This window comes from Nyctereutes procyonoides, unplaced genomic scaffold, assembly GCF_905146905.1.
Source record: "Nyctereutes procyonoides isolate TBG_1078 unplaced genomic scaffold, NYPRO_anot_genome, whole genome shotgun sequence".
In the NCBI taxonomy this organism is placed as follows: Eukaryota; Metazoa; Chordata; class Mammalia; order Carnivora; family Canidae; genus Nyctereutes; species Nyctereutes procyonoides.
The window spans coordinates 27,545,820-27,616,470 of record NW_026575042.1 but is presented as its reverse complement, the minus strand read 5'-3'; the positions used below and the strand labels follow the sequence as shown (position 1 = coordinate 27,616,470).

Sequence of the window (70,651 nt, the reverse complement as noted above, 5' to 3'; positions counted from 1 at the left end):
ATGAGGTGTTATTCCAATTCCATTCACACTACTAACAAGACAGAGAGGGGAGGGGGTAACAGTATTCTTCCCATGTGTTGCGTTTTTTGATAGGAGATCCTCAGACCAGTGCAGCAGTGTAGGGATGGGGATCAGTGACAGGCCCAGCTAGGAGGCCCTCACTTAAAGCCTTTCAGAGATGTGTCACAGAATGGGTGTCTCAAAAACTGGGAGGTGGATCAGCAGGGTGTGGGTATAATTGCCTGTATCTTGCAAAGCAAATAGCATATGCTTTTCAGAATGAATAAAAAAAAAAAGAATGAATAGAAAGTGGTACGTACTGACATTTGCTTTTTATATGAGAATTCTTTCAAACTGCATTAACACTACCAAATAAGAGTGGACTTTAAAGGGGGCTCTAATTTTATTAAATCTTATTCTGATTCATCACATCAGTAAGATGACTTTTTTTTTTTTTAATGATAGTCACAGAAAGAGAGAGAGAGAGAGAGAGAGAGAGGCAGAGACATAGGCAGAGGGATCCCGGGTCTCCTCTCTCTCTCTCTCTCTCTCTCTGTGACTATCATAAATAAAAAAAAAAACGTTGTCTGTAAAGAGCCTCTTGGATATATACACCTACCTTAGCTTAGTCTGAAATGCTAAGTTTTAAAAAAATGTGAATGATTGCAAGGGAAATTCTGAAAAAATTAGTTTATATAAAAAAGACGTATTCTTAATCTAGAAGGAAGGAAGGGCTACTTGGGACTGTGGAAAGAAACACTCAGGAATTTGGAAATCTTGATTCATATCCCAGTTCTTCCATAACTAGTTGAATGACCTTGAGCAAATTATATCCCTGTGTCTTCTTGTCCATAAAATAGTTAAGTCTGATACTAATGTCTTCTTTGATCTTGATACCTCCATCAATACTGAGCTTTGTCAGACTTCTTAATTTTGTTAATCTAACAGTGTCTCATTGGGGTTTTATTTTACATTTTCTGGGTTACTGAGATTGTCTTTTCATATGTGTGTTCTCTTCAATAAAACAACTATCCATGTTTGCCATTCTTCTGTTAATTTGCTTATCTTTCTTAGATGGGAATTCCTCACATATTCTGGATACTAATCTTTCGTCGTATAAACTTTAAATTACTTTCTCCAAGTTGTTTTTAAAATTCCCTTGTATTATATTGTCTTGAAGACAGCAACTCCTACTCTTATGATCATCTTTATGCTTAGAAGGCTTTGGGTCTTGAGAAACTTCCCCAGTCACAGGTCACAAAGATCTTTTTATTTTCTTCTGAAAGACTTAAACTTGTCTTTTCCATTTAAGTCTTGATCTGAGAATGATTTTTATATAGGATGTGAGGACAATTTCGCTTTCTCCTGCAAAGACACCCAATGGTCCCAGCAGCACTCACTCAACAATCCTTTTCCCAGTGATCTTCATCATCACCTCCATCATACAGCAAATTTCCATTCATGCATAGGTCAGTTTTTAAGCTATCACATTCATTATTTCTGTCCCTCTGTCAATACCATTCTGTCTTAATTACTGCAGCAGTAGTAAGTCCTTTTATCTGGTAGAGTATAAATTTTTCCCATCTCATTCTTCTTCAGGAGTGTTTTGACCCTTTTTTCTTTCTTTTTTAAAAAATATTTTATTTATTTATTCATGAGAGACACAGACAGAGAGAGAGAGAGAGAGAGAGGCAGAGACACAGGCAGAGGGAGAAGCAGGCTCCATGCACGGGAGCCCGATGTGGGACTCGATCCCGGGACCCCACGATCACACCCTGGACTGAAGGCAGGCACTAAACCGCTGAGCCACCCAGGGATCCCCCTTTTTTCTTTCATGTAAACTTAGAACCAGCTTGTTAAACTGCTCAGGAAAAAAAAAAAAAAACAAAACCCTACCAAAAAACTCCACATCAAACAAAAAAAAATAAAGTGTGTAATATTAAATGGAAAAGTAAAATTGTACAATGCATGTTACTCTTTTATAGGTGTATAGCTAAGTGACATTTTAAGTACATTACATTCATCTTATACTTTTGCCATCTTTTAATATTTTCTAATTAGACAATGGTCTGCAAATAGTTTTATCTTTTTCCCTTCTTTTTGAGCTGATTAGGACCTCCAGAGTAATTCTGAAAAGAAGTACTGATAGTAGGCACTCTCATCCCCATAAAGTTCTAGATACTTCTTCTGTCCCTGTCTCCTACTTCTCCCCCATTCCTGAAACCCCTCATCAGTACAATCACTAGTATCCATCTCTTCTGAATGTTCTGTTCAGATTGTTGTGCTAACAAACTGTCCCCTGAGGACTCTGTTTTCCCTGCAACCTCTCAAGTCAGGGCTGTGTTCTCTTTACTGACCCTTGTACCATTGGACTTGGAGATGAGGTTAGTGTCCTCTATGCTTCTCATGCTACTTTCTCCTGTATTCTCTTTCCTCCCTAAAACCCCTGGCATCCGATGTGTCATCACATCATTTCATCTTATCCCTTAATGTTATTGTCATCTATTAGTTCCAGGGTCATTTCCCTGTTTCATGAGTGAATATAACTTCTGGTTTTTTCTCCTATCCTCAATACTACTCATTAGTTTTGAGCAATTTCAATATATGCAGATTATCCTTCCAAATATGCTGGCTTCCTAATGACTTGAGCTTCTCTCTTCCAAGACCCTGTCCTCCACCCTCCTAAACCACTTACTCCCATAATAATATCCTCAACTCTTGTCAACACCAAAAAGTATAATACCTCTGGTCTCTCATTTTATACCAGTCACCCTGGTCATCTCCCTCAACCATCTTTCCAGTTTCTTCTGTAGTTCTCCATCTTTATTCATCCTTTGCCCTCACCTGGATTTTCAAATCAGGTGATCCTACCATCTCTTCCCTGATGCCCTCTCTTCCCTCTTCACCCAGCTTCAGGTCCATGCCCATTTGTGGGTACATGCTACCTTCTCATCTGCTTAGATACCATGGGCAGGGAATGGGGAAGGAAGGAGGAAAAAACCTTACAAAACCTTAATAAGCAGAGAGCTGAAACCAAGATGGCAATATCTGAATTCCTTAAGATACTAAGTGAGAATAATTACTAACAGGTTTCTAGGTCTTGAAATTTCCACCTTACTACTTAAAAAACATTTAAAACATCTATTTTTTTCAACTTGCTGAATGTTCTTCTTTCCCTTCATAAAGCAGACTGACTGAAGCCCCTGACTCACTGAACAGGTGAGACTTACAGGCTGTGTAGATTGTGTGCCCTCGCATTTTAGTGGCTCCTGGGTGAGCTGCTGTGTTGGTTCCCAAACTTACTTATGCCAGCTGTACTTAGATTTAAAATTATATAGGAATACATAAACAATGTGATATGCAAGTACAATGTGAATATGCAAGTAATGAGCATTTTTATTTTCTATGAAAAGTACATTCAATACTTTCGGAAAGACTGATTTTAAGAAAGCACTAAACAAACCGCTATTTAATTAGCTGTGGGAGAATCAAGGCTAAATCTGAGTAAAATATAAAAACTCTGCCCTCGGGCAGCCCAGGTGGCTCAGCGGTTTAGCGCCTGCCTTCAGCCCAGGGCGTGATCCTGGAGACCCGGGATCGGGTCCCACATCAGGCTCCCTGCATGGAGCCTGCTTCTTCCTCTGCCTCTCTCTCTCTCTCTCTGTCTCTCATGAATAAATAAAATCTTAAAAACAAAAAAACAAAAAAACTCTGCCCTCACGTTACTTTCCACTTGTTTTTAAGTCTTCGATCCACTACAAAATTATTTATTTATTTGAGAGAGAGCACATGAACACGAGTAGGGGGAGGAGGCAGAGGAAGAAACAGACTCCCCACTGAGCAGAGAGCTTGATGCAGGGCTAGATGCCAGGATCATGACCTGACCTGAAGGCAGATACTGAACTGAATGAGCCACCAGGCACCCTTTGCTCTAATTTTAAAGAAACCAAAATGCTGTGCTCGCTTTGGCAGCACATATACTAAAATTGGAATGATACAGAGATTAGCATGGCCCCAGCGCATGGATGACATGCAAATTCGTGAAGTGCTCCATATTTTTTTGAGAAGGACAATCATCATATGGTTTCACTCATACGAAAAATATAAGAAATAGTGAAAGGGATTATAAGGGAAAGGAGGGAAAATGAGTGAGAAAAATTAGAGAGGGTGACAAAACATGAGAGACTCATAACTCTGAGAAACGAACAAAGGGTAGTGAAGGGGAGGTGGGTGGGAGAGATGGGGTAACTGGGTGATAGGCACTGAGGAGGGCAATTGATGGGATGAGCATTGGGTGTTCATTAAACAAAATGTTTAAGGTGAATGTACCTTTTTTGATTTCTTGATTAGTTGATTTTTATTTTTTTTTATTTTATTTTTTTTAAAATTTTTATTTATTTATGATAGTCACACACAGAGAGAGAGAGAGAGGCAGAGACACAGGCAGAGGAAAGAAGCAGGCTCCATGCACCGGAAGCCCGACGTGGGATTCGATCCCGGGTCTCCAGGATCGCGCCCTGGGCCAAAGGCAGGCGCCAAACCGCTGTGCCACCCAGGAATCCCGATTAGTTGATTTTTAAATGAATAACACTGTTGCCGTAGATATAAGAGAAATTCTACTATAGTTTACAAAGTAGCCTCCTTCATGATCTCATCTACATTTCTCAGTAACTGAGAGACATCCCCATTTTATAGCCAAGGAAACTGATGCCCAAGGAAGGTGAGGTGATTTGTCTTTCTTGAGTCACACGACTTAAGAGTGTCCCTTTACTTCCCCAATGCTACAGTAGCCTCGTAATGGCCAGATCTGTTTGGGTTCTCCTCAGTCTAGTAACTATGATAGTAAAAATGGCTGACTTTTAAAGAACACTTACCATGTTCTAGGCATTGTGCTCCACACTTTATACATATCTCATCTATTTCATACAATCTAGTAACTCAGTATTCTTTAAGTAATGAAACTGAGGCTCAGGGAGGTAAAGGAATTATTTAAGCAGGGAAGCCAGGTTTTGTCTCTAGGCACTCTGGCGCTGGATGGTTCTTGACCACTGAACTATATCCTCCCTTCACTTTAGAGCAGGGCATATCTGCATTTATTACACACAGAGAGCCAAAATAATTGCAAAATCATCCTTGTTCCAAGGCTGGCCAAGATCTGAACAGCAGTGATGGCTACCAGACAAATCAGAATTTAGGGTCACTGTTTTATGTAGAAGAATACCTTTCCATACCCAACTACATGTTCTACACTTAGTGAGAATGAGGAGACTCTGAATCCAGACATGAGCCTCAGAAGGGAGGTAAGCAAAAAGATCAGGATGTCCAACCTCTAGGCTCCAAATCACTAACCTGGTAAATATTTTGTAAGACAAGGTGCATCTTATCAGGGTGAACAGCAGAGAGTACAAATATCAACATGACAACATCCACAGATTCTGGGGGCACATGTTCCAGAAGGTCATCTTTGGTTAGATCACACTGGAACACCTTGCATCTTTCTGAGTCATATAAAGGATTTTGCTAGAAGAGAAAAAAAAGTTTTAATGCAACATCCATGCTGACACACATAGAAAAATAAAGCATCAAAAGGAGACCCAAAGGAAAAACAAATAAAAGATCCTATTTCCACTTGTGCACTGCTGCACAAAAATTAAAATCACTTTGTTATTGGGTAAAACTGAGTGATACACCAATCGCACACCAAAGCATGTAGTATTCAATATTGCTATGAGGAACAAGATTTTGTTTTAACAAATTATCTTTAACTGAGGAGAGACACAAGCTGTCACATTCAAAACTTAGCATTCTAGAAGCATGTATCTCTAAAGGGACGAAAAGTCAAAACTGACCTGTGCTTCCTTAATCCTTTGATTCACCCACCATAAGCCTAAATCTTCTGAGAAGTCCTTCCAAATCCACTCATGGAGATGTTCCCAGAGTTCTTCAGGGCATAGTTTCCCTTGAGGCAGCCTGACTTTTCTTTTTCTTTCTTTTTTTTTTTTTTACCACAACTTTGTGGATGGTGGTTTAAAAGCATTACAAGAAAAGATAATATATAAAACTATCATAAAAAAAGAGTAAGTATAAGGTGTTACAAGAGCATAATAAAAACCCATTAAATGGGCAGCCCCTGTGGCGCAGCGGTTTAGCGCTGCCTGCAGCCTGGGGTGTGATCCTGGAGGCCCGGGATCGAGTCCCACGTTGGGCTCCCTGCATGGAGCCTGTTTCTCCCTCTGCCTGTGTCTCTTCCTCTCTCTCTCTCTGTCCCTATGAATAAATAAAAATCTTAAAAAAAAAAAAAACACATTAAATTTTTCTCTTTAGTGTGAATAACGACTTGAATAAACAGATACGAAGGTACTGGATGGGAAGATTCGATATTGAAAAGATAACCAATTTGTATCTATAATTCCACCTTTTTTTTTTTTAGCAGATATTTATTTATTTATTTATTCATTCATTCATTCATTCGAGACACTGATAGAGAGAGGCAGAGACATAGGCAGAGGGAGAAGAAGGCTCCATGCAGGGAGCCCCATGTGGGACTCAATCCTAGGACTCCAGGATCACGCCACAGGCTGAAGGCAGACGCTTAACCGCTGAGCCACCCAAACTTCCCTATAATTCCACTTCTAAATCCAATGCACTCTCAACAGAATCCCAATAGATTTCTAGAAACTTGACAAGGCAAATTTAATTCATCTGGAAGCAAATCTTTAGGAATAGTCAATTTTTAAATTGAAGAACAATGAAGGGGGATGTACATGACTGACATCAAAACATTTTACAAAATGTAGTACTAAAGCAATGAGGTCTGAATGGGGACAAATAAATGACTGAGGCAGAACAGACAGACCCACGTATACAGAGGAATTTAGTACTGCATATGACAAAAAAACAGGTAACAAAGATGACAGGTATATATAAAAAGTAGATAATAAAAGTAACAATTATCAGGGAAAAAAAAGGATTTCTTATTCAATTTACTATGTTTGAACAACTAGTTTTACACTGTCAGAGACTGACTGGTTACCCAGATGAATTAAAGGTCTTCCGGTTTCAGTTCAAAGATGTATAGAGGTATAAAAATGTAGCTCCCATCCTATAGTAAGAAAAAAGATGGATAGATAACAAAGTAATGACTTTTTTGTGAACCCATCACAGAACAGAGCCCAAAGAACCACCAGTCATCCTGAAATATGGAGACAGACAATGGCCTTCTGGAAGAGAAAGGACCTAAGCATTTGCTTACTGAGGCAGAAGCCTCCAGACTAGTAAAACTAGAAATTTGATAAAACTGCTGGAGACTGAGTGTGGACGTTACAGTGTGAATCCCCTGGGGGCTAAAGTAACAGGGGCATTCCCACCCATTTGTAGGGTTCTCCTCCAGGAGCACCAGGGGGTTCTCACACAGAGGATGATGCTCCATCTGATGCAACGTGATACTACTATTAAAAAAACTTCTAGGGACGCCTGGGTGGCTCAGTTAGTAGAGAGTCTGACTCTTGATTTCGGCTCAGGTCATGATCTTGAGGGATTGTGGGATCAGTCCCAAAACTGGCTCTGTGCTAAGCACAGAGTCTGCTTGTCCCTCTCCTTCCCCATCTGCCTCTGCCCACACCATCCCCTCAACACTTTCTAAAATAAATAAAATCTTTAAAAACAACAAAGAACTTCTAATGGATGCTAAAACTGTGGAAGGTTGATGGAAAATTAGGTATTTGGCAAAGTATCTCCCACATATTTGTTAATGGCAAAAGGTAAATATTGGTACCCCTTAGTATCTTTTAGGTAGGAATTAGGAAGTTACTACCTTAACCCAGTGACCAAATATAAAGCTAGCATGATGTATATACTGAGGTTACCAGATGTTAATGCCTCCTGACAGGATATAATACCAAAGATACACCATCACCTATTGTAGTATTTTTTGCCAAAAATATATTTTACGTGATAGGAATCTAACTTCTACTTTACAGGAAATACAGGAGATTAAGAAACAAGTTAACAATGATATAAAGAAACAGACCAATTCGGAACGTGGGACTGTATTACAGAAAATGGCTTGCCCTTCAAAAACTCAATGCCAATGGGGAAAAGGTCAAGGGGAAGAGCAGGAATGTTTTAGGTTAAGGAGATTTAAGGTACATTAAGAAGTACAAGATGTAGTCCTTGACTAAATACAGGTATAAAAGATACCTGGGACTACTTGGGTAAATCTGAATCTGTACATTAGTGGATTATAGTTATTTTGTTAGATATAATTAAGTGCATTACAGTCATACAAAGAAGCCCTTATTTTTTGGAATATGTATGCTGACATATTTAGGAGGGAAGTGTCTTGACATCTATAATTTAAAATAGTTCAGCAGAGGCACCCGAGTGGCTCAGTCAGGCATCCAACTCTTGATTTCAGCTCAGGTCATGATCTCAGGGCTGTGAGATGGAGCCCCTCATAGTGCTCTGCACTCAGCATAGAGTTTGCTTGAGATGCTCTCTCCGCCTTTCCCTCTGCCTCTCCCCCTTCTTGCATGCACCTGTGCTTTGCTCTATCTGCCCATAAATAAGTAAAATCTTAAAATAGTTCAGCAAAGAAAGGTCTATAAAGCAAATGTGGCAAAATGCTGCCAATCATTAAATCTGGGTTTAAGTATATGAGTGTCATTTTGGTAATTCCTTCTACTTTTCTGAGTAAAGCTATGTTTTCTGTATGTACTATATATGCATTAAATAGGAAAAACACATCCATAGTGATCACAGCTGGTTAGCTTCAATGAGAGGACTGGAATTAGGCAAATGAGTAGAGAAGGGAGGTCAGAGAAATCTAAGAAAAAGAGCAACACAACAGAATGGATGGATGGAGCACCAACCTTGACATATTCAACTGCTCTTGGAGAAAAATCACAGGCATAAGCAAAGATATTCTGATCTTCCAAAAGTGGGAATAAACAGTTCCCAACACCGCAGCCAGCTTCAAGTATAGTCAATTTTTGATCTTCAAACTAAGGAAAAAGAACCCAAAGTCATAGCACGCTACATCTGCATCATAGAGAAAGCAAACTACAAGAATACATCTCAGGACAGGTCTCTGACCCAGGGAGCCGACAACAAACCCATGAATTGATAACTTAAAGCTAATACTCATATCTCATTTGTCGTCCAACAGGGGCAGTTTGGTATGGTAAAAACAGTGTCCACGGCTAACAGAACAGGCTCTGGGACTAAACTGCTTGCATTCAAATCTGAATTCCTCCCCTCACCCCTGTTCTATCACCAGACCACTTACACAGCTGTGTGCTTCACTTTTACCGGACAAGTGGGGATAATCAGGATGCCTACCTCAACAGTGTTATGATAAGGCTTAGGACACATTTAAAGTTCTAGAAAAGGGGCCATGGTAAAGTGTTCATCATCCTTATGAATCTGAATCTCACTGAAGTCATCCAGCATGAAATTAATATTTACGCCTTTCAGACTAGCTTTAAGAAATAGAAAATAGGGATGCCTGGGTGGCTCAGTGGTTGAGCATCTGCCTTCAGCTCAGGGTGTGATCCTGGAGTCCCAGGATTGAGTCCTGCATCAGGCTCCTTGCATGGAACTTGCTTCTCCTCCCTCTGCCTCTCTCTGTATTTACACGAGTAAATAAATAAAATCTTAAAAAAAAAAAAAAAGAAATCGAAAATGGCTCCTAAAGCTCTCTTTCCTACAGATTATATAACCCAGGAAATGCTAAACTCTGTTTGAGACCAAACAGTGTGTTTCCAGGGAACAAAGCATTTTGACAGGCTTCATAAATTCTCTACCCCACTGGAATGCAAGAAACACTCCTCTTCACTTTTCAAATGAAAAACAACTCAAATAAGGTGCAATATTAGTTTACCTCTCTACATGATCTGAGATCCTCAAACTCTCGGGTGGTCCAGTGTCTATCTTTGAAGAAGTTAGTACTATTTCTTTTGTAAAAAAGGTCCCAGTTCTTCTGAGCCTCTTTTTCCAGTTTCCGCTGCTTAAAATCGGACACCAAAGCTTGATCTCTTTTCAATTTCTCCTCTTCTTCAGAGCTGAGGATCCTTGCCTGCAGCCCTTTTCTTTGCAAAGAAGCCATCTCCTCAACTGACAGGCATTACTGTTAACAGTGCTGAGGACTCTCCATCCCTGAGGAACCCGAGGACTCCACAAGCTGATATTGCAGACATACAGAGGCAGGGTTTTTTCAGATGCAGTTTCTCAAGACTGGATTAACCCTGATTGGATTTCTCAGGCAGCACTGGGCCCTTTTGCAGGAGAAAGGAGATTCCAGTTTTTAAGACGCCGGGTTGGTGGTTCTAGGACATTTCTTTCACCAAACAGTTCAGACGCTGACTCGACACAACCTGGCCCACTACACAAGAGGTCGGTCACAAAGACCAGGACGCAGTCCCTACCTTCAGACGGACGGCTGACATTCAGTGGCCAGGGCTCTCACGCACCGAACCACAAGTCAACTATTATAAACCGCTTTGCTTTTTTTAAAAAAAGGACAGGCCCAAGTACGGACGGAGAAACCTTAGGGAGAAGACGCTCATCGGTGTTCGGTGCCCGCCACGAGGGGCGACTTAAAACCACCATGAGAGCTTCCCGAGGTGGCGACAGGCGGTCAAGTGGGGTCACCGTCGCCCAAGGATCCGAGACTCGCTTTGGGGGAGGGGGGAAATTTGGAGCCAAGCCCGGCGGCCTGAGTCTCTGATCGCACTCCCAGGAAGCTGTCTCACGAACCAGTGGGGGCGTCGCTTTCCAGGGGCTGGGGCTCCGGCTCCTCCATTAACGCGTGAGGGAGAAGAGGCCAATGACGCGCGGGGCCGGAGCCGTCGGGCGGAGGGCGCTCGGGGGAAGCCAGGCCGCCGCGGCCGCCAGGGCCTGCGGAGAGCCGGCCACACTGGCTAGCAGGCCCGTGTTCACCTAGTTCGCCGCGCTCTCGGGCTCACCGTCGTCGGTTCCTACATTCGCCTGGACGGGGAGGGCCGGACGCCCTCGGCCCTCAGCCCGGCTTGGGGAGCCGCCACGCGGGGACAAACCCGCCTCAGGCACCTCACCCGGCGGAACCCTCAGCCATGGCGCCGCCCCCGCCACTTCCGCCTCGGACGCAGAGGTCCCGCCCCGCCGCCGGAAGTCGCGCGGCCCTGCTTCCGCGCAGGCCTCCCCGGCCCGGCCCGCCCCGCCGCCGAGGAGAGGACCTGCTTCCGGCCCCGGGTGGGCGCCGGCTGGGCTCGCCGCGCGCCGCGGAGCGCGGCCCAGGGAGCGTCGATCCCCCGAACGCTGGCGCCGGAAGCTCGGGCCGCGGCTGCGCGGGGAGAGCGCCGGTGCGGGCGCGGGGCTCGGCGAGGGCCATGAACGGGACCGCGAACCCGCTGCTGGACCGCGAGGAGCACTGCCTGCGGCTCGGGGAGAGCTTCGAGAAGCGGCCGCGGGCCTCTTTCCACACCATTCGCTGTAAGCCGGCGCTCCCCTGCGTCCCTTTCGGCCGCTGCCCCGCCTTTGCCAGCCCGACCCCTCCCTCGGTCCCGGCCCCGGCCCCCGGCCCCGGCCCCGAAGCCCTGGAAGCCCCTGCCTGCGTCAGCCCTTCTCTTCCCCTAGATCCTCCGGGACCTCAGTCCCCCCGCCCCCCACCCCCTCCTTTTTCCCAGCTCGCTTCCAAACCAAACCCTTCGTCACCCCCAACTACATTCTTGTGCCTTGTGATCCCAGATTCTTCTTCCGAAGGTGGTCGGCCCCCTTGCTTTTTCGTCCGCCCACTCGGCCCTTCCTTATGCGAAACTTACCCCCCCCCCCCTTTATTACGGAAAGACCGTGACCTCACGTCGGCCTCCAGGTCGCCTGTGGTCCATCCCCCTTCCCCAGGGCCCCGCCAGGGTCCTCCACCGTTAAGGGCCCTTCCCGTCTGCTCGCGAGCCTCATCGCCTCCCTCCCCTTCCATCCCCTTCTTCCCTGTCCGCCTCAGCCTTCTTGCCTCGTTGCTCTTTGTCCCGGCCACCCCGAGCCTGCGCTCCATCTCCTGGGCAGCCCGAGAATCCGCGTCCCGCGTGCGGTCCGTCGGCGTCTTCCCCCCTCTAGCTCTGCGTGCCTCGTCGGACCCTGCTGTCCTTGAGGTCACCCATCCTACCCACACTTAAACTCCGTACCAAGCCCCATGTGGGCGACGAACAAAATTAGAATTGGTGAGCCTGGAGTAAGTTAAAGCTTGGTGAGCTATGTTTGGAAGCAGAGGAGGAGGCCCGAAGACCAGCCAAGTAGTCATTATGCTGGACCTTCCTTTTCTGCATGATTACAGACTCTGTGGAGGGAGGGCACGTCCACTCCAGGCCCTGGGCGAAGTTTTGGCTGTTAGGAATGGGCTGACTTGAGCATCCCTCTGTGATTCACAAGCTCCTGGTTTCCCGTCTTGGTAGTGCTCGTGCTGGTTAAGACTTGTTTTTGTCTAAGGAGCTAATAAAAGTGACTCAACACATTGGAAGAGGGCGTGTTGGGATAATGAAGTTCCATCTTTCCGTGGTCACTTGCCTTCCCATTACCGTGTGACAGCACATCGGCTTTCTCAGAGGGTAGATGTGGGGAATGTGACAGGAGCATCATTTCCTGAGCAGTTTCCTAAGTTGATGGTTTAATAGGGTGAAGGGCAGTGTGGAATTTGAGAGGCTTCACACAAGCACCTGGCCCGCAGCTTGAGACCAGTGTATGTCAAAATGGAGTAAAAAGACTATTCATGTTGTACTTTGGCAGGGGTTGAGAGATATGGGCAGGATTAACCTTTGGAGGTGCAGTTCAGCCATCTGCTCTGTACTTCTTTTTTTTTTTTTTTTAATTATTTGTTTATTTATGATAGTCACAGAGAGAGAGAGAGAGAGAGAGTGGCAGAGACACAGGCAGAGGGAGAAGCAGGCTCCATGCACTGGGAGCCCGATGTGGGATTCGATCCCGGGTCTCCAGGATCGCGCCCTGGGCCAAAGGCAGGCGCCAAACCGCTGCACCACCCAGGGATCCCTGCTCTGTACTTCTACAAGAGTATTTTTATTTTTGTTAAAGCTATAGAAGTTGAGTGTGGCAAATTCTGATTTTGAGTTTCTTTGCAAAATGAAATCAGTTTATATGGTACTGTGGCCTTCCATGTTTCAGACTGGGCTTAACAATCACAGAATCTTTCGAAAATGCTGTGTTTGCTTTTGATCCTGTATGCAACAACCCTAATAAAACACCTTATGGATAATGGGGCGTTAATTTTCATCTGTCACTTGGGAGATGGGAGTATCTTTGCTTAATAAAATGGTATATGAATTCTAGCTTTTTTTTCTTCAAAATGATCCAGTGGGGATGGGAGGAAAATATGTGGGAGGTATAGATGAAACAAGATTGTACCTGAATTGGTAATTATTGAAGCTGGGTGACAGGACACAGAGGCTCATATTGTACTATTCTTTGCTTTTGTATATGTGGAATTTTCCACAATGAAATAGGTTTTTTTTTTATTCTAAATTTGTATTTTGCATTTATCTGGAGTAACAAAAAAATTTAATGTTTAAATAAGAATGCCCAGGAGGCTTAGTATAAGTAACGTGGTGGATAAATGCTCTTTTGCTCTTCCCTTTAGATGACTTTAAGCCAGCATCTATAGATACTTCATGCGAAGGAGAGCTTCAGGTTGGCAAAGGAGATGAAGTCACAATTACACTGCCACATATCCCTGTAAGTTTATGCACTGTGGAATCGCAGTGAATCCTCATATTCTATTTATTGCGATTTGAATTTCCTACTATTTACAAACTTCTAGATTTCTAAAGTTCCAACATAAGGAAAAAAGGAATTTTGGTGGTGGGGTAGCGTGGAATTCATGCTTCCCAAGTGCTTAAGTAAAAATGATTCTTTGCCATTTTCCCCAATCTCCCTTTTCCCCCCATTTGCCACAAAGTAGACCAGGTTCCTATCTGGATACATAGCCCCTCTTTTAGATTGGCATAGCTTTTTTTCCCCCCTTCTGAAGAGAAAAGCCCTAGATGCTATGTTGGTTTATAGCAACAACAGTTTAGAAGTGTGGCACAGGCAAGCCAGGAGTTAAGGCAGGCAGGAGCAGGATTGATAATCTTTCATATATCTGGCAAAAGGCAAAGTGCAGGCTGAAAGTTTTAAGCAAGAACCAGAAAATCAGAGCATTCAGCTAATGTAGGGGTGAGGAACTAAGTTAAAAGCTAAATTGAGAACTCTTCTTGCAGAGAGATTTTTTTTGAAGCTTTGCTCAAGGCAGCACTGTAATCACAAACCCTGAAGTATCAGATACTCTTAATGAACGTGTGTTGTTGTATGTCACAGCATAAGGTCTTGGTAACCAGTGATAGAATGAAAAGGCTCTGGATAAGAAGCTTTGCGCTGAGGAACGATTACTTGTCTGCCAGCTCCAACTGCTATTTCATTATTTGTTGCCTTTGGCAGGTTACATCATCTCCCTTCGGATCTTCATTTGCCAAATGGAAAATAAAGGGGTTAGATAAATGGTCTCTAAGGTCCCTTCCAACTCTTAAGTTTTTACCCTATGAATTGGGAGTTAAAGAGCCAAGCAGTTTTTTTTATTCTATACAAGGGATTAAATCCCATATTTGTCATGTATTATACATCAAATATTAATCGAGCACCTACTATGTGGTGGTCCATTACTAAGCACTGAGAATACAATCTTAACACAAGCACATTTCTTGGCCCTGGGGAGCTTATAGCCTGGAACTAAAGAAATCTAAAAGACCATTTATTTTACAAAATCAGGGAAAGCTTCTCTAAGGAAGTGACCTTTGAGCAGATTTGAAGATTAAGTAACTGAACGAGAAGGGACAGGATATTGTGGGCAGAAGCCTTGTTAAAGGTGTGCAAAAAAGAGCTTGAGGACCTGAGAGGCCAGCCACCTTTTGTTCTGAATTCCACAGAGCCGAGGGCTGAGTGGTCTAGGGTGAGGCAGAAGGGCCAGGTGTGTGGTTTAAAGATTTTATTGTTTGGTCTCAGAGGAACAGGGTAGCAGTTGAAGGGCTTAGGCAGTTGAGTGGCATGATGTACTTACTCTGAGCCAAGCTGAATAACCAGCTGCCCTTAGAGAATGCTGTGTTGGTTACTTGTCCTGAGGGGAAGCACCGGACTCTGAAATTACAAAGAAATACAGAGATAACTTACTAGTTTCACTTCTCATAGTGAAAGTTCTACTCAGTGTAATAGCAAGTAATGTTTAATCTATTTTTATCAGTTCACATCTTGCCATTAATTGTAACACAGCTTGAATCCTTAGAAAAATGGACAGTAATTTTGCAAATTTATATTACCTTTCTTGATTATTGAGAAGCAGTTGCACAGTTACAGATTCTTGCTGTATTACTATTTCCTCGTTCTTTTTGCCTAAGAAGCCAAAGGAATCAGTTTATTCTATTTGGGTAACTCTGATAAAAGATTTTGTGAGATAGTCATTTGTAAATTCAGTTTTGATATTCATAACTGATGTGTTTAGTTTGATCATCATCTACTTTCGTGGCATTTAGGGATCCACACCACCAATGACTGTGTTCAAGGGGAACAAACGGCCCTATCAGAAAGACTGTGTGCTTATTATTAATCATGACACTGGTGAATATGTGCTGGAAAAACTCAGTAGCAGCATTCAGGTCAAGAAAACAAGGTATGTAAATAACCAGATACAGATTGATGTGGGTTTTTTATATCTTTGCATTATCTATCTGTTTATTTTATAAAGATGTGAGCATCTGGGTGCTCAGTGTCCTATTGATAATCTCAACAGCTCTATGTCTGTCTTCTTGACAAATCAGTAAAGTATCGCTTCCTCAAATGCAATAAAAAGAAATAATGCTTTTAAGACCTGAAACATGTAAACCACTGGGGAAAGGATGTACTTTGCAATTATATCTGTTTTGTTAATCTCATGATTGTTGATATAGTACCACCTAAAGGGATAAGATTTAAACTGATAGACTTGTAATTATGAAAGAATCATTGAGTGATATATATTCTTTATTAGATTGAAAATAACTAATTTTTCACAAGATGTGTTTGAGCTGTTTATACCAAAATAAAGTTTGCCTATTTTTTTGAATAGTGAGCTCTTTTAATATTTAATTCAACAGGCATTACATGTCTAATACAAAGCCAATTTTATTTTAAAGTCAAAATTTATTTCATTAATAGAAGCAACCCAGTGGTTCTCTTTTTCACATTGAGATATAGCAATTACTGTAATACAGTTGTGAAATCTTAAAGAGAGTTACAGTCTGATTGATGTTTTTCTGTTTATGCTTTCTCAAGCCATTTTTCTTCACTCATTCCACAAAAAATAAAAAGTTACTGTTTATTTATGGGTTATGAGGTGCTGAACACGATCCTAAATGCTTTCATGCATTATCCTACCTAACTTTACTAAGAACTTTTAGAAGGGTGCTGTTTTATCCTTTAAGACAAGCACACAGATGCAGAGATTGATTATTAGTGAGCTTGTGACTTATTGGAGTCTGGCACCAGAGCTGAGCCCTATGCTGGCTTTCAAGCTCCTGCTCCTCTCCCACCTGGGATGTATTTGTGTTAATTACCTCCCTCCCCAAACTAGTGACACTGTTATTCCCCCAACAGCTGATGGTCAAGGGTATATCTCTCACTACTCAGTGTCATCTGTGGATTAGCAGCATTTTATCACTTGGATGCTTTTTTGAAGTGCAGAATTTCAGGACCTGCTGAGACAGAATCTGCATTTTAAATGTATTCCCCAGGTGATTTGTGTGCTCACCAATATTAGAAAGCCCAAAGTTTGCTGGGCTAGTCCATATACAAAAGAAATTGTTAACGAATAGAATTTTCTCAGTTTGGGGTGGAATGCTTTGCTTGTCTGCCTGCAAGAGCTGGCACGTGACAAGATGAGCAAGCAGTAAATCATGCAAAAATCTGCAAACTAGCCAGTATTTTGAGAGCTGGTTTTACTTAGTAACTCATACACTTGTGAATACAACTTTATATTGTACACAAGTCAAATAAATAATCATATTGTCTACTAGTAAAAATGGGTTTTCATAATCCCATTGTGTCTTCCATACTGGTTTTATCTGCTTGCTATAAAATGTGAGCTCCTTGAGGACAGCAAGTGTGTGTGTTTTATTCATCTATCTCTGGTGCAGGATGTGGTACTGGAATGCAATAGGCAGCTGTTGCATGAGTAACTCCTGTGATAAACCTACAAACATCAATATTTTGAAGTAGTCTGTAAAGAGCACAGGGTTGTGCAGAGACCTGCAGGTACTTGGTCCCCTGAACAGAGTTGAATACTATTTTTGTCCCTCCAATTTAATGTCCTTATCTCATTTCAGAGCCGAGGGGAGCAGTAAAATCCAAGCCCGAATGGAACAGCAGCCCACTCGTCCCCCACAGCCATCACAGCCACCACCACCTCCACCACCTATGCCATTCAGAGCTCCAACAAAGCCTCCAGTTGGACCCAAAACTTCCCCCTTGAAAGATAACCCCTCACCTGAACCCCAGCTGGATGACATCAAAAGAGGTAGAAAGCATTTTCTAGAACCATGATAGCAACTTGGTGTGGGGTGTTGGTGTTTTTGTGGCAATCACAAGGCTCTTCTATTGACATGATGGCACAGGCATTTTCTGCCATGAAAAAAATTTCTGCAGAGTTCACCATTCCAGAGGTGATGAGGGTGGGTCAGGGCTGTTGCCACTTAACTCGTTTGACAAGGCTGGATCTTGGAATAGTAACTGGAGTTGTGGCTATCTTTGCAGCTTTCTACTTAGAGGCCCAGGATATAAACAAGCATGACTGCCATTCAAAGGTCTGTACAACATGCCTTTAAGGCTTTGGGAGAAGAGAATTCCAAGGTGTTGGGGTGAAAACCAGATGTGTCAGTGTTAGTATGGTATCTAGGTCAGAAGAACATCTAAAATACCAGGACCCCAATACTTTGTACTAACACAAAGTATGTAAACACGAAAGTGCTATGGGGACCTTGAAATGAGAATGTATGTATTGTATGCTTTTAAGGAATTAACGCCTAGAAAGACCTAGAGGTCTGGTCAGGTTCTCTCCAAGGCCAAGATTGCCTTGGCTTTCTTCCCATACAGTGAGTGGGTAGTTTTAGTTGTCCAGACTCTTAGGAAGTTATGAGGCTAAGTGTTGTATTTCAGATTTGTAAGGTTTTATGAAACAAAAGTAAATCTGTAACAGTCGTAGACAGGGAAAGATAAAGAGTTGTCCTTAAGTTTGCCTTTTCTACCTTATAGAAGTGCTCTCTTTTAGTAAACAGAATTAGTCTGCCCGGTGCACATTTGTTAAACCTCCTGTTTTTATTTCTTGGTTTTGTTTTCCTCATGGATATTAGAATGCTATTTATTAAAGTTTTCACTTTAGTTGATCAGGAATTGGACTGTGAGTGGTGAGTTATTGCCAGTTATGCTTAAAGGAACCATACTTGTTTAAAACCACATAGCATTTTCGGACAGGAAAATCTGGCATCTTAATGTATCCTATGATGTGTCCTTAACGTACTCTCAGTGATATTGAAAAGGTAAAACATGTTTTTCCTTCCCTGCTGTACATGTGTAGAAGAGGTAGTACCTGACAGGAGTGTGTCAGTGAGGTATAGAAAGAGGGCAGAGGAGGAATGTCGTTTCCCCATTTTCCTTCAGTTACCATGGTTCCCCTTGCAGTTTTTTTGTGGGATCGGATAGCCAGAAAGGACCTCAGAGTCTGTCTGCTCTGGCTCGCATTTTTTTTAATATCTTGGAAAATTCACGAACTCCCACTGGGGTCTCCTTGCTGGTGAGAGGTAGAGCCGAAACAAGCATTAAGATCTTCCAGTGCCTAGTCAAATATTTTTCAACCCCTTAGCATAATATTTCTCTTATTTGGTGTTTTAATTTCATAATTCACAATATTTTTTTGTTTTTTGTTTTAGTAGATAAGGTGAATAGACTTTATCCATTTCTTACACAGAACAGTCTCTATTTCATACTGTTTTCTTTTTGGTTATTTGAAGTTAATGTTTCCATTGTCTCTCTGAAGACAGTTTTACTTTGTTGGTTTTGGTTTTAGTCATTTTTTTTTTTTTTGTATGTTTTTAAGGAATTAAGGAAGGAGGAGTGTAAGTTACTCTTCCTTGCTATTGGTCCTGCCACTTCACTGTTTATAGAAGGTTCAGCATGCGGCCTTGAGAGGGGTTGCTGCACTAACTCCTGCTGTCATTTTATTCCAGAGCTCAGGGCCGAAGTTGACATTATTGAACAGATGAGCAGCAGTAGTGGGAGCAGTTCCTCAGACTCCGAGAGCTCATCAGGAAGCGATGACGACAGCTCGAGCAGCGGGGGTGAGGACAATGGCCCAGCGTCCCCTCCGCCGCCCGCACACCAGCAGCCCTACAACAGCAGGCCGGCCGTAGCCAACGGAACCAGCCGGCCGCAAGGAAGCAACCAGCTCATGAACACACTCAGTAAGTATCCTCTCCCTTTCTTGGCTCAGAGAGAGGTGGCATGTCCGGCCAAAGATGTGGCTTCTGTTTATCTCACACTAGAACCTATGCACCAAAAGATACTTAAAGGCATAAAAAAGCATCTTGACAAAGAAAATTTGAGCAGAAAGGAGTAAGTTACCAAAGGGTAATAAAAAGGGGCATACAAAACTAAAAAGTCTGTTCTTTCTTCTCTTTTTTTTTTTTCCACTGGCACAAATGAGGTTTTTTGAATTCTGGAAAATGCTGAAACATGAGCAGCCTGCCTCCTTATTTTTGCATTTACCAGGCTTTTAGGGCACTGCCTACCACCATACTGAACGCTGCCTCCAGGTCTTTTTACAGCCCCAAGAACCCTATTCTCCAGACTATGGGATCCTATAGCCCACAGACTTGGGAGCTTGAGCCATTAGGATATATTTGGAAACCAACCAGCCTTTGACAAGAGGGAGAGGAAGGGGTGTTGCCATGGCTGGGTGGCTCTCCACGCAATTGATACTAAAGTAAAGCAGAGCAAAATAAGAACAAACACAAATTTCTATGTAATAGACGTTGCAAGAGTTCTAGTTCCTACACCCTTCTCTCCAAATCCTTGTTAATGCTGTCACTTGGTATGACTGCCTTTGAGGAGGTTGGAAGGTCTGGAAGCAATGGGGGGAAGCTAATTTAGTTAACTCTACCACTGTGGTCCAGGCAAAACTAATTCGTAACCTCAGTACTATAGACACTGTGGGCCAGATAAATCTTTGTTTTGGGGGCAGTCATATGTACCGCAGGATGGATCTATCTACTAGGTGCCCTTCTTCCTCCCTTTTCCCCCTGTTGTGTCAACACAGAATATCTTAGGGCATGGCCACATATCCTCTGGGGCACAAAATCACCCCTACTGGAGAAACACTACTCAAGGTCCCACTCTTCTACTTGAGTGAGTTCAACAGTGTTAGGGTATCCGTTAAGGATACTGTCTGCTATCCCATTCTGTGGGCCTACATTCTGGGGATCAGGATCAGGGTCTGCTTTGGTGCTCTTCTCAGTAGGCTAGAGATCGGAAATTTCACATTGGGAGTTTGGTGTTCACAGTGGAAAAGTACCAGATAGCTACTGTGGCTTTAGGTCAGTTTTTAATTTTGCCCAGTTAATGCTAAATTATTCTTTCCTCCTAGAAAAAAAAAAAAGAGCAAAAAACTGGCACTGTGGATGTTACCTGCTTACCAGTGTCTTAAAATCCTTTTAATTCCTCACGGCTCCAAGTCATCCTGTTCTGTAGCAAGACCTTAACTTTGCATGTCTCATATACAGTAAAGCACTAGAGTTATTTAAACCAGGGCTGTCAACTGGAACCAACTTAGAAACCCTAAAATCACAGTAAATAGTGCAAATTTGCTAACCTTTGTATATAAACATATAAAGTAATCATAATATTGTTTTCCTGAGTAGTAACCTAGAGTATATTTTCTCTCTTCCAAAATAAATGGATTGGGGATGCCTGGGTGGCTCAGCGGTTGAGTGCCTGCCTTCGGCCCAGGGTGTGATCCTGGAGTTCCAGGATGGAGTCCCACATTGGGCTCCCTACATGGAGCCTGTTTCTCCTTCTGCCTATGTCTCTGCATATCTCTCTCTCTCTCTCTGTCTCATGAATAAATAAAATCTTAAAATAATAATAAAAACTACCACATGTTAACAAAAGTAACATTTTTATGAAAACTTTCCAATCAAAAAAATTTTTTTTAGATTTTTTTTTTTAAGATTTATTTATTTATGAGAGAGAGAGAGAGAGAGAGAGAGAGAGAGGGGCAGAGACACAGGCAGAGGGAGAAGCAGGCTCCATGCAGGGAGCCCAACGTGGGACTCAATCCTGGGTCTCCAGGATCACGCCCTGGACTGAAGGTGGCGCTAAACCGCTGGGCCACCCAGGCTGCCCCCAATCAAAATATTTAGTAAGAAGAATAACATTGCTTTAAAATTTTATGAATCTCTTTAATGTCTGGCTTAGTAGAAAGCTGGATTCTACACCTGCTTCTGCATTGTTGAGGAAAATCTGGTATCACACAGGCATGTAGTAAAAGGGAAGTACCTTCCTGTAGGGGCCTTGGACCCCAGGGTCCTCAGAACAAACTCTGAGAAGAGCTGGCCTAGGGATCAGCAGTCTAGTCCTATGGTAGTTCATTCTTGTAATCCAAGTGGTATCACCTGGGGTCCTGTTACTCTTATCATCTGGTACTGAAATGTTGAGTATTTTTTTTTTCTTCACTCCTAAGACCTAAATTCTGCACACTAAAAAATGAGGCTTCATAAAAGCTCATTAGTTGAATTGAGGTTTAAAGTAACATGAGTATATTGTACAGAGGGGATCCTGGATTAGCGTGTTCCTGGTATCAACAGTATTCAGCTTCCTTAACAGAAGGCCTAACTGTGCTATTTTAGCATTTATAAAGCAACTTAATATGAACAATTGTAGATCATGAATCAGTTATTTATAAATGCTTTCTTGCTATTCATTAACACATTTAAAAATGTCTGGCCTGCTCCTCACCTGTTTCTACCCCAGGAAGCAGCATTGCCATGCTTTGCAGATAACAGGAATAGCATTTCTTTAAAAACATTGACTACATCAGTTTTGTCACTGAACGAAATCGATTTTCCTCCCTAATTAAGTAGAATTGGCTTGGTTTTACTGTAGTGTGATAACCAAGGCAGTCATACAAAGACTTGTGGGGAAGTCGTTTTTAACTTGTGCACTTCTGGTGTGATTCTGTTTTCTTTTTATAGGAAATGACTTGCAGTTGAGTGAGTCTGGCAGTGACAGTGATGACTAGAGTCGGATCTTTCGAAATCAGCTCCTCGTGCACAGATGTGCTGCTGGATCAGGCTGCACTCGCATGGAGCCCCCTTGCTGAGAGGGACGCGCTATGGATCAGTGACTGTAGTAGGAGTTTGAGGCTCTGGAGGTCTCAGATATTCAAGTCTTTAACTTAGTGGTGATGGGTGATTTTCTCGTGTAATTTTCAAACAATCTCATGTTGCAAAGTAGAACTATGGAAGAACTAACAGAATTATATTTCTTTTTGGTTAACACTATTCCTGAAAAACAGACCAATGTACCCTGGTCTAGGTTACTCAGAGGCCGTTATCTTTAGCAGACCAGTGATTCAGTTTTAAACCTCAGCAGCCACAGTTTGCCCCAGTGGTTTGCACCAGTGAAATGAAACCTGGTCTTTGAGGGGTAGGAGAGAGAGGGAAACCTCAAACTGCAGCACAGAAGTATGTTAAAACCACTTTAAACTGTTGAGACAAAGTGGTAAGGAAGTTTTGTCTGACCCAGTCTGATAAGCCTGTGTAGAAATGGACTTCAGGAGGGAGTCCTAGAGTGTCCTCCTGAGGGTACACTAGAGCTATGCTAGCTCAAGCCCCTCATTTACAAATAAGGAAAAAGAAGCCCACGGCTGGCTTATGGTCGGTCTCCTACCCCCAGTCCAAGCTTTTCCTGCTGCTCCCTCCTTTGAATCTCAGTGGTTGGAACCAGAGATTCTCATGCAAGACATTGATAGTTGAACATCAGAGCTTTTATTCGATTCCAAAAGACAAAAGTGTTGGGTACTTCTGGCTCAAATTCTGATCCAAAAAGTCCCTAAGTACATGAGTCTGGGTGGGCAGATTAAACCAGCAGCCACTGTGTTAACACCTGCGATTCAGTCAGATTGGGGCTTTTAGTTCCATGTAGATCCATGCTACATGTGCTTCACTCAGTGCATTTTAGTAGGGGGAGGTAGGAGTGGAAGAGCGGTATAGTGAAGGAATCTTTCTGAACAAAAGAATCAGCAGCAGGTTTTCAAAAACCAGAATCCAGATAGGAAGCAGTTCTGCAATATGAAATGAGCACATTCTTGGAGAAGGCATTTCTGTTCATGCTTTTGTACCACTGTTTGTGCCTGACTCCCAGAACAATTTGTATTTTTGATATACAACTAGAAGAAAGTCACAAGATTGCCTTTTTGCAGTGTGCATTTTCCAAATGAATGTTACAGGAAACTAGTCACTAGTAAATGTTCCATATTGAGTAAATGTGTGACAAATTGTCCCGTGATTAGTATGGAGTAGCCCATTTCTGTAATTTGAATGAATACAATTTGAATGTCCTGAGAAATTTCCATTTACTTTGGTTCAGTGGGTATCAAGAACGTTAAAAATGATTTTCCTTCCTTGGGTTCCTGCACCCAAAGATGGCCTCTGCTTCCCCAGCTAGCAGATGGAAGCCACCTGGACCTGGAAAGGAATTAGAGGATTCATGGTGGGGGCTTTGGTGAGAGTTGCATCTTACAGAATCACCAGTTTGATGCACACAGTGGCTCCAGTGAACTGGAGATGCAGGCCCAGCGCCATTATCCAGTGGCACACTCACTCCCCCCACCAAGTATAGGTAATAGGGACACACTAGAACTCTGTGGTGGGTTCTCAGCCCATCCTGAGGTTTCCGTGGATTTAATGGTAGGTAGGAATTTATAATGAATTGGTAATTGTTTTATAATTCCTTGGTAATGACAGCTCAGGGAAGGTGAAGGTCTTGATTGGGAGACTTGACTTGTTACTGGATGTGGGAATTGTTTCACTGATCTTAACTTGCTCAAGCTGGGGCAGGTTCCAGGAACTTGAACTAAAAAAAAAAATCTATTTAAGCCTCTCTGTCTTTTTTTTTTTTCTCCTAAAGTCTTGATTTATACAGATAGAGCTGTGGTTTTTGGCATGTCGGGTCAAGATGTTTGTTTCTATAGGAAATGCTTGCATGTGGCACTGGGTTTGGTGAGTTGAGATCTGTGGGCTTCAGGCCTTTCCTTTGTCACCCATCCCATCTGACACTGCATGGTTGTCCTCTAGCCCGCTTCCAGTTAGTTCTCTGCACAAAGCCTTCGGTGGTTCCCTCTCCCCACCCTCCACCTTTACCCACCAGAACAAGGAATCTTTTCTTTTCAGAAATCAAGAATTTGGCCTCATAGATTACTTCTCATGAGTAAGCTTGTACCAACCTCCTTGGACTTGTTCTTTATGCCTCTGTGCCTTCTCAGTCTCTCCCTCCCTTCTCCCCCGTCAGGCCTCAGGCCCGATGCTCTATAGGTGCCATCTTCGTGGACTCTGTTTCAGCCCACTGGAGTGCTTTGCATAAGTACTGACCTTCCTCTTGCTTGAGCTCTGGTTGCTGTGAACTCCTTAAGAGCAGAGACTTGTCTGTCATTCTCATCACTACTCCCTGGGGTGTCCACAGGAATAGACATTCAGATGCTTATAGCCTGGTGGGGAGGAGGCAGAGAAAACCAACCAGTGGAGTACAGAGGGTAGACATGGAGAAAACATTCCAAGCATTTGGAGACAGGTGAAAATGATCCGTGCTGATTTTCATGCTTTTGAAGTCTCTTAACTGAATTGTTAAAATTGCCTTTTCTTCGTCCTCTATGACTACCATCCCGTGAGTCATTAGGTAAGGTATAAAGACTTAAATCTGAGGTACCCAAGAAGCCATAGCAAGCCACAATAAAGATGTGATTTGGGGAAACTTAATACAAACTAGAGATTTGTGATGATGCCACTCATTAACTATTTTATTTCTATACCAGAATCATTTTTCTGTGTGTGGTATTAATATGTATGTGCTTCAGTGGTGGGAAAACTTGAAGATTCCAAAATCTTTGCTATCCTAATTGAGAGGCTGATTAAGTAGGGTGTGTGTGTGTGTGTGTGTGTGTGATGTATTTATTACATTATTTTGAAAGATAATAGTCTGTTATGTGGATGTATATTAGGTACAGCCAAATTGGATGTTTCCATTTGGCAAGGAAGGTAGGATTTCTGAAACTCAGGCCTTAACCGGTAGGTTGGAAGACAAGACCAATTGAAGCGTTATGAAATGTGTGTTTTTGTCGCTTCTGTCCTGTCTTGGGTTTATTGTCTTATTCTTTAATGACTTTTAAAATCTTGTGCCTAAAAGTTTATTTTGCATAATTATGAAGTAGATGTGCATGTTTACATTTATGTAAAATATTTGCTGTGTAAAGTTTTTTTGGTTTATTCTCTTAAAGATCACTATATTTAAGTAAAAAAAAAAAGGTCAGCAATACACTTCATGTCTTGGTGGATTTTCTTTTGTTACCTAGAGATCAATGAAAAATGTAGGGTTCTATTAAGAATCCTTTATGCTTAAGCTTATCTAAATGGATTCCTTTTTAATTTGGTGTTTATGATCATTAGGATAAACACCCCAGTTTTAAAAAGTGTGAAGTTCAAAACTAAAGGTGGTCTTTAGTGAGCCACATGGCATCTGAGGCCATTACTTGGTCTGGAAAGGCAGCTTAGCTTTGAATCTGAAAACCATAGAGGGGTTAAACTGAATCCCTAGACATATCCTAGTCTTTTAGCTCACCAGATTCCTTCCACCTATGGTGCCATGCCATAAAAAAAAAAAATATATATATATATATATATATATATACACACACACACACACACACACACACACACACACATGCACACTCACTGGCTGGAAGTGACCCTGCTCCCTGCTCCCATTCCACATGCCTACATCAGTCTTGAGGTCTTGGCTCCAGATAGTTTATAAACTTCTAGGTGGGCATTGACCATATTCCCTTTTTAATTCTCTGCTATCTTTCTCCTAATGGGTGCTCCATAGATCTGGACTGACTACAATTACACATTAAGAGAACTAGGCTAGGAATCCTCTGCTGCTTATTCTGTAATTGGCTCCCATTTCTTCAGGGGGATATAGGAGTTAGATTTGAATGAGGACTCTGGGGACACTGCAGTGTACCTTCATCAGTTAAGGGAGTTTGATCCTCATTTAAGTATTGCCGCTACAATGATATGTAACAAAGCATCCCAGGGTTCAGTGGCTTAAAATAAACATTTATTTTGCTTACAAGTCTGGATTGGTGATTTAGACTGGGTGTTCCTGGACAGCCTGGTCTTGACTGGGCTCCATATGTCTTGACGGATTCAGCTGATCGAGGATGGCCTTGGCCAGCCTAGCATAGGCATATTGTCATGACAAAGGCAGAGGTGCTAGAGTGAGAGACGGAACACCACTACCTCTGTCACAACTGCTAACATGTCACTGGCCAAAAGCAAGTCACAAGATCAAGTTCAGAATCAAGGGGTTGGGCAAATACATTGCATTTCACCAGCTGATGGGAGGAGTAGCAAAGTATGTTAGAAAGGTGTGGATACAGGGAGGTGTGAGAATTAGAGTGGTTGTTGCAGTCATTCTACAACCTGTATATACTCCACATCCCCATCATGGTTGAGAACACTGGGCCATACAATGACTTAAGTCCCCTCTCTGCCTGGCTTTTCTCCTAGCCAGATAAATAAAAGTCCATGTAGGAGTTAAGGCCAACTTGTATTCATGGATCCTGCAGAGGGCACCAAACGCAAGCCAGCAGCTCCTCTGGACTTGGCGCTTTGCCCTGTCCAGAGTGGTTTGCTTCCTTTCTAACCTTTCCAACCTAAAGCACTGTTATCTATTGCTAAGTAACAAACTACCCTAAAACTTTGTGGCTTAAACAACAACCATTTTATCTCATGGAATCTGTTGGTTAGGATTTAGGATAGAGCTCGGCTGGGCGATTCTCCTTGGGGCTTCCACTGAGGTCACTCAGTGTTAACTTAGGTGGCAGAGAAGCAGGACTGGAGAGTCTGAACTAGTTTCACTTACATCTCTGGCACCATGGTGGGGATGGCTGGAAGCAAGTTCATTTGGATCCGTCAACCAGAACCCAACATGGCAGTCTCAAGGTAGTTGGGCTTCTTACATGATGGCTGCTCTCCCCTAGGATGAGTGTCCCAAGAAGCTGCTCGGCTGTAGATGATCTAGCCTGGGAAGTCACCCAGCATCACATCCACAGCATTCTATTGGTCCGTGCAATCAAAAGCCCACCTAGATTCAAAAGGAAAGGACAAAGACCCTACTTCCTTAATGGAAGAGTATTAAAAAAAACCCACTTACCCAAAGTCTTCCTGTCCCCCAGTGTATTTGGTCTACTACCATTGTTCTCAGATGAGACATTTCCCCAGAAGTAGTGGCTCTTAAAATGTGGTCCCTGGTCCATAGCACCATCAGCATCCCCTGCGACCTTGTTAGAAATGAAATTACCAAGTTCCACCCCAGACCTACCGAATTGGAAACTCGAAAGTGGGTCCCAGTAATGTTTTGACAAGTCCTTCAGGTCATCCTCATAAACTCTAAAGCTTTAAACTTCTGCCCCAAGAAGATAGTCTCCCATGATGATCCTTAAATGATGACCCACTACTATGAATGACTGCCTTCATTTTGCCATCCTTAGGAGTTGGATTGAGAGTAACCTGGAGTGACACATGCAGTGGGATGTGATACTCCTTATGAGTTGGAACATCAAAACCCCAAATCTAGAGGTATCGAGTGGGTAGAAGGATGGCAAAACCAAAATAATCACAAATTCTCTTGAGGTACTAACATCTTGGCATTTTCCATGGGCCCCTTTTTCTTTCTGCAAAGGTAGTGGGGCAAAGACAAACAAGGGCTGGGGAAATAGCCCATTTCTTCCTATAGTGAGTTGGTTTCTTGTAGAGTTGTCTGACTCCAAAAGTCAGCTGTCTGGAGCTGAAAAGAAATTAGGTGAATCCCCAGAGAGGAAGGCCCTCTGATACAGGCAGTGTGAGTTCTCTTCCTATTCCCCCTTTCTGTCTGCCTGCCCCCCCTCCCCAATTATGTGAGGTGGGGAGTCCTCAACCCTTTACTCTTGTGTCATTTGCAACAAATGAGGATGGAAACCACACTCTTGGAGCCTCTGGGTCCATGGGTGGTGACTGTAGGTTATTGAAGTGTAACCGTCTCCTTGATGAATTGCCAAGATCCTTGATCTGTGAGCTCACTGTTACCATACTAATGCAAGATCTGAGTTTCACTGAAATTGGTTCACTCCACTATAGGGGAGGGAAGGGGAGTGCGGGACAACTCAAGTAAAGCAGTGAATGGAGCATGGTTGGCCTATGAATTGAGGTTTGGAGATTCTTAAGCAATTTGACCTATGTGTCCTCCAGGCCCATATTAAAGTGATGGATGATCGGTGTATGTCCCATGATGCTTAGAAAATTTGTCCTACCATCTTCCCAAGCACTGCTTCCTAAGTACTAGTTACCAAGGTTCCTCTAAAGACCTTACTTTGCTCACAAGTTTGTCACTCAAATGGCTTTGAAGGTGGATAAAGACTTCTGGAGCCAAACCCCATCCCTACGCTTCCCTGGTTATGTTAGGAACCTGGGGGCTGGCCTAGAGAAGCCTCGCCATAGGCTGGGTCATTGGGGATCAGCTGAGCAGAGCTTGGGCCTCTGTTACTGGTGAAAGGGTAAAAAACTAGTCCAGGCTGAGAGAGGTAAAGTCAGCCCTGTAGCATGTCATTCATCAGACTGTCAGGGCAGGCACTGATAAAGCTGTAAAGTTAACAGGAAGCAATCTTTCTCTCAAGGTCAGCTCTACGGTATCATAATCACTCTTTGAATGACTCCTGCTTTTTTTTCAGTGACAGCCTCAGCTTTGCTTTATACTCCTGCCACCTGAACAAAAATCATGTCAACCTTTGTGACTAAAATCTTGGGGCTGTCAAAACTTTGCAGTTTGCAATCCTATCATTAACAATGAAACTTTCCACCCTTGCCTGGAAGACCTGAGCTGCATGAGTCACTGACACAGAGAATCAGTTTCAGTTTCTACCCTAGATTCAAAAATTCTGATAGGGATTTTCTAGCATGACAGTCCCTGCTTTTCTTAACTTTGAAGTTCTCCAAGGAATCGGGGGACCTGGGTCCACTTCCCAGTCCAGGCTTGACCTTGACCCCTGTTTTGCTTTGAGCCTGTTCCCACAATGCTGCTTTCATATTCTGCCTACACTGTACCCCTCCCCAAGTCTGTCATAATCTTTTTCTTGGTTTGATGAGATGTCCCATTATTCCTCTGGTGTTTGGTCTTCTTACTACGCAACAGTGAACCTGATTTTGTTGGTCTACAAAATTTGTGTTGGTTCATCCCTGGTGGTATTTGTCAAACAGGCTAATGTGCTGCAGAGTTTGAGAACCCCTGCTCTTTTTCACTGTTTTATAGTAAAGGCTGTAATAAAGACTGTGGTCCAAACTGCTGTCAAAAGTGAACCCATGTAACCAGCCTCAAAGGGGGAAGAAAGAACCCCCAGGTCCCAAAGAGGTGAGTGATTCGGCCTAAGTCCTTAAATAATAATGACACAGATAAAACCCAACCCTCTGTAAAGAGTTTTTAGGTGTCAGAAATTTTAACCGTATTATCACTAAAATGCCAACACGCCCTGAAATAACCCAGTATAAAGATGAGAAAAACAGAAAAGTTAAGCAAATTATGCAGGAAAATTAAATAGGGAGTTGGTGACAGGCTCCAAACCCAAATATGTAAATCCTATCCTCTCCTTTTTTCACAAAAGCAAACTACACCACCTCTTTGATAACCTTTGGCTCCCTAGGAGAGTCAACTTCTTTCAAGGAGCTCTATCAGAATCAGCCAAGAGCTGTCTAGTTGTGAGGTATCTTCCCAGAGGTTTTCCCCAAGTGGTTCAGCACCTATTCCTGCCAAAAGGAAAAGCAAAACCAGAGACTGTAACGGTGATAGACACTGTGTGTACCCAGCACCCATTCACCTCATACCTGCTCCCCACTATATTGGCCAATAGCCGAGCCTTCCTTACACAGCTGATGTGCTTCTGGAGAATCCCTAGGGAGTGAACAAGGAGTAATCTTACACCTTTTGCCTCTGTGGGTTCAGGAACCCAGCTGTAATCCAATTAGCGGGCGGCATTCTGACAAGAAGAATTGGTTCAGGAATGGGCATGTGACCCCAAATAGGCAATGAGGCTCAAGGTAAGACCTTTGGGGGGCTTCTGGAAAAAAACTTTCTTGAGAGCCACTGGAATAGATGTTATCTCTTCCTCTGGATATTATAGGGTCAGATGTAAGCCTGAAATTGCAATAGTCAGCTTGTGACACCCAAGGATCAAACTAACAGGAGATATGCAAGTAACGGAGAAGAGAGCCCGGGCAGAGAAATGGAGTGGAAGCCTTGCTTGAACCATGTCTGATCTCCACTCAACTGCTGGAATTTTTTAAGTTATATAAGCCAATAAATTCCACCCTGTAGTTTATATTATATTTAAGTTGGATTTTCTGCTACCTACCAACAAAAGTATCTAAACTGACATAGCCTTTTTTGGTGACTCTGCTGCAGCTCCGAAGACCCTGATATTCTCAGCCACTCTATGTGACAGTCTCAGGAGAAGCTGAGGATATCCATCTCCACTCCTAGGCATGTCCTGTCACTGCTGGAGGAGAGTCCCCACCCACAAGCTGTTAGAGCTGAAAGAAAATTCGGCCCTTGTGTACAGTTTCTTCTAGGTAAGGAGATGGAGTCGGTGAGAAGTGACAAACCAAGTATGAGCCCAGATGTCAGGACTCCCAGTTGAGGGCTCTGCCCGCCCTTCCCTCTGTGACAACCTCAGCTCCCCACAGAAACAGCCAGTGCTCTCAAGAGACACTTGGCTACCTCTCCCATGGCCACCTGGCCTGCTTACAGGTGTCCCTGTTCCTGGAGGAGCTGCTCCCTGGACCACAGCATTTCAAGGGAGGCCTGAGGGCAGCACGTGATGGAAGGAGCACTGGGTGTTCTAGGCACCTGATGAATCACTGACTTCTACCTCTGAAACAATCTCTGTTATTAATTGAATTTTTAAAAATCACAAATGCTACGGGGGGGGATTGCTATTATTACATATATACTTCAAACATGTGGCTTTGAATCCTTTCATTTTCAGAGCCTTTCAGAAACCCCTTGCAATAGTCAGAGACAGGCCCCTCACCTGTCTAATAATAATTGTGAGATCTGGTTACAAGAGCACAGGTGGAGGTTCACGTACCATATGTCTAGTATTTCATGTTAGAATCAAACTATTCCTAAATATGTCCTGTCTGCTTACTTGACAGTCACACTTTTTGTAAGACCTGGAAGGCTGGGTTTGCACTTGGAATATTTAGATGCCTCAAAGTTCTGTGGTGGCACAAGGAGAGCAAGTCCCCGTCCAAGTGAGAGAGGCTTCATGCCTATCTCTGTGGGAACCCCAGCCTGCATATCCAAGCCCCATCTACAACCCCTAAACACAGCTTGTCCCTGGCCACCCCTCAAGCTTATAGGTGTGTGCAGGTCAGGATGACAGACGTGTGTAGGAGGACCACTTGGGTAGGAACTGTGGTCTCCTGGGTACCTGGATCATAGTCTGGGAGAGGGGTGCACAAGCTTCAGTGGGCACGTCACCTTGGCCTCATAGACTCCCTGCCCCGTGGGGAGGGTCATAGCCAGGGGAAGGCCAGATTGGTGCCCTTCAAGACAAGGGACCCAGGACAGGGCCTCTCGTGGCAGGTCCAACCAAGGGCAGTGCTGGAGCTCCATCTTGTTCTAAACATGGTCCTAAAATAAGGCTGGAGTGGGACTGGGTTGGCAATACCAGGCTTTGTAGCCTTAGGTAAGTCCCTCTAAATCTCTCAATATCAGTTTCCTCCCTTGTCCCTGAGGAGGTAGTACTGCTCCACGTTCTAGAACCCTCTGCAAAGCCTGGGAGACAGTAAATTCAGACCCCTCATTCCAAACGGTAATGCTGGGACACTGGCCCAAAACCCCCAGGGAAGAGAGAGCCACAGTGGGGAAACAAACTGCTTGTATTTCTTGATTTCCCATCTGGAGATCCCAGCATGAAGGTGTCACCCCACAGTGTGCAGTAGAGGCTGAGGGAACCAGGCTGACCAGCGTGCCCCACCTCTAAAGGCATCACCCTTGGGATGATCCCATCTACTACAGATCATTAGTGATGGCCCACTGGGCCAGAAGCTCCTGTCTACTGAGTCCCCAGGACTCAGGCACATTAGATAGCTTTGTACAAAAGCCCAAAAGTATCCCTCCATCTGGTAGCAATAGGCAAATTCCATTTGAGGTCTGCCATTGGGGGGTGGGGGAGACATACTTCCAAAACAAAGCTAAGCCCCACCCAGGAAAGATGGTGTTACAAGGCAGCTCAAAGGCCAAACTAATGACCCTGCAGAAACATGGGGGGCTCAGGGACACGGACATGAGGGCAAGGCTATGCACTACGGAGACACCAAGGGAAGGTCATAGGATGTGCGCAGGAGGCAGCAGGCAGCCTGGAGCTGGAGCCCAGGACAGAAATGGCCTCTGCCTGGAGCAAGTACTCAGTCGTAGGGCCTCACATGGGGACATTTTCCTAAGGACTGAGAACACCAAAAGCCTACCCAGGTGTAGACTTCAGTGGTTACCCTCTGGTAGTGAACCCCCTGAACAAGAAATGGACATAACGGGCATTCATAAGACAGAGGTTAAAGCTCAGAGAGCCATGAGATGGTGCTGAGGATGGTGAAACCACAAGAGCTACCCCTTTGGGGAACACAGAAGCAGAAGGTCACTGCTTTGCTATTGTTCACATGCTGAGCACCCCAGCTGGGCCTCCACCTTCTCCAGGGGCAGAGCACCGTTTCATAGGACTTTTTCACAGTTGGGTCTCTTCTTGGGGAAACTGCATCCACGTGAGGCTATGCTGGGCTGTAGACAGTTGAGGGGTTCCTCAGTAGGTTCAGAGCTGGGAGCCACTCCAAGGGAACAGGCCCACTTCCCTGCTTTGTGTTTCACAAGCCTGGGGAGATCTGATGGCCGGCTGCCCTGGGTGAGAATGCCCACATTTCTGGAGGTCAGAGGAACAGAGAGGCCTGTACACCAGATGCCCCAAGTGTGATGAGAACATATTCAAAAAACCCTGCAGGTCTTGGTGGGGCTAACAGTTCTAAGCCAAGTCAATGGTCTGAGTCAGTAACATTCCAGAAGAGAAAGGGCACTGAAGGTTGGCTATTTGGCCAGATGGTAGCAAGGGGGAACAGTTCCCAGACTGGGCACATGGAAGGTTCTCCGGGACTTTGGATTAAGACAGGATGCAGTAGTCCTAAATTCTTCCAGTCGACTGAGTCAAAAGCATGTCTTAACAGCAGGAGTTTGTCCTTGTTTTTGTCATATGAAGGTGGTAGAAACTGGACCAGGATGGCGCAAAGTCAATTTGATGACAGTGGAGAAGCTGTTGCCAAATATATAGGATGCAGCCCACCTACTCCTCATGTGAAGTAGCGGCAGGACGTAGAGTCGATGTAGCAGTACGGGGTGCACTGCAGGTCTCCATATGACCTGAGGGGGCAGATAGGAGTCAGGGTGCACATGGGATGGTGGGTAAGAGAGCTCCTGCCCAGCCCTCATGACCAAGCCATGTTCTAAAAGGCCACCTTTGGTGACTTTTTGGCCAAACCTCATCAGACACCAGCCCCTGCTGCTACCTTACCTGAGGGTTCCATAGAGACTGTTCTCATTCTCATTTGGGGTGAAAGGCTTGGAGCAGTTGAGTCCAGGCCTCTGGGGCTTTTCCCCTTGAACCCAATGGAGGGATCTGGGTGGAAAGAGTTGGCAACCTTGTTCTTAACACAGAATCTTAGAGAGTTACTCCCTTCCTAAGACCTGAAAAATTTCCTTCCAGTGCTGTCCATCAGATCATAATGTAGTGATACAAATGTTCTATTTTTGTGCTGTCCAATATGGCAGCCACTAGCCATATGTGGCTATTGAGTTCTTAAAATCTGGTGTGACTGAATCATTGGATTTTCAATTTTATTTAATTTTAATTAATTTTAAGTAGCAACATGTGGCAGGGGGCCACCATTTTAGCAATTTATACTTCTGTAAGCCCAAGTGCTAATCCTGAGACAATGTGCCATCCATTATATCCATATTTATAAGTGTCCCCTAAGTCTTCTGGAGATAAGTAACCACAGTGAGCCAGTGGGAAAGCCCTGGGCTCTATGCAATCCTGTACTCCCATGTCCAAATGTCTATACTGAGTTGTCTCCATGAAGCCAACCAATCAGCTCAGACCTGCCAACTCTCTGGAGGGTGTCTGTTAGGAATCCTCCGTACGTTGGAGACAGGGTAGTACATAAAGACACACAGATACAGTGGGGTGCTGGTTAAGCCTACAGTGCTTGTTGTGGGATGACTACAGGTTTGTAGTTCTCCCAGCGTGGTTTGATGTGTTTGGGGGGTGGGCACTGTGGATACCTCCTGGTAAAAGAGAGCAGAGATGAGGCAACAGAATGGCAGGCTTGGTGTCTATTTGCCAGCCCTGCTGAGGGCCTAGGTCCCAGGAACAGGGCTGGAAGGGAATGCTTTAGAGACAGGACTCTGAGAGACTTAGGAGGTGTGAGGGGCCAGCGATCCACTCTGGAGCCAATGGAGAAGCAAGACCTGGGGGGAGGAACAGCCTTCCCATTTTTCCTACAATGTTATACAACTCTAGTTTGGTGAAGATTAAGGGGAATTTGGTGCTGTTTTGCACTTCACAGGCCCAGTGGCCCTTCAGCTGGCTTGGGAGACATCAACGTGGAGGTTAAGACACTAGAATACTGAGCAACATGAACACCCACTGGAGAGTCCCAGATATAACCAGAGGGATCCTTGAAGAGGATACTAAATTCCTGGGGTTCCTGGGGTTTTCCTGGAGGAGCCATGAACCAGCAAAATTAAATATTAATGCTGGTGTGATCTCATTTGCACCCACGGGCCCAGGGGTTAGTAGCTGTTCCAGGGAATTCTGGTTATACAGATGCTTGGATTCTTGGAAATGCCCTCCACCCTCCACTGGGCTTCCTCCAGACCCACTTTCCAGAAGACTAATGTGGTCATGGTAGTCACTGGGGATGGGAGCTGCTCAGCCAGGGGCAACAGCTAAATATAGAGATTGTTCATCTCCAGGGGCTCAGGACAAAGCTGGTCCTTGTCTGTCTCAGCTTGGCCTCAGGGGCACTCAGGCACTCTGGGAGGGCACATGGTGATTATGTGTTTATGGCCTGTCTCCCCTAGGTGGGCAGGGACCATGTGTTGTGTTATCTATCACCATACCTCAGTGTTTAGAAAGTACAGGAACATAAGAAGCACTAAGAAAGTATCTGGGAAGGAAAAAAGAGGAGGCAGTCAGAGAGGGAGGCAGGGGTGTCATAATAGCATGTGAGGTGATCCCTACCCAGGGAGATAGGTCTCGCATGTCAGGTAGCCGAAGTCAGAGCCATCACAGTCCTCCACGCCCTTGTGCTGGTGGCCATCTCCACAGTAGGCCCGGTGACAGCCTGAGAGACACAAGGAAGTATAGTCCTGAGAGGGAACTCAGAGTGGGACAAACTTCCTTCAGCCTGTAAGGGCTGTGTGGCCTGAAGGATCCACCCGGAGCACACACCCTCTTGAATGGACTTCCATAAAGCTTCAGATGTATCCAGGGACTGCCCCTCAGAACCCCAAACCCCACACCAGAAAATAAAGAGACCCAGGCTTCAGCCCACTTGGGCTCTCTGAGCCTTAATATCCCTATCTTAAGCCTTGGGCACGGATACCATCTCCTCTTCACAGGACACACTGTGGGTTCCTGCAAAGTGAGATTCTGGAGACTGAGCACTGGGCACATGTGATGGCCGAGGTGGCTCTTGTCTGTGTACAGAGAACTTCCAGGGTGTGTGACCCCAAGTCCCTGGGGAGCCAGATGATCTTCAATGGGGTCTCTTGTTCTCACACAAGGGAAGGGTGTTGGAGTGTGAGCCCCACCCTCATTTTACAGGGCTTTGAGACCCCCTCAGTTCCTTCCTGCTGTGTGATCTCCTATTTGACAGTGTTTGTACCAGGGACAGAAGGGACTCCAGGCAAAGCCGGCATGCCAGTGATCACCATCCTGGAAAGCGGGATGGAAATACCCTGAGAGGGAGCCAGCTGCTTCTCTGTCCCTGCATCCATCTCAGTGCATAACTTCCTCACTATGCTGTGCCATCAGCCTTCCCTTAAGCAAGGCATGAGACTTTCCATTTACACATCCCCAGCTCTAGCCGGGGCCTGGCTCCTCACAGCAGGGGCTTGAAAATAATTCAGTGAAGGGATGTTGATCCCTTATGATACCCTGACATCTAGTGCACATCAGCTCACAGAATCTCTGAAGACCTGAGCAGTTAGTACTGTCGAACCCATTTTTTGGTTGAGGAAAGTGAGACCCGGAGCTGTGAATTGCCCTCCATCTCCCGGCTCACTGAGTAGCCTCCTCTCTGAGCATTCAAACTCTGTTCTGTTTGACTCTAAATCCCCTGCCTTCTTCCTCACCTCCTGCTTTTGCTGCATGACTGAAAGAAGAAAAGCAAACCCTCCAGTGCTGTGCTGCCTGCCTGTCCATCCTGCCGCCTTCCATCAGCCTGAAGGCAGCTTCCCCTAAAGAGGGCTTTGCCACTAGGGCTTTATCTGGTAACAAAGTCCTGAATCAAATTCTTGGTTTCTCCCTTTTGTCTTTCACTCTGCATCACCTTTTATCTTTTGATAAAGAATGTGGACTGGAATGTAGGTTTTGGCAAGAAGTAGGATTCAGGAAAAGGGAGGGACAGGTGGCTTTTCTGGGAGCAAGATCCTTGACACCAATCCACTGACATGCTTGGGGAGTTGAAGTCAACATGTGGCCTGAATGGGAGGGCTGTCCCCACAGCAGCCCAGGTGTGCCCCTCTGGCTCCAATCGTCCAGGGGCTTGCCCTAAGCCTCCCCCCCATCGCATGGCAGTTTGAGCTTCAGGCCCTCCTGGCTGGGCCCCACTCACTGATGCAGTCGTCATCCACATTGTTGTTCCCATCATCACACTCCTCCCCGGGCTGCAGGACCCCGTCCCCACAGGAGCCACGGTGGTCTGCAGTGTAGTCCACAGGGTAGAAAGGGGTTACCTGGCCAAAGAAACACATGACAATTACTAGGGATGGCATGTGGGCAGCTGCAGGTAGGGCAGGTCATTGACACTGGGGCTAGAGGCTCTGGGTCTGTGGGGGCTACCTCCTGGCAGGGGAAAGGCACTCCTCTCCTGCCACCCAGGACTCTGCGGCTGACAGGAAAGCTGGCCTAGATCAAGATGGTAGCCTGGCAATATGGGATTGGAAGACCATCTGGAACCCTGGCTCAAAGAGGAGGTTCCATCTGGGGAGCAGGGGCACAGAAAACTGCTCAGAAGCAAAGCAGCAGAGGACGCCCAGTCCTTCCATGGGAACAGATTGCAGAAAGGCTCTGTGCCAGGCCCAACTGTTGGCACCTCTTTCCTCTAATGATATGTCCTTTTCCAGGGTGGGGTATGTCATAAGTGCCAGCCTTAGGGTACCTGGATGGGGAGCCAGCCAAGGCTGTCCTTGAAGTACAGAGATCTCTGGTCTTTGCGGAAGGCAATGGCGTTTTGGGTGTTCAGTCTCTCAAGCTCCTCCTGGTTGTTGACTACAAAAATCTGCCAGAGAACATACTGATGAGGATCCTAGAAAAACACTTCTATAGGGAACAGGGGAAAAGCTGGAGGAGGAAGCAGAAGCTCTATCCCTCGGCTGGTTGACAGCGGCAGGATGCGTCTGCTTAATTACACTCCGTCGTCCCTCCTGAAGTAGGGAGGAAGGCCTTGATTCCCACATCTTCTCATCCACTTCCTACGTGGTTTGCATTAAGACGAAGCATGATTTCAAATTTTTAAACATTTAAGGGGGCACCTGGGTGGCTCAGCAGTTGAGCGTCTGCCTTCGGCTCAGGTTGTGATCCTGGCGTCCTGAGATGGAGTCCTGCATCAGGCTCCCCACGGGGAGCCTGCTTCTCCCCCTGCCTATGTCTCTGCCTATCTCTGTGTCTCTCACGAATAAATAAACTCTTAAAAAATTTTCTTTTAAATGTTTAAAATGTTCCTTAGACTTAAAGAGGTGATATCATCTAATCAAATAATTCAACATCTGGAAATGATTCTTGACAAAACTGTTATAGCCAGAGGTGTTCATTATGGTTTTATTTACATTAGTGAAAAGCTTGGGAGAGCCCTGTAAATATCCGACAGTACGGCACTGGTTAAATAAATCACAGCACCGCCGCATGTTGGATGGCTGATTTTGCATGCATTTAATGATGAATTGATGTCCAGGGTTACTGGGAAATAATCCAAGGGAGGGTGGACAGTAGTGAGTGGGTATAAAGAGGAAACAGGATTATCCAGGAGTGGATAAATATTGAATTTGGGTGAAGGGTACATAGAAGTTTATTACACTATTTGTTCTGCTTTTGTATTTACTTGACTTTTTAAATAATTTTTTGTTCTTAAAGACAAAGAAAATACTCCAAAGTGTACCTGCAACCAAATGGACAGTTTGGTTTCCTACTTTTAATTTTCCAATCTCCTATAATGTGTACCAAGTAGAATGGGGAAATCAGTTTTATTAAACGGCTTTTACAAAGCTCTGAGAGGATCAGGTGAGAGGTCCTGATGGATAACCAGCCCAGAGTGCTCCTAGGAGCCTTACCACAGGAACGTGTGGAGAACTGGCCCCAAACATGGATTCCCTGTAAGAAGGGTTATTCACATTCGTAGGGGTTCCACAAAGACAGCTTCCTGGAGGCCCGGGAAATCCTCTGTCCCCTTTGGGTCCCATCACAAGTTGTCCTAGGAAGCAACAGATTGCTTGAGTGAAGAAAGGGAAAACCAAATAGCTCAAGGGAGACATGAGCAACCTTCACAACAGAAAGAAGGTCAAAGTCCACGGTATTTTAGGGGGAGAGGTTCAAAGGGACTCTTGTTCCAAGATGTGGAGGAGGTGTTCTCTGTGGGCCCCTTAACTATGCTGGGTGTTGCAGCACCTTCCCCAACCCTCTCTCTCTTCCCTTTCTCTATACTTAGAAACAGATAGGCATTCTACCTCCCAGACTACCTTGCATGCAAGGTCTGCAGTGGGAGAAGGGTAGGCATCTGGGAAAGTCTATCCTGATTCAGGAAAAACATTGCTGGTAAGAGACATGGCTTCCTCCTTCCTATCTAGAAGACAGAGAAGATGTCCGGTGCTGCAGCAGCCACACTGCAACCATGAATTAATAGATATGAGAAGAGAAGCCAATATGTAGGAAAGACCAGGGCCTCTTAGGACATGCGACCCTGACAGTGACCCTTAGATGCTGAACCAAAGCCAGCCACTGTCCACCTCTACACTTCCTTATATAAGAAAATCCCCTTTTTGTTTAGACTATGATTAACAGAGACTTCTTGCTGATAAACACATTGCTGACCGATAACCTTTATTATTATTTTTATTCATTTTATTTTGCTTTTATATATAAGATATTTATAAAGGAATTTCTGAAGGTGGGTTTCTTTGATTTCTTCTGGAAGAAAATGGAATGTTTGAAAATGCTCCATCTACTCATTCTCCCCTGATACTGAGAAGAGTGAACTGAACACACATGATTAGGAAACCTACTCCCTGCAGTGTGGGTGGCCTGCTAGGGTAGCAGTTTTCACCTTGACTTTTAAAGGCCCTGATGATGCCCAGGCCACACTCCAGACTGATTCCATCAAGAATGCTGAGAATAGAAACCAGGCATTTTTGCTTTTAAAAGCTCTCAAGCTGATTCCAACATAAACCGAGGTTGAAAACTGCCGCAGTCTTTGCACAAGCCATTCCCCTACTAGACTGTTTTCCCTTCACCCTCCAGGCCTCCCTCTCCAGGTACCTCCTAGCTTGCTCCTGACCTGGGTTCAAGTATCACTTCCTCAGGGAAGGCTTTTGAATGCTCACACTCAAGGCATGTTCATGCTGGATACAATTTCATGGTTCCCCATGCCTTTTCTTCATGGCACTTCTGTTTATGATTTTTGTATCTTGTGAGATTATCTGATCAAGGTCAGTCTCCCTCAGTACAATGTAAGATCCACAAAGCTGGTATCTGTTTTCATTTCCCATGGTTGGACACACAGTAGGGGCATGATACATGCTTGATGATTAAAGATGGATTTGAATCAATGAATGAATGAATAAGTGAATGTAGACTAACTGGTCTTCAGAAAATGCTAAAAAATCATATTTGGGGGACACCTGGGTGGCTCAGCAGTTGAGCATCTACCTTCAGCTCAGGGTGTGGTCCTGGAGTCCCAGGATCGAGTCCCACATCGGGATCCCTGCATGGAGCCTGCTTCTCCCTCTGCTTGGATCTCTGCCTCTCTCTCTGTGTGTGTCTCTTGTGAATAAATAAATAAAATCTTTTAAAAAATCGTATTTGGGTTGGCTGGAAAGAGCTAGGGCAAGAGCCATCCGACAGGAAGAAAGGAAAGAGAGGAAAACCAGAGACAGAGAAAGGAAGTATGCCTCTTTCTGGGAAAGTAAGGGGAGTCTGGAAACCAGACAGTCATTGCTTTCAGGTTGTGTAACTTCCAGGGAAGCCAGCAACTGGGGACATGGTTGGCAGATCCCAGAAGGGCAGAAAATAAAATGACCCCAGGGGAGAAGGTCTGGTCAAGGAAGCAGCTTCAGCTAGAGGAGACCTCAATGGGAATACCCTCCCTGCAACCCTGAGCATTCCTGAGCTGATGAACAGATATGTCCAAGATCAGAATAATGTCAGCAAGAGGGGAAGGGAGGCTTGCCAACATTGTATACCAAGTTGTGGTGCTTTGAATAAGAAACCATGCTGCAGGAAGAGCTCTAGTCTTGTGTTCTGATATTTTCAACACAGCCCAAAAAAGACAGAAACTCCATCAGCCCAGGAATATTCTGGGTAATCATGACACTGGGGAGCTGAAGTGGGAATTTCTATAACTGAGGATGTGAGAGTGGCACTGGAGCAGGCTCTGTGACCCCAACAACTCTTCCAGAACCGTGGTCCAGAGAGATTCAGGAGTTTGTCCCATTATCCAGCTAGTAAGTGGTGACACTGAAACGTGAATTCATGTTCACTTAATACTATGCCATTCCAAAGACAAATGTCCAGGAATATTGATGCCTGTAGGAAGCTAGCAATTCCTAGGTACCACAGTGACTCACTTAAACCCTGTCTGGGTACTGGAAGGACTCAGACAAATGTGAAATTTGGTTATTGCAGATTACGTGCTAAAGGCATTTTGCCTTTATTCTCTCCCTGGCTTCCCAGCACCTCTTTCTCTATAACTGGGGTACTAAAGAGCTCCCACCCTCTCCACCTGCCCCAGCACCATCCTGCCCCATAGCACTGGGCACCAGAACCAGAGATGGCCTCCTGACAGGATGACAGGATGAGTCAGGGAGCCTGCTTCCTGCCACCACTGCAGTTTCCCTGCAGCTTCCTTTCAGCTGTCAGAGGGCATCTGTCACCCTGCCTGCTGGTTTCCTGCCAGGAGGCACTGAAGGGCATGGCAAGTTGAACTTCCCCACCTTGGCCTCTTAGAAGCTGCTCTAGTGGGCCTGGCTGATTCATCATCCCTTGTAGCCAGAGGCCCTGGCTCTCTATCACTGCCTAGAGAGCCTCCCGTCACCTCTGGCTGCACACTACTGGCCTGAGATGGGAAATCTGGGAGAAGGTGGAGGCACCCCACAGAAAAGCCTCCACATCACCCCCAGCTCCCACTCTGCCTCTGCAGAGGCTGCATGGCTGAATGGGAAGGTCTTGGGACCAGGAGCCACAGACTGACTCTAGGCCATGTGAAGCTGACAGTCAGCTCTGCAATCTTGGGGAAGTCCCTGTCCTCTGAACCTCAAATCTCTTTTCTATAAAGAGGGTCAGATAAGACCAGGGGTGTTTAGCCTATGATCTACAGAGCCCAAGGACATCCCAAGATGGATCTGAAGGTCTGTCTTGGGTAAAGATAGACACATTTTTCTCCTGAGTGGGCTTGGGACTTTTATCAGCCTCCAAAGGTGATCTCAGGAATCAATCTGGGGGCCTGCTCCCATTCTTGACAGTAACCCAATTGGCCCTAAGCCTAGGGAGGTTCTCTTTTAAATTCATCCCTCTTTCCCAAAAATGTTCCTATGGAACAGGATTATTGCCCCATTTTCTTGAGACCCTTCCATCTGAGGATATCCCCAGAAAGGAAGTGACTCAAAAGAAGGCACAGGAAGGGGACATGAGTCAGAAGCGGACTGCATCCTCCTTGACTACTGTGCCATAACCCAGGGGGGACAGACTGAGAACCAAAATGGCCTGTGTCTGTGAATGCCTGCAGGACCCGGCCCTGCCCATCTCACTTGCCAGGTGAACATGGGGATGCAAAGCTGACTCAGCCACAGACGCTGCCTCAAGGACTTACCATTTAGAAGGAAGATGAGGGACGCCCGGGTGGCTCAGAGGTTTAGCGCCTGCCTTTGGCTCAGGGTGTGATCCTGGAGTCCAAGGATCAAGTCCCACATCGGGCTCCCTGCATGGAGCCTGCTTCTCCCTCTGCCTGTCTCTGCCTCTCTCTCTCTCTCTCTCTCTCTCTCTCTCTCTTTCTGTCTCTCATGAATAAATAAATAAAATCTTAAAAAAAATAGAAGGAAGATGAAACACAGCTGCAGAAAACAGTTACCAGTGAAAGGCCGTAGCAGAGAGGCAATATGTGACTTGGACATGGGGGAAGGAGGTATGTCCTGGTAGGGCCTTGCTGAGGAGAGGGCTTTGAAGCAAGGAGATGGTTTTGCTGGGTGGACGGGAGGATGACAGGGATGCTATTTCAGAGATCCGCTCCAGCTCAACAGAGAGCAGAATCAGCAGGAGGGTAAAGGGCGGTGAGGCTGGGATCTGTCAGAGGATGGAGGGGTGGGCCGAGGTGTGCATACTAGGCTAAATGAGAAGGAGCCTGAAGAGCAAGCAGAGAAAACAGGACTACACTGGACAGTTATGTGTACCAGACCGAGGAGGAAGAGGACCACAACGGACCCTTGAACGACACGGGTTTGAACTGTGCAAGTCTACTTCTATGCAGATTTTTCACAGCATGTCCCCTGAATGCATTTTCTCTTCCTTATGATTTTCCTAGTAACATTCTTTCCTCCAGCTTACTTTCTTGTAAGAATACAGTATATGACACATATAACATACAAAGTATGCGTTAATCAACTGTTATCGGTAAGGCTTCCAGTCAACAGCAGGCTATTAGTAGTTAAGTTTTGGGGGAGTCCGAAGTTAATATGTCGATTTTTGGCTGACTGGGATCAGCACCCCTAACCTCCACATTGTTCAAGGGTCAATCATAGTTGGAAGGACCCCCCACAAGGATGTGTCCAGTCAATTTACGGAAACAGATTATAGGGCAAGGACAAATGAGCCAGGTTGGAGCTCCAGTCTAGTTCCCCTAACAGAATAGAAATAGGCATTATAAGATACCTTACTGTTATACTAACTGGTGTTTGTTCTCCCACTATTTTTTTCCTCTCCCAATTTCAAGAAGGTAGCAGGACTTTGTGCTTTCTTGCTCTTGCTGAAACAGGTACTATGTGAAGACTTTTGCCTTTCTGCCCTCTGTTCACAGAAGAGAAAAGCTCCTAGAAAGGGTGGCAGTGTATGAGAAGTGTGAGAGGCCAGGGGGCTGGAGGTCGGAAGAGGGGAGATCACCCCAGACATGGAGAGACAGGGATTCCCTGTGTCCTGGAGAAGAGGCAAGGTCTCAGAAGGAATGGCTGTGGGGCACTTCTTGGGAGATTGAGCTATAGGGCCCAGGCTTGAAAACGTTCTGATACCCAAGCATGGCATGAAGATGGTAGTCACCAGGCACCCTTGGACCATGTGGCCTCAGACAGCAGACATTTCGGAGGTGAAGAGGGCAGATCAAAGGCTGGAGGGAACTCCCCTGATGTTTTTCTGCCATAACCCCCAATATCTTCACCCAACTCTTTTTTGGCAGCTGGGGGAGTGGAGAGAACCCCAATAAGGCCTGAGATTGAATTTTCCTGGCAACCTGGCAGGTTAGAATCTCAGAGTCAGCTTTAATTTGGTTAAAAGGATCTAAGGGTGGCTCAGTTGGTTTAGTGTGTCTGCCTTCAGCTCAGATCATGATCTCAGGGTCCTGGGATTGAGCCCCACATCAGGCTCCCTGCTCAGAAGGCAGTCTGCTTCTCCTCCTCTCTCTCTGCCTCTCCTCCCACCACTCATGCTCTCTCTGTCTCTCTCTCTCTCTCTCTCAAATAAATAAATAAAATCTTTAAAAAAAAAGGATCTAACATATTGTAACATTTCTTGACCATCCCATGAATATATTCCCATAAACACATGGAAGAAAAATGCAATGTAGAATTTTAAAATGTCTTCATTTTCTTTTAAAAAGATGATAATAAAAATTGCTTGGATTCCTTTTGTATAACTGAGGACAAAGGACCCTATATAGTAAATAGTCTTTCCAGAGATGCTGTGTTTATACAGAGAATGTGCTATGAAATGTTGGTTGCATTTGGAGCTGACGAGGCAACAAACTACATAAAGGGTTTAGCTCATCAAATTAAACAAGGTAAAGAAGGTAGCAGTTTTTCTATGCCCCCTTCAATGGTAGGCTTTGATTTCTTTGTATGTTCAGTGCAAACCAACAAGGACTCCTTGGTAACACCACATAAGATAGAAAACTCTGCCATGACTTCCAGGTTTGAGAGAACTGCTTGGAGTCATAAAGAGTTTTTCTAGAAAAAGGTGTTAGTTGATGAAATATGTGCCTGTTATTATTTTTCACTTGAAGTATAAATGACATCACCAATGTGATCATGTTTCCCTTTGTTTTCTCCTCTATTTGTTCTCTAAAATCCTACAACAGGGCAGCCCCAGTGGCGCAGTGGTTTAACACTGCCTGCAGCCCAGGGCCTGATCCTGGAGGCCCGGGATCAAGTCCCACATCAGGCTCTCTGCATGGAGCCTGCTTCTCCCTCTGCTTGTGTCTCTGCCTCTCTCTCTCTCTCTCTCTCTCTCTCTCTCTCTGTCTCTCAAGAATAAATAAATAAAATCTTTAAAAAATAAATAAAATCATACAACAGAGTCAGGATGGTGTTTACCTCTCTTGTGTTAAAGTTGAATGATTGAATGAGCCAAACCGTGGAGAAATTATAAATATACTCAAGTGCCTTGAGTAGTTTCTAACTCAGAACACAAGGCAGAGCTCTGCAGGCATCTCCTGTGCCCTCTCCGGGGAGGCTGGCCAGGAGGGCGGCACTGTAGATCATATGAAGCAGTGTAGCTCTTACCTGCAGATGGGGGCCCCGGGGGGCCTGGCGGGCCCGGACGGCCAGGTTGACCAGAAGGCCCAGGCTTGCCTGGTGGGCCCATTACTCCACTATCTCCCTTCTGCCCCTGACAGAGAGAAAGGCAGAGCCTGTTACGATAACATGACATGGCAAATTTCCTTCTCCATTTATGTCTAAATCAGGGGTCATTTTGCACTTTGGAGCAGGAGCCCAGGGCAGGATGAACCTGAGGCCTTGACCACCAAACTCCTAAAAGGCTCAGGGCAGGGGTGCCTGGCTGGCTCAGCTGGTGGAGCATACAACTCTTGATCTTAGGGTTGTGAGAGCCTACTTAAAAAAAAAAAAAAAAAAAAAAAAAAAAAAGCTCAGGGCAAGTGACATTTGAGATTGTGATGGTTACAAGTTCACAGACATTACTTCTTGCTCTGTCCTGGAAACATGGCACAGGACTCCTGAAAGCAACCAAACCAACCCACTCCCCTCACCAGACAGAGGAGGAAACAGAGGCTCATGCAAGGCATGAGAGGAAAGCAGAGACTCATGCAAGGCATCTAGTGTTGAGGCAACAAGTCTAGGACACAGGCCTCTTCCCACTCATCAAAACCATCTCTATTTTACCACAAGCGCTGTTTCCATCGAATGGTCCCATTGCTCTCAGGATTCAGTCCCAGAGCAATTTCAGCCTACAGAGCCCTGGCTGGCCTTTCTAGTCTTGTTCCAGCCTTCTGTTTTTGGTATTCAAGAACACTGTGCCTTTTACGTTCCTCCTCCCCGCCAAAGCTCCCTCTCCACTCCTCTGCCTGGTAAGGTCCCTCCCAGCCTTTAGCTCCCAGGTAAAGTGTCACTGCAGCACAGCCTTCCCGGACCCTGCCAGACCAAGGCAGTTCTTGTCACAGGCTCTCACAACTTGGGTCCTTTCCCTCCCAGCATTACCCAGATCAGAAACACCATTATTAATGTGTGGTCTTTCTGTCAGTGTCTCTCCATGAGACATAGGCTCCCTGTGGGCTGGAATTTGTCTTGTTCACCTCCCTTCCCCAGATTAAATGAGGGAGGAGGATGATGCTGGGGGCAAAAAGAGGAAGTAGTTCTGTTGAGCTGGAAGTCAAGAGACGTGGGCTTTCACATTGCCATAAGACCCTGGGTCACTCAGGTCATTGGTGTGTGCCTCAGCTTTCTCATCTATAAAATGGGGGCCATCAAACACCTTCACAGCTTTATTGTGAGAGTAATAAAGATCTCAGAGGTAAAAAAGTGGTTTGCACAGAACCAAGAGCTGGGGGGGTCAACCTGACTATCATAGCAACTAGCTTGGTTTCATCTTTTTCACATGGTTAGAAAAGGCCTGATGTCTTAAAGAGAGGCATACTTGGAGCTGTAGCCATTCCACACAGGCTATCTTGTTCTGAGAGGTTGCTTGTTCTGAGAGGGTCAAGAACAAGCACTTCCTCCTCAGGGCTGGTCTTAGGAATGACTCCAGAAACCAATCGGTAGGTTCTTCCCCTAAACAATGGACTAACTGTCTGCTCTTATGCTAGGCCTGAACAGGACAGTGATTGATGCATGACACCTTTGACCTGGATCCCCTTTCTACACTTGTGCCTTGGCAGGCTTGCCCATGTAATGAAACATAATCTTCCCCAAGTCTGGGAAGCAGGCAGGCAGGGCCCTCCTTTCCAATCACAACAGTGACACGTGATCTGCCACTTTGTCAACATGGCCCTGGAGTCTCTCTTGGCAATATCCAAGGGGTTCTTAAATTCTTTTTATTTATTATTATTTATATTTATTTATTTATTTATTTCCTTACTTTTTAGGAGCTCTTAAATTCTTAATATGGGGCCTGTGAGGTCATAGTTTATTTCCAATTCCATCCTGATGGAGGGAGTTCTTAGGCCCTTGCCCAAGCTGAAGCTTGGTACCTAAGATAGGTGCCAGAACAGCAAAGGAGGTCACACCATCTTAATATAGCCACAGTGAAGGCTTATTTTTCTAAAAGCACATCAGCTGACTGAGCACAGGAAATGCCACAGCTTGAAGGAGCTGGAAGCACTCCTTGATTCTGACACCAAACAATAATGGAATATTCTGTGTATATCAGTCATTTGTTTAGAATAAGCCTCTATGAGCAGGACTCAATGAGCAGGGCTTTCCAGGAAAGGTAGCATTCTTTATTCCTTTACTGCTACAAAGTTTGGTGATCCCTCTCAAGGAAGTTGTTCTGTCTCCTTAAGTGAAGATTAGCATAACAGAGTCAAGAGTGGTTTTCCTGAGCCTGGTTGAAGGCGAGTGCCAAGCATGAAGGTGATGAGAGATGTGTGGGGAAAGCAAGTCTCAGCTCTCGAAGTTCAAATGCTGCCTTGGAAGCTTGCGTAGCCGAGGGGGTCACTCTACTTCCCTGGCTCTCAGTTTCCTTGTGGCTAGACAGAGGGAAGTGGATGAAGTGGTTTCTAAAATCCTTCTAGCTCTGAAATTCTAATCTCCTGAAGTCCTTTCTGGATCTCTGATTCCAAGAGTTGGATTGACTTATAATAACCTCCAGAAATTCTTAGCACCACTGGCCCAACAACATTTGATGTATAAGACTCTATGCTAGGAAACTGATTCATGATTAAAAAGAAAAGCAGTACCATGGTGGTCTCCCAAGGCTAACAGCTCAAGTATCCGCTTACTAGACAGGTAGGGAGGGTTCGGCGCTCACTCAGGTTGTTTATAAACACCTTGTAGGAAGGATGAGCTCATTTCTCTGAGCAACTACACATGGTGCTAGGGTAGTTTTAAGATTGTTCCAACTGAATCATTTGCAACAGTGTCAGGAAATAGCCTTCTTGGCTCAAGCCCTCACCAGGAAAAGAGAAGCACTGTCCAAGAAAAGCACTAGAAGGACAAAAGCCAGCAGGCTTCTTGAACCCCAAGCATAAAACATTCTGCATGGAATCAGCAGTAGGGAAGAAAAAGATTTTACCTTTTTTTTCCCTCCTTTTTCAGAGTCAAGTTTTTTAGGGAATTGTGGCATTACTGTGAAGTCATAGACATGCCAGCCATTGTAAACCTTTGAAAATTGAACTAGACTATTGTGACTTCAAAAGTTATAATGAAATTCATATTATCCAGGTCGGGGCCTGTGTCTTTCCTAAGTTCACTTGGAAAAGACCAGAATTGGCTTCCTACTGTTACCATTGTTCAGAACCCTGGCTACACATTAGAATCATATGGTGAGCTTTAAGAAAAACCACTGTGCTGAAACCCCAGGTCAATTATATCAGACTCTCTGGGAAGTAAGGCCTATGCACTAGGGGTGATGAGAGACAAACTTGAAACTATAACCATTGCACCTGAAGCACAAAACCTGCATCTAATCGGCCCCCCTAGCTCACTGTGATGGATGCTCAAGTTTGAGAACCACAGATGTAGCCTAAGGAAAGAATGAAAACATATGAATGGAAAAAGGTTTACACCCAAAGATGTTCATCTCTCTCTGCACTATTTGGTCAGGCCACTCTTGTCCAAGCAATCTGCTGCTTACTCATTTACAAAATGTGATGCAGATACTTTAAAAATGCTTAAAAATGCTTACTGAGGGGTGCCTGGGTGGCTCAGTTGGTTGAATGTCTAACTTGGTTTTGGCTTGGGTCATTGTCTCAGGGTCATGGGACAGAACCCTGTGTTGGGTTCCATGCTCAGTGGGGAGTCTGTTTGGGATTCTCTTCCTCTCCCTCTGCCCCTCTCCTGCTCGTGCTCATACTCTCTCTAAAATAAATACAACTTTTAAAAAACACTTAATGAATATGTGCAGTAATGAGCAAAAATGTGCATGCTGTGATTTTAAGTTACAGTTTTAGGATATGACAACTATCAATATATTTTATATTGGATATCAAAAACCCAAACAACTACAAACTTCACAAAGAAATAACACTAGAAGGAAATACACCAAAATGGTTATGTCTGGGTGTTAGGTAGGCATTAGAACACTTTCCTTTTATTTTCTGAATTTTCCAAGTTTTCTGTGATGATCATGTATTACATTTATAATGGAAAAAGAAGTAAAGAGTCTACAAACTGACAACCAAAAATGTAAAGAAATGCCTGTCCATTAGAGAAAAGATGAGAAGTTTCTCTGAGGTACTCAACACAGCTCTAAAGTCAGTTAAAGCAAATGTGCCTTCATCTTTCCCTCTCATATCACATGATTTTTTTAAAAAAATTATTTATTTATCCATGAGAGACACAGAGAGAGAGAGGCAGAGATATAGGCAGAGGGAGAAGCAGGCTCCCTGTGGGGAGCCCAATGTGGGACTCGATCCTAGTACCCTGGGATCATGACCTAAGCTAAAGGCAGATGCTCAGCCACTGAGCCACCCAGTCATCCCCACATCACATGATTTAACACAAGAACCTGCTCAACAAGAGGAGTTCAGAATGAACAATTTTCCTTAGTCCTTAACAGTGTCCACAGAATCACTTACAAATCAGGGGCCCGAGTAGGGAAAAACCACCATATTGTTAAGATGCAGAAGACCCTTCAATAGCAAGGAAATATTGGGGCTGTTCTCCAAAACTCCATTTGTGTCTGGGGCATTGAGGCAAAAAGCAAGTTTTCTTGATGAACAACCAGATCCGGCTTCTACTCCCAGTTGCTCTGGTTAAGATAGACCCATTCTTATGAATCAAAGATCCACTCTTGCTTCTGGCCTTCGACAATGTTTGAATGGAGCATTCTATCCTACTTGTTTCAAACCTTGGTTAGCCTAGAGAAGCAGAAGCTCCTGAAAATGGTACTCTTTCTGCCTACCAGCCTAGAGGACACTGGGGACTATGCCTATGGAATCTCTCTGATTGGCTCCACCTATCTGTCTCTCTACACCACCCACCTACATCAGGAGGGTCTGACCTCAGGGGCGTGCTAAGCACTGAGATTCTTACCGGCTTGCCTCGTTTTCCTGGTCTTCCTCTGGGTCCCCTGTGTCCTGTTATCCCAGGCTCACCCTTTGGACCCATTTCACCCTGGAAAGAAGAAAGAAAAACAAGAGAGGAATTAAGGCAGGTGGAGCAGGGTCATCTCTACAGGTCTATCCAATCATTTGTCATGAGAGCAGTGTACTTGATCATTCCAGACTTTTTCCAACTGGCCAATCTGGGAGTTTGGGAAAGTGATAAGGTGATGTAAAAGGTACATAGGTTTTTCAAGGAAGGGAAGAACAAGGTTACCCTGGGTGAGTTACTGACTATCTGAAAGAGACAGCTGCTGGGCAGCACACATTTTGGTGTCCCAAATCACTATACTAAATGGCCAAAGTAGGAGATTCCTGCATTTCAGTGACATGTGTGACTGTGACACTGTAAGCTGCCAGGGAAAAATGCTTTCTCTCTTAGTTGAAATTTTGTGTTTTGAATTTATGCTCAAAACAAAACACATCTCTGAGTTTCTGAATGATTGGACACAGTTTTGACAGCTATCATCTCTCAAAATTTTCTGTTCATGTAATGACCTTTATTTAGGGTTATACATTTCCCTACTCTTCTGTAAAAACTGGTTTGAGTTCCAGCTCACTTTCATTTGATTTAGATGAAAACTATGGTGGAAAATGTTCCAGACATATTCAAATGCTCAATATAATTATTGTAAAAGGCATGGGAAGCAATGTCAACAATACTCCTAATCGAAAAGCCCTACTTTGAACTATCAGAACCAAATGTACTAATTGCAGTACTATGGCCAACCTTTTGTAAAATCCATTTCTCCGTCATAGTTTCTTTCCTTCCCTGTGTTCTTCTAGAACTCCAAGCCCACCTACTATCCCTTTGGGTCATGGACCCCAGAACATCATTCCTACCTCCAGTTATCCCTCTAGAACCCAGAATGCACCACCAACAAGCTAAGTTTAGCAAGAGCAACCATGAGAGTTTCTATTAGTTGGAAGCCAGTGTCCATGAAGAGCTACCCCAGGCACTCAAGAGAACAATAAACATCAAGAAAGCTCTTCACATGAAGGTCAGAGGAAGTATAACACAGACAATTTCAGGAAACACTAATACAGAATAAGGATCAAGCATAGAACTCTGAAATTATCCAGCACTCAGCCAGTGTTAACAGATTTATCCCTACCCAAGCCATTAACATCTTGCCACACCAAGAACTGTCCTTAAACCTGTGATTTCTTTCCAACCTGTCATGTCCTCTAGGACGTAGGCAGTGAGAGCGTGGGAGGATAACATGGACTTTCTATGGCTAGGAGGATGCTCATACAATTTTCCTCGGCTGTTTAGAAGGGGTCAAGGGGCATTTTATCTGGCTTGGAGAAAACTGCAGCATAAACAGTATAAGTGGTTTTTGGTTTTGTTTTTTGTTTCTTTTTTAAGATTGGCAGCAGGAAGTGTGGCTCCTCTCTTCATCAACTGGAAGCAGCCAGTATATTCTTGATCTAATTTCTAATAAAAATTATTATTATCATATCATCTTTGTCTTAAAACAGCTTGCCATGAAAGGAAAGAGAACTCTAAATGGCAAGTCTAGTAAATGGTGCAGAGTCCAGAGAAGCTGTCATACTTAATTCCACAGTAATTTATTATTCTTTGATGTTCACTGTTGTACTGAATGCACCTAACCTAAATATTTTTAAATCAAATTATTTTGTTCTCTTTTAATGTTTCCTTTAACTTGCTTATGTAATTATTCATTTTTAACCCAACATTCCACCTAGGAAATAGCAGGAACAGAGTTTTTGACAGCTGAAGGTAGTAATAAATAATAATAAATTACTGTCAGATGACTGAAATTATTTAAATATGCTCTCCTAACTGAAGGTCAGATAAAAATTGTTTATTCAAGTTTGGAAAAGAAAACTTTAAGATAAACTCAGAACACAATTAGGATTCTAAGCAAGCATGCATTTTGCATGTTCAAAGAATACTATGCTGTGATGCTGTAAGGCTAGGGAAAAATGACAACCTTCAAGGTCAGTGGCTTTCAGCATGAAGAACACAATGTTCGACAGAATTGTTCTCAATTCTGTTGTAAATCAACTGAATGAACTCCATTTTTATGTAGCCTTGTTCCCAGCAAGATATCCATAAAATCCCACTAAATATTTAACTGTTTAAATAAATATTTAACTGTCAAATAAAAAATGTTTGTTGTCACCCAGCTGAAATAATGCTGCATACCTCTGGCAGTAGATGTGCTGCCCTCGAAGAAAGTCTGAGTTGAGTGTCATTAGCAATGGTATTAGGCCAAAGATGCCTGTGCCTCATCCTGGGGCTCTTGACCATTGCAGTTCAAATCTGATCCCTCTGTTATGATGCCTTCTGCTCCTGAACATTACCTGTGGCCCTCTAAGAGGTAGGAAATACAAAGAAAGGCCTCTCCACCCAAATGGGGTGTCCTTTCCCTTCCACTGAACTAGAAGGGGTCTCAGACCATGCTGGAACCCTCTCATCAATGTGCACAGCAACTTGCTCCTCTTCTAGACCAAGAACCTTCCACAGCAAAACCCACTTTCTCTGCTCAATGGACAGGAAGGCAGAGCTATTTGTGTAGTGCTTAGGTCTAATGTATTACTGAGGCCTACTTTATTACTATTTCTAAGTACTTACTTTCTGCCCCAGCATTCCAGGAAATCCTGGGAAGCCCTGTGAAGAGAGCAACACACAATGACTATCTCTGAGATAGGTCCTGAGAGGGCTACGGAAGAGGGTGGTTGGCTGTTTTCAAGAGAAGAGCCCTGTTGGTCAGTCAGCCAGTCAGCCCAACAGCTCACAGGGGGCTGCCACTTCCATTGTAGTTTATCATTCCATGCAAAGGCCATTACCTTTTCTCCTTTGGGACCCAAGTCACCCCTTTCACCTCTGGATCCCTAAGAGGAAATCACAGGAGAGAGTCAAAGAGTTAATACCCTGAGGGGAAAACTGGAGCATTACAAAATGAAAGCCCCCTAGGCCAACACCTTCATTGTATAGACAAAGACGTAGGTGACTTGCCCAAGGAAGGAATGCTTTGTGATCTACCTTTTTTTTTTAATTAAAAGATTTTATTTATTTATTCATGAGAGACACAGAAAGAGAGAGGCAGAGACATAAGCAAAGGGAGAAGTAGGCTCCATGTGGGGAACCCGATGAGGAATTCGATCCTGGAACTCCAGCATCACACCTGAGCCAAAGGCAGACACTCAACTGCTCAGCGGCTCAGCCACCCAGGCATCCCTGTGATCTACCTTTTTTTTGGGCCACAAAGACCCTTGTATTAATAAAAGACAACTCACAAAATTCTAGGTCCTGGATCCTCTCTCATTCTGTAGAAAAGTTGTCCCCAGGTTCTGGCTAGATTTTTTATTTGTTTTTTTTTTTTTAAAGATTTTATTTATTTATTCATGATAGACATAGAGAGAGAGAGGCAAAGACACAGGGAGAGGGAGAAGCAGGCTCCATGCCGGGAGCCTGACGCAAGAGTCGATCCTGGGACTCCAGGATCACGCTCTGGGCCAAAGGCAGGTGCTAAACCGCTGAGCCACCCATGGATCCCTGGTTTGGTTTTTGACAGACGAGAAGGCTGTGTGGTGGAAGCTTGGTCTAAAGACACACATCAGCCATTTTCCTTTGGGAGCCCCCAGGCAAGCCGTGTTCCCTCTCCACAAGGCACAATCTTCAACTGCTCATCTATTCCATGTGAGAGGCCTCTGCTTCCACTGGAGCTCCTCCCTAATCCATGTGCCCTGCCTCAGAGGACCCTTCACTGCTCTCTCAACCCAATGACAAAGGACAGGGGAATATCTAGGAATGGTCACTATAGTCACTAATTTAAGAAAAGCTTGGGCCTGTCTTCTGCTCACCATCGATTCCAGAGCCAATAGCCCAGATCAGGTTCTGGGAAGCCATCAGAGACAAACACTAACCTTTTCCCCTCTGGATCCAGGGTAGCCCTAAAAGAAAGCAAAAGGTACATTTAGGATCAGCCCTATAGGACTTCTAGGTTTGGTGCAAGAGTGGAAGGAATCCCTGAATATGATGGCGAGGTGTGTCCCCACCTTGTGCTCCAAGTTTTAGTGGGGGCTGTAACAGTAAACACAAAGATGTCCCTGAGGGTTATGTTTATACCAGGCCTAAACAGAACATTGCTTTTCTTACTCACAAAGGCCTGAATGAAGGTTTCCAACTACTTTGTCATTCAGAAGCTTGACCCTCCCTGCCCAGGAGAATAGCAGGAAGGACATCTGTGTGCCCTGTGTCCCAGGCATGATGCCCCACAAGGCTGGTAAAGGCAAGCATTCCGGCACTGGGCTTTCCAATATCTCTGATGTTCCCCAAACCCAGATGGCAGTTTGCATCTTTGTGGACATCAGCTGTTCCAGAATTTAGAAGACCTGGGAATGTCCACCTGGACCAACACACTGACCTTGGAGCCCATTGGTCCTCTTGACCCTGGCAAGCCCATCACACCCAGGTCACCTTTTTCACCCTGTGGGAATTAGAAGAAGAAGGAGGAAAGGACCTACAGTGACTTTTATAGAAAAACAGAACCAGGAGAATCAGGGGCAAGATTAGGATGAACCAGGGACATTGGAACTGGCTGATGAATCTGAGGATCCCCCCATGCTCCCTTGTTCATTCCCAGGAGTTCAAGGCTCCATAGTCCACACTTCATTATGATATTTAAGATTAAACATAAAATGAAATTGCCCAAGGCAGAGCAGAGCAGATCTCCAAACTAAATGTTAAGATGCTATAAATGCTCCACCTGTTACTGGAGTGGGTTGTGGGAGGGTGGGGAGAGAGCATGGGGGCACTGGGGCCTCACAGGACTAAGTGTCAGCCCCCCCACCCCCAATAAAAACTTTACCTGCTTTGTTCTTTGCATAGGTAGGGCCTTTCAGGCATTTCCATATACTCTGACCCTAGGTTTGCAGCCAAACAGAGTGAACATCAGCCTCTGGGCATGTATTATTGAGACAGGGGGCTAAGACTCATGGGTGGGCTCTGGATGTTACCCCTCAGAATGGTTTGCAGTGGGAACTTTCAGCACTGTCTGTGCTAAAAATTCTATACCAGTGATAAAATGTAGAAATATAAGATACTCATACTTTAGAATGTTTTTAGAAGTCACATTAAAACAGGTGAAATTGACTTCAAGAGCATTTTATTTAAATATCATTTCAACATATAATCAATATAAAATTAATTTTACATTCTGTTTTTCATAATATATATTTGAAACCTTTGTGTATTTTATATTTAAATCACATCTCAAATCAGGCATTAAATTTCCATCCAAAATACTTCATCTGTATTTAGAGTTCATAAAATTTAGAGCTGAAAAAGCAGATTCACACATTCAAGTCACTCCAAACATGCTTAAAGATTTTCAATTAACTGAACTGAGTAAAGGTCTTTAAATTCAAACTTAAATAAAAAATTCAGTTCCTCAACTGAGGAAAATGTACCAGGCACATTTTAAGGAGGCACTATACAGTGGATTTTTAGACAAATATCCTTGGAACTTTTCCTAAGAGGACTGGGAACAGTTTTCTATTCCCATAATAAATATAGCTGGTAAGTCAATCAGAGCACATAGAGACATTCACCTGCCCATCCCTAATTTCTGTAGGTCAAATCTGCACTCAATAGTCTCTGAACAAAGAAAGAAGAATATAAACAAAGGCATGGATGTAGGTGTGTCAGCTTTCCATAATCAGTCTGAGGAATGGGATTTCATCAGCATTTGGCAATCCCTGTCTAAATGTAGGATTCTAGTCTTTCCAGCTAGCCAGTGTCTACCCCCTCAACCACCATTCTCCTGCCAACAGCTTTTCAGACACAAGCCCTTCTTGAGGTCCTCACAAACAAACAAACAAACAAACAAACAAACAAAAAACCGTGTGCTAACTCTGAGCACAAAGGAGAACTAGGGCCCCTGTGAAAGAGGGAAACAGCCCCTCATTTCCCCCCAGAAGAGAAGTAGAGCTATTGAGTGGACCAAGGTCATGTAGTCCAACCGAAGGAGAAAGTATATGGGGACCTCTCTTCTCCTTCTTCCTCTTAAGGAAATGAGTTTCACTATGTGCCAAAGGCCAGGGGGGCTGACATCTTCTCATGTTCTGATACCACACGAGTCCTGAGAGTATCCGAAACTTACCCTGGGTCCTTCAGGGCCAACTGGCCCAGGCATGCCAGGAACACCCGGGGGACCAGGTCTACCCTTCAAAAATGAACAACAAAAGTCAGGATGACTGGGTTTGTTTCCCTCCTTCCAGAAAATAAAATTTGTTTTGGGGGTTCAACAGGAACTGTGTAGTCCCTAAGCATGGCCTCTGGGTTACCCATCCCCACCCTCCAAAGACTGATGGCCTAGAAAGTTGGGTCACTTAGATATAAGTTAAAGTCCTTGATATCACATTATGTCAACATATAAGTTCTTATTCTACTCAAGACATGGAAGTTGGTGGGGGGTGGGGGGTGGGTAGGAAGGCAGTGAAGGGATTCTAAACTTGTTGACTTTTTGTTCTTTATCACCTTCATCTACCCCGCCCCCCAATGTTCCTTGCATTCCAATAGGTTCTCCCCAAGGACATGGTGTGAAATGGGATAGGATTTGGTTTAGGGTGTACTAGCAGATGCTGTTGGTATACCCCCAAAAACTTTTTCACTTGTTCACTGTTCCAATCCCCCAGGGGCTACCTGCCTTGCTGCCACAACTCATTCCTGCAACCTGCGACTGTGGAATTTGCCCATGGGCAACTGCAGCTGGCTTGCAATTTAAGTACCTGTTCTCCCTGCAGCCATAGATAGCCCCGCTCCCTTACTTCAAGGAGAGACAAATTCTGTGGTTCAGTTCACACTCGAGAGCTCCCCAAGGAATAAGGCTGAAGATGAACTTCATCGGATACCATGCCAAGCTGGGTTTCTCCCCTTGCACCATCCAGTTCCCTCTCGGCTCAGGATCCTCCTGAAAGAGCTCCCATAGTTCATTCACTTGCCCATGGCATATGTGGCCTCTACCTCTGCTTCTAGGAAAACCAGCCTAAGCCAGGAGCTATGAAAGAGCAAGCCTTATGAGAGCAAGTGGGAGGGGGGACTTGTTGTCTCTCTCAACCTCTGTATCCATTGGCTAGTTTCGCAGTTAGCTTAGCTAGCTAGACATGTGGAAGGCTCAACCCCTAAACCAGAGATCACAAATGCTGGCGTGTGTACTGGTTTCTACTCTTGCCTCTCATGTTTATGGCAGACATTACTAATTGATCACGGTCTTCATTAGTTTTGAGCATGGAGACCATCCCAGAATCCTTTCCAGCCTGCACTTCAGATAACCACTATACTTTGGCTAGAGCTGTAATCTGGGCCCTGGAGGGATATAATTTTGCTCTGCAAAGGTCCATTTGAGGCTTTTGTTGATAGTGAAACCACTTGAATAAAACATTTAACCAGCAAAATAGTGATTTATATTTAGAATCATGAGCATCCTTTTTTTGGTCAAAGTCTTGCACCTCCTTCTATCACCAAGACCCACAGATTCAGTGCCAGCATCTGTTGACTACAGTGAATGGTTGCTGATTTACTCTTTCCTGACATGAATGAGAGTCTTGATGACATGTGCTTGGTTCACTCAGAGTGCCTGTGACCTTAGGTAACCCATTTATTTCAGCTGGGCCAAAAGGCAAGAGCCATTTGCTTCTGTGTTGCACTTCATTCCAGTATAATCAAATAGACAGTGAGAGTCATTTTGTGCCCTCTAATGGATGGCAGGATGAGATGCTCTGAGGTTGGGGAAAATTCGGCCAGGCTTGGCAGCCCCTGGGAGAAATCCAAATGTCTGGTAGTAGCAGGCTCTAGCTCTTGAACACAAGAGCGGGCAGAAAGAGCCCACTGTCATCATCAGAATGGCAGTGGGATTACTGTCTACCTGGGTACTGGAGCCCAAGGAAGCATCTGATGGTTCCCCCCTACCCCTAGGAGTGTGTGCACATGTGTGCACATACACATCCCTCCCCCCACATGTGGAGCATGGTTGCCCATGTAATGCTGACAGAACAGTATGGACCATACCTTCCTTCCTGGTAGGCCAAGCTCCCCCTGTGGATGGAGAAGACAGGTAAGCAGAGGCTGCTTTGGAAGAGAAGTTCTGGAAGCACAGAGCTTAGTAGGGCTGATGGCTGGGCATGACCATGTGGCTTGGTTGCTTGGCCGCTCACAGCACCCCTGCCATGTCAGTGGGCCAAGCTGAAACACACCAGTGGGATCTCATACCTGCAGCAGCAGCCCCATCATTATGGAGCCCATCCTCATGCACTAAGGCAGAATTAGCACATGCTTTGAAATCTCAACCAGAAAATTCTCAGTGGCATCCCCAGGATATAGGCTGGAATTACCAAGGAGAGGCAGACTGAAGGTAATAGTGGCTCATACCTTTTCTCCCTTTGGTCCTATCTTGCCAGGAAGTCCCGGTGGACCCTACACAATCAAGATGAGAAATGAAAAAGTATATATCAAACCAAGGCAGGACAGGGTGGTGAGGAAGGCAGGACTGGGAGGGAAGTTCTTAGCCCACTGGACTCCTCCAACAGCTTGCAGACTCAGGGCTCCAAGGACCCCATGAAGGACCCTCTTGTGCCCTCCAACTCAGTCTCCTGTCCTCTTCTAGCTTTCTCTGAGCTGTTTCCAGTGGTGCCATGGTTACAACTGAAGAGTCTTGTTTGCTGAAAACAAGATGCTTCATCACCTCTCTTATCTTTTTAGCTGCTCTCACCAACTTTCCCTGGGGCCCTGATTAAGAGGGAAGTTCCGTTTTGTACACAGGAACAGCCAACTTAGAAATTCCTGTGCTGGATCTCTGGGGACCAGTTGCAGTGAAAGCCTTTCTTAAGATGTTAAGAATGTAGGCGATGGAGCAGTTTTGTCACGTTGCCCAGCCACAGGAATGGAGCAGACTCTAGCTTCAGGATTCTAGCACCTACTACTAAAGCTTGGCACATCCACAGCCAGAGTGCGGCTACTTTTTGCTCACACGTCTATGAAATGCTCAGTTGGCTAACTGCTTCCAAATTCCCTAGTACAGCAGAGAGGAAATCCTCATCCCAAAGATCTGCAGGTGAACACGCCTAATACAAAGCCTGTTTGAAATATGATTCCTATGAGACTTGTCCAAATACCAAACAGCCCCCTCAGCAGCTCCCAAACCTACCACCTTAGAATCCCCTGAGGATCTTTTAAAAATCCCAAAGACCAAGGCACATCCCAGATCAATTACATCACAATCTCAAGGAGAGGTGCACAGTCATCATGGGTTTTTGAAACTCTCAGGGGATTCTAATGAACAGATAAGTTTGGGAATCACTGTCTTTGGTTATTCTCCTGTTTTGGGGGGGGGGGAGGAAGAGAGTTATCATTTCATTTCCTTTCCTACTCTCTTCCTTCACTCTCCCCCCCCCATCTCATCACTTCTTTTACCCTCCCACCTTCCCTTCCTCCCTGCTTCTCTCCCTCTCCATTCCTCCTGGTCTGGGCTCCCTTGTATGGAAAGAGGGTTTCCTGGGAGGGTGGCCTCACCACCCCACCTCCTCAACCACCTGCCCAGTAACCCACTGGGGACTGGGCTGGCCCCACCACCTGGCCCTTAGAGCTGTGCCTCTTTACTTCAGAGCTGCAGAGGCCAGCTTGGGTAGATGTGCCAAGTCCTTGGGGATGAAAGGCCAAGGGGGCACTGATGCTCCCAGAAAGTGTGACTTAGAGGGGCAGAGGTTCCCTGCTCCCCAAAGCCTGTGATCCCAGTGTAAAGAGAGGCCCAGGACAGTGCACCAGCCAGGCAGGGTGACTGAATGTTGTTTCATTGTTCCATTTCTTATTATCAAGCCTGTTTTTTCCATTTCTTAAAATGGGCTGGAATGATTTGACCAGGCCACTGTGCTCTAGCTCAGTGCTTCTCAAACTGGGATGTGCAGAGGTTTCACTAGGGGGTCTCACTAAAATGCAGATTCTGATTGCAGGACTGTGTGAAGGGGGAGGGGAGAATGAGATCCTACATTTCTAACAAACTCCCGGGGGATGTCAATGCTACCCGTCTGCAGATCTCACTTCGCTTGGGAACAGCATTTCACAGTGTGTTCTAGGGCAACGGAGGGGTCTGCAAATCCCCCTTCCATTGGGCAGCACGTTCTCTGTTAAGACTTGAATGGACTGCGTGAGCTTCGAGATGTGCAAGCATGGCTGGAGAGCTGCTGATCTGAAGTCAGCTGAGAACCCCCCTTTCCTTCCCATGTTCTGTGGTCCTCACATGCTCCGAGACCTGAGGAGACTGCCAGAGGTGGGAAGGTAGAAATCCACCTGAGAGGTATTCCTCAGAGTACCCATCTCGCCTATCTGCAGACTTCCCAGCCCCTCTGCAGCAGCCAATTCTGGGTAAAAAGGTCTGTTTTTATTGCATCCAATAAACATTTATGGAGAACTTTTGACAACCCATGCTCTGGTGGAGACTGCCCACAACATGTGAACAAGATACACAATGTCCTTGCTCTCAAGACCAGGGGTGGGTGAGCTGTCTCTGTTAAGAGGCAGATAGTAAGTATCTTAGACTCTGCCTCTGATACGGTATCTAAAGGCAGCCAGAGACAATACAACTTTAATTATAAAAACAGATTGTCGGGATTCCTGGGTGGCTCAGCAGTCGAGCATCTGCCTTTGGTGTGATCCCCATCCAGGGATTGAGTCCCGCATCAGGCTCCTTGTGAGGAACCTGCTTCTCTCTCTGCCTGTGTCTCTGCCTCTCTCTCTGTCTCTCTCATGAATAAATAAATAAAATCTTAAAAAAAATAAATAATAAATAAAAACAGGTTGTCGTCAGATCTGTAGGCCATAGTTGGCCAGTCACTGCCATAGGGCCTGTATTTTACAAAGGGAAGACCAAAGAGACCAGGGAAAGTAACGAAACGAATAAGAAAACTGTAATAAGGTGAGAAAATGATGCAGAGAATGAAAACAGGTCATTGGGATGTAGTGTGATGGGGAAGGCTACTGTAGACTGTGACTGAGGAAGGTATTTCTAAGGAGCTGGTCTGCAAATTGTTCTGAGTGACAAAAGAGTTGGCTGTGGTAAAAATCAGAGGGAAGAACATTCCAGACATTCAGACCCATAAGCACAAAGGCCCTAAGGCTGGAAGGAGCTTGGCATGCTCCAAGCCCCAAGAGATGTGCATTGAGTGGGTGATGGTGGTGGTATGAGACAAGGTAGGAGAGACAGGGAGGGTCCTCTTCAGGGGGCAGGGGTGGAGAGAGAATTTGTAACTGAGGGTGAGGAGTCTGGCTCTTAGTCTCCTGTGACCAGTAGCCATAGAAGGGGTTAACAGAATTCATAAGGCAATTGGGCAACTGGAAGGGGTAACAGAATTCATAAGGCAATTGGGCAACTGACTGTTGCTTGTACTCTCTTTCCCCTTCCATGGCAGACCTCCAAACTCCAGGCCAGGGAGCATTCCTCCTTGATGGACCCCCGCTCCCAGGCAGGCCAGAGGAGCCAGGGTCTGTATGACAGGGTCTCTGGAGAGTGCTCTTGTTTGTCTAGAAAATCTTCCCTCTAACGTTTTGCCTGTTTCTCACTCTTCTCTTTAGCTTTAGTGGGGAGCAGTGCGTTGTCTGGTTGCAGTGTCTGGGGGCAAACGAAGGTCAGAGTAACAAGTTCCCCATTACCTCCACTTTCTGGCACTCCTTGGTTCACTGGCAAGGGTCCATGGTCACAGAAGGGGCAACCCACTGTCACCAAGTGTTTGATGATAATTATAATAATAATCCCACCCATCTAGGCAGCAGCTCATTTGGTCCCCTCACCACTCCCAAAATCCAGTACTGCAGGGGTAATTATCTCCATTGCATAGATGAGGAAATCAAGGCTGAGAGGTCAGAATTTACCCAGAGGAGAATCACTGTTCTAGCTATGTGGCCCTGGAGCTGGAGGTGAGCTCTTAGAGAAGGAAAGACAGCCCCCATGTTACTTTCAAAAGGGCAGCTCTAAGAGACTCTCTCCAGGGGCTTCATTGCTCTGAACAGAATACAACAGGAGAGGATCTGGGGGAATGAACCAACCTGGGGGCCAGGGGGCCCAGGGGAGCCGAGTGATCCTTGTGCACATGAAGACTGCGTGGTCTCCAGTTCCAGGATGAGATTCTTCATGTCTGGGGACAGCAGCTTCAAAGCAAAGCAACACATGGTTACAAGCCAGACTTGGGGGACAGAAGAAGGGTCACCATCCTGGACACAGACCTGCTCCGCAGTCCAGTCCTCAAGACACCCAAAGGGTGTCTCAAGAAGATGACCTTCTGGGCCCCCACTTACTGGTCTCTCTTGAGACATACCTGGCTTGAATGGATTATAAAGATAGAATAGCCACTTTGGATGGAGTTAGGAAGCTCATTTCAGGGGCTTTTATCCAATGTCTAGGACAACACTGTCCAACGGAAATAAAATGCAAGCCACCAGTGCAAGCCACGTATATAGTTTTAAATTTTCTGGTAGCCACATAAAAAAGGTAAAGAGAAAGAAGTGAAATTAATTTTCATAATATAGGGATCCCTGGGTGGCGCAGCGGTTTGGCACCTGCCTTTGGCCCAGGGTGTGATCCTGGAGACCTGGGATCGAATCCCACGTCGGGCTCCCGGTGCATGGAGCCTGCTTCTCCCTCTGCCTGTGTCTCTGCCTCTCTCTCTCTCTGTGTGTGACTATCATAAATAAATAAAAATTAAAAAAATTTTTTTCATAATATATTTAACCCAATATGTCCCAAATGTTATCATTTCAACATGTATTCAATATTTAAAAATTACTCATGAGACATTTTACATTCTTGATTCATATTAAGTCCAGTAAAAAAAAAATCCAGTATTCCATATCAATAGTCCATCTCAACTCGAACCAGCGGCATTAAAAGTGTTCAAGTCACATATGGCTAAGTGGCTACTGCACTGGGCAGTACAGTTCTTAGAATTTCTGGAAAAATCTGAGAATCTCAAGTCCCTAGAATATCCTGGCCCATTGTCATCTAGCTCAGCTTCCCAAATCCTGCTCAATCCCTCTTCCCAAATTGGGCTCCCTCTCACGCCTCAGTACAGCTATCAAGGCACCATTTCCTGCATCACTTCACAGAAACAGCCTCCACTCAGTATAGGCTGTGGGAGGGAATTTCACAAATACTTGGGAAGAAAGGGAAAAATCCATATCTGAGCAGCTGTAGGGAGTCTCAAAAGTTTTTAAATCACCTCATTGTTCTCAGGAAGATAGGACACTTTGTCAACTCCAATTTTCAGCAGCGAAGAATCTCCCTCTGTAGCTTATTTAAGACAGTGGAAGAACAGACACACACCAGAAACTGCTAAATGCCTGTTCTAGGGTCCAACCTGCTACGTGAGAGTAAAGGTCTGGATCCCTCAAAAAGAATCTGGAGGCCACTCACCTCAAGCAGGTGGCTGTGGGGGGGCGGTGTGGCAGGCACTGGGGAGCCAGCATGTCTACTTTCTCATGACTCCTAAGGTACTCACCAGACTTCGGCCCCCTCTGAAGAATGGTGGTGGGAACAGTGGGGGTGGAGGGGGCGTCAGGAGGCAGCATGCTCTGTGGCTACCACGCTTCTTCTGATCCAGGCCGGGAAGGGCTGTGCAGAGAAAATCGCTGCTCATTAGCATGGGGGCAGTGCCGGGGCCTCTGTCGTCCCCACTGAATCCTAGGGAGACCCATGCGGTACCTGAGATTTCTGAGTTTGATTTCTAATCCATTTACAAGAGTGTGCCTTCTGTTTACTACTTGATATAACCTTCCCCCAGCCTTCAGTAAATGAAGATGATTGATAAACAAGCCGGTGGTATGGACACTGTGGCCATAATAAAGTCCATTTCTCCCTCTTCTGGGACTGACTTGTCATTTATCAGATGTGACAAGGAACGCAAAGTTCAGACCTATAAAGCACCTCTAATAGGTCAGAAGGCAGTGTTTGCTAATTATTTTGATGGTGTGCTCAAAGGGCATTGTTCAGGGAGTGGGCAGCTAGGGCCTGAGGTGGTGTTGATTTTAAGAGACTCAGAGCCCTGATTTAACACATATATTTGACTCTGGACTCTACACACACATTTGGTGTCACCCATGTTCACTAAAGAGTTTACAGTTTAATGACTCAATACATGGGTGTGAGGAGATGAATGGAGGGCCCTGGACCCTGATTGCTTTATACAACATGGGGTCTTGCCCATGTTCAACGTTAGTGTATGCTCAGTGTTGAAGTATACCTTACGGAAAGGATGCAGATCATGAGTCTACAGCCCAACAGATTTCTGCAAAGCGAACACACCCTCGAAGCCAGCCCCACCCTCCCCCCAATCAAAACACACAACTCCCCAGTATCCACAAGCCCTTGCAGCTCCTGTCCAATCTCTGTGCTCCTCCCTCTCCACCATACTGACTTCCAACCCCACGGACTCATTTTATCTATTCTGGAACTTTATATAAATAGAATCAAACAATATGAACTCTTGTGTTTGGCTTCTTTTGCTCATCGTAGCATTCATGGGGATCATTCAGATTGTTGCTTGTCGCTGTTCATGCTGAATAGAGTTCCACTATGTGGCTAGACCACAGTCTGCTTATCCATTCTACAGCTGCTGCATATTGGGTTGACAACCACTACATACCCCACCAGAATGGCTAAAATGAAAAGGACAGAAAATAATAAATGTTGGCAAGAACATGGAACAAATAGAGCTCTCATACACTGGCCAGGGGGAGTGTAAATTGGTTCAACCTCCTTGGAAAACTGCTTGGTATTGTCTACTGCAACTGAATACAGGCAACCTCTATAGCCCAGCAATTTCACTCACAGGTATTTACCAACAGACAAGCAGGCATATGTTCACCAAAACACATGTACTAGAATATTCACAACAGTAATACCCATAGTTGCCACAAGCTATAATTTTACAGTCTCCAGTTTGGGTCTTATGATGGTATCTTCACCTCCATTCCTTCGTCGAACCTCTGACCTCATAGAATATGGGGCAGGTCACTCACCATATGCCTCTTGGCCCTGAATCCAGTTTCTGTCTTATCTCTCAGGGGCCTCTGATTGTCTACTGTTTGCACCCTCTGCTCCAGGACCTGTCTGTGGACATTAGGCAGCTGCTCCATGCATACCCACACACTCACTCTCCAGTGGAGGAGCATTCCACTGACCTGTGCCAGTAGTCCTCAGTCCTCTCTGACCCAGTGCCTCCTTTTGTAAGAAATATTTTGTGAAGACCCTTTTATTACCTTGAAATGAAATTAACAAATTATACAATAGACATACGCAATTTTATTTTCTTAAGGATTTTACTTATTTATTTGAGAGAGAGAAAGAGAAAGAAAAAGAGCACAGCAGGGAGATTGGCAGAGGGATAGGGAGAAGCAGGCTCCCCATTGAGCAGGGAGCTCGATACAGGGATCAAACTCAGGACCCTGAGATCATGACCTGAGCTGAAGGCAGATGCTTAACCTATTGAGCCACCTAGATGCCTCTGCATACACAATTTAAAAAATCAATATAATCTTACAGCAGCCACATGTGGAGGTGGCCTCTCAGGGCCATGGAAGAGTTGAGGACAAAAAGGAAGAGATCACTGCAAACATTACTGAGAAGAAAGAAACGAGGAAGGGACCATTGTGTTGTAGGAGTGAAAGAGGAGGGTGGTTTTGAGATGGACCTGGGACCACAGTGATCAGAGTAGGAGATGGAAAAGTCAAAAGAGGTACTGGTTTGTGGGGAAAGCTATCAAATTTGGTTAGACATTTGTTCATTTGAGCACATGCCTTCCCAGGCACTGGACCAGGCTATGTGGGGGGTAGAAAGATGCCTGACTGGTGCTCCCGACATGCAGACAGTAAGTCCTGTGGAGCTTGAATGGCTGCCAAGGTCCTTCTGTTCATATCCCACTCCTCCCAGTCACACCTAGCCTAATCCTAGAGACTCCTATTCATTCATCAAGGACTGTCAGGTGCCACTTCTACCAGGAAGCTTTCCTTGATTTTCCAAGTCAAGATTGAGAGTCCTGCCATGTTTTTTTCTGGGCTTATCCCATGTTAGCTCATCCCTATAGGGTAAAACAGTTTCCTTGTATCTCCCTGACTACAATGCTTTCTGGGAGGATGTAAGCCAGTTTTTAATCCCCAGGTTCTAGCACAGTACCTAACATACACTAGATACTCCACAAAAGCTTGTTGAATTCATAATAATAATAATAAAAATCCCAAACAATTACTTCATGCTTAGGCACCAGTGAAATGCCCCATATATATAAATTCATCTAATCCTCACAGCAATCCTGAGAGTTAAGTACTATTGTTATCATCACCCCCACTTTACAGATCAGTTAACTGAAGCAAAGAAGTGAAGCAATTTGACCAAGGTCATACAATTAGCAGCAGGGTTCTAGGCTTCTTCCTCCTGATCCCCACACTCTTCCAAATGTGGGTGGAAATAAAGGTCAGGAGCTCAGAGAAAGGAAAGGGGGTCCCATAACAACTACCTGAGATATATAGCATCAAGGGTTTACAACCAAAAACCATCAGGAACACACGTGTGGTTGCACAAAACTGGCCCTATTGGCTCATTGTGAAGGAGGATGCACACCATTGGCCCACAGGGCATCTTGTAAGAGGCTGTTAGAAAGGATTTGTTCTAGGATTTGGGCCTTCACTAGATGATGCTTGGGGGTGGGGGAGACTTGAGGAAGTGAAGTCTGGCCTCGCTCTGGATTGGATGGGGTCAGGAAGTGAAAGTTAGTCTATAACTATCTTAATTCTTATCTAGCAGAAGAGAAGAGCAGACTGAAGCTGTGGGTAGTAAAGCAGCAGCTCTCACTCATATTAGCAAGGACAGGTGGATAGTTGGCCATTTGTGTGGTTGGATGGTGGTCAGGTTTTGTCTGTGTCTGATAGGGTCATACAGTGGCCTTGTTTTTGTCTTGGGCCTTGTCTGATGCTGTGCTCTGAAACTGTTCTCATTCAACAGAACACCATGGCCTAGCTGTGAGTGGCAGATCCATTCCACCTGTCATGAGCTGCTTTCTCTCTCTCAGGGGAAAAAAACACTGCAGTACATTGTCATAAAATTTGACATCAATGCCAATCATATTCCTTTTCAAATTCCTTCAAGTAGCTCTCCTGGAGTGCAGAGTAAGCTCAGTGGGGCAGCTTCCACTGTGTCCCTTGCCTTGGGCACATGGGGAATTTGGCAGCCGCACACCAGCACTCCAGAACCCTCTCGGCGCTCCCTAGTGGCAGTTCCTCCTTTGCCGCTCTTGGCCGAGGCTGTGGTTTTCTGCAAAGCCTCTGCCAGCCAGGGGCACCTGAGGGGTCTGCACATTCACATGGCTCTATGCACTCCTCGCCATTGATTTTTCCAGGCCATGTATGGCCTCCAGTGCCTCCCTTTACACTACATTAGGTGCGGTCTTCCACAGATGAAAGACCCCGAATCATTTAAAAGCAATTCTCTTATTTCTTCCTGGAAACTGGAGAACTCTTTGGTGAACATAAATTATCAGTTGCTTTTCCTGCTGAGGCATCTGCATTGTTCACCTCTCCTCATCCCTCCTTGCCTTTTCCCCCTTGACCTTGACTTCACTTTCAGCAGGTGAAGAGCATCTATTTCTGCCTACCCCCCAAACTCCCTGGAGATGTTTGTTTTTAGCACAGTCTAGTTTATTTACGGCTCATTCCAACTCAGAATATTTCCATCAGGTGGATGTGTTTGGGAACAGCTTCCCGCCCCTCCCTCCCTGTCAACTAAGCCAGGACTTCACATGTCTATTTTAGTGTCATCTGAGTGGCCTGTGGGTCTCTTTCAGGACTATGCTGCCTCCATGGAATCGTGTCTAAGCCCAGGGTCCAGCTTGGAAAAGCCCCAGCAGGCTCTGTGGTAATGGAAACAATCATGTGTGTATGAACATGGGGCCTGCAGAAACCCGGGTGTGCCATGTGGCTCAGGCCCAGGCAGCTGCCTTGGAAACGCCAACTCCCATGGAATTTCAGGTCCACTTGCCCTGACTTAAAGACACTGAAGTCATACTGTACATGGCCACTGCAGTGCCAAATCATGGGTAGAAATAAAGCTAGGTCTAATGCAGGCTTGTGGCAAGTGTCTTGTTTTTGTTTCTGTTTTGTTTGCCATTGCAGATGCTGACTTTGCCTTTGCACTCAATACCCACTTACTCTTGGGTGCATCCTTGGAAAGTGTGATTTACTCGCACTTACTCCTGAAAACATAGGGACTTGGATAAAAGGGTATGAGTCTGGGTGCAAGTGACCATGTGACTCGCACAGTTCATTTCTGAGACTCAGATTCCTTACCTACACCATAAGGAGTCTGGCCCAAACCATCTCCAAATTCTGTTTTCATACATATGATACCAGGATCTCCACTGTATCCACCTGTATCTCCCTCCCATGAGACCAGCCCATCAGTAGGTCACAAAAGACACCCTGTTTCTGCCTCCTGTTTTTTGCAGCAAGAAGAACTCCCCCACCCCTGCCGCCCAATCAAGCAAATGTACCATTAGAAGCCACCAAAGGAAAGAAGTCACATAAACATCCTGCCTTTGCGGGGTGGGAAACTTCTAGGTGCAGCCATATATTACCTATTCTGCAACTGCTCAGAGCTGGGGGACTGCTCAGCTTCTTACTTCCGCCTCCTCCCACTCTGAGGCCTCTCCCTGCCTGTTGGAACTTGCAGAAGGACGAAAGGAGAGAAGAGGTGAAGGGCACATGCTCTGTGCAGCACTGAGTGTTCTGACCATGAGTCAGATGTCTCAGCTACAGTGAATTTCTCATGATAGCTCGTTTCAATTTGCTCAAAGTTTTTCCTGATTCACATATTCCAGAGAAGGCTATACCCTATACCTTTCCTCAAACCCCTACACATACCCCACACATCTTGAAAACAAATTCTGATCCTAAAAGTTGAAAGTATTTGAACTGCTCTGAAAGACCAAGGTAGGAATTTGCCATCTTGCAATTTGCCTGAGTGGATATGGGGAGCAGGTGAGGGCACAACCTACAAAGGATATGATTTGGCAGTTTGGTGGCTACTGTCTCTGGGGCAGTGTGGCCACATGACCCAAGCTGTCAGCCTGGAAAATAATGGACAACATCTCGGCCACCCAATACCATGGCTGGCCCCAGACCATAGTGTGTGATGTTACTTCAAAGCCAAAGGAGCAGCAGCCGCCTGCCTCAGACCTCAAAGTTAAGGTCACAAAAGGGGCACACCCAAGCACACACACACACACACACTCACGAGTGTATATCAAGGTCCCCACCAACTCCATTGTCAAATCCCTTTTATGTGCAATTCCAACACTGATCGAGAAGTTTAACACTTAAAGACTGCTGAAAGCACTCAGAACAGGTCTTTTTTTTTTTTCAAGTCTGCTTTCTAAGCCCTTTTTCTAAACAATGCACACATCATATATGCAGGCATACAACACACACACACAACTCACCTGAGCAGCAAGCTGAGTAACAGAGCAGTCCTGAAATGGTGAGCAGGTGAGTGAAGCTGAGTGATAGACCAGTCATTGTGGGCAAGGCCCAAGGAGGGACTGGCCAGGGAACACACGCTGGCGACAGGCTGAGATTTGTCACGCCTCTGAGCACTCCCAGCTGGGCATTTGGGGTGGGAGTCAGCCAATCCCTGCTTTGGTGTTGCTTCTGCCCCAGATGCCAGGGGTCCAGAGGCCAGTATTCAGCTCCCAGGAGCAGGAACAGGTACACGGTGCTCTGGCCTCAAAAGAGGCTACAGTAGGGACAGCTTGGGGGAAGAAGAATGCCCCTGTCCCAAGGAAGGAGGTGAGATTGGGAGCAAGGAATACTGATCGCCCTTGCCAGCCAAGAGGAAATGGGAGTGCAATCCGTCTAAAAGGCTGCTTTTCATTTAGCTCAGAAACTGCCCCTGTCAATACTGTTCTGGCAAGCCTCAAAGTCCACCCCCACTGTGATTGTTCTGGGGGAATCT

The 70,651-nt window shown here is 45.1% G+C and overlaps 3 protein-coding genes and 1 non-coding gene across 5 annotated transcripts in view; 2 read left to right on the top strand and 2 right to left on the bottom strand.

Annotated features, from left to right (window-relative positions):
- The window catches only part of METTL6 (methyltransferase 6, methylcytidine), a 13,517-nt gene extending 2,418 nt beyond the window's left edge, over positions 1 to 11,099 (bottom strand). The window contains exons 1-3 of one of the 2 annotated variants that reach the window (XM_055321095.1): positions 9,881 to 11,099; positions 8,871 to 9,002; positions 5,350 to 5,520 (exon numbers count right to left, since the gene is read on the bottom strand). In XM_055321095.1, the coding sequence (XP_055177070.1) occupies positions 5,350 to 5,520; positions 8,871 to 9,002; positions 9,881 to 10,105 (528 nt within the window). In that variant the 5' untranslated portion in view covers positions 10,106 to 11,099. The remainder of the gene's footprint in view (positions 1 to 5,349; positions 5,521 to 8,870; positions 9,003 to 9,880) is intronic. The other variant, XM_055321096.1, reaches the window with a different exon arrangement.
- LOC129507422 (U6 spliceosomal RNA) lies at positions 3,957 to 4,060 on the top strand. Its single transcript, XR_008663993.1, has one exon. It is a non-coding gene; the product is annotated as a U6 spliceosomal RNA (small nuclear RNA).
- Positions 11,100 to 11,176: 77 nt separating the features above from the next.
- Positions 11,177 to 24,195, top strand: EAF1 (ELL associated factor 1). Its single transcript, XM_055321709.1, has 6 exons — positions 11,177 to 11,469; positions 13,622 to 13,716; positions 15,543 to 15,679; positions 17,370 to 17,560; positions 19,266 to 19,499; positions 22,287 to 24,195. The coding sequence occupies exons 1-6, from the start codon at positions 11,367 to 11,369 to the stop codon at positions 22,331 to 22,333; spliced, it is 807 nt and encodes a 268-aa protein (XP_055177684.1). The 5' UTR covers positions 11,177 to 11,366; the 3' UTR covers positions 22,334 to 24,195.
- Positions 24,196 to 25,725: 1,530 nt separating this feature from the next.
- COLQ (collagen like tail subunit of asymmetric acetylcholinesterase) lies at positions 25,726 to 70,215 on the bottom strand. Its single transcript, XM_055321708.1, has 17 exons — positions 70,140 to 70,215; positions 64,152 to 64,264; positions 62,704 to 62,805; positions 59,038 to 59,082; positions 58,678 to 58,704; positions 56,771 to 56,833; positions 55,034 to 55,096; positions 54,534 to 54,560; positions 53,454 to 53,498; positions 53,239 to 53,274; positions 50,569 to 50,649; positions 45,643 to 45,748; positions 39,001 to 39,140; positions 37,833 to 37,952; positions 37,287 to 37,407; positions 35,690 to 35,792; positions 25,726 to 33,807 (listed from the first exon to the last, which is right to left on the bottom strand). The coding sequence occupies exons 1-17, from the start codon at positions 70,213 to 70,215 to the stop codon at positions 33,738 to 33,740; spliced, it is 1,338 nt and encodes a 445-aa protein (XP_055177683.1). The 3' UTR covers positions 25,726 to 33,737.
- Between the last annotated feature and the right edge of the window lie 436 nt (positions 70,216 to 70,651).

Excerpts from the sequence above, each read along its gene's own strand:
- EAF1 (XM_055321709.1), top strand. The coding sequence starts at position 11,367 with ATGAACGGGACCGCGAACCCGCTGCTGGACCGCGAGGAGCACTGCCTG. Across the intron at positions 15,680-17,369 it reads ATTCAGGTCAAGAAAACAAG|AGCCGAGGGGAGCAGTAAAA; the intron begins GTATGTAAATAA and ends ATCTCATTTCAG. Across the intron at positions 19,500-22,286 it reads CCAGCTCATGAACACACTCA|GAAATGACTTGCAGTTGAGT; the intron begins GTAAGTATCCTC and ends TTCTTTTTATAG.
- COLQ (XM_055321708.1), bottom strand. The coding sequence starts at position 70,215 with ATGACTGGTCTATCACTCAGCTTCACTCACCTGCTCACCATTTCAGGA. Across the intron at positions 39,141-45,642 it reads CCCGGGGCCCCCATCTGCAG|GACAACTTGTGATGGGACCC; the intron begins GTAAGAGCTACA and ends GTTGCTTCCTAG. Across the intron at positions 37,408-37,832 it reads TTGGCTGGCTCCCCATCCAG|GTAACCCCTTTCTACCCTGT; the intron begins GTACCCTAAGGC and ends TTCTTTGGCCAG.